This window comes from Amia ocellicauda, unplaced genomic scaffold (genome assembly GCF_036373705.1).
Source record: "Amia ocellicauda isolate fAmiCal2 unplaced genomic scaffold, fAmiCal2.hap1 HAP1_SCAFFOLD_32, whole genome shotgun sequence".
Taxonomy (NCBI): Eukaryota; Metazoa; Chordata; class Actinopteri; order Amiiformes; family Amiidae; genus Amia; species Amia ocellicauda.
The window spans coordinates 832612-901435 of NW_027102887.1; the positions used below are offsets into that span (position 1 = coordinate 832612).

Genomic DNA, 68824 nt, shown 5'->3' on the forward strand with positions numbered 1-68824 from the left:
AGAAAATCATTACTATGTTATCTTAAAGGCTAACTATGCAGAACATATTTCATTATAGAACAGAGTTCATAGATCTACACATGGTTTTAAGGAACAGGCACGTAGGTCATACCGTTTGACATTGTCTCCAAGGTTCTCATCGTAAATAACAAACAGAAATCAAACTACCTTATGGCCTCCTGACCTTCTAGCTTGACCTTATCTTTCTTAAGTATACAAGAGAGAAAAACAGGTTTGAGAAAATCATTTCTAACTTTCCTTCCATACAATAATACATACATACATACATACGGAAAATAAATAATAGAATTATGAATCTCAATATAATGTAATGAAGTACAGAAAAAGAAAATGTAATAAAATGTGATCTTTAATACATTCAAATAAAGAAAATAGGTTTACTATTTCCAGATTCCTTTTTGAAATACAATGACATGCATTACAAACGAGGCTTAGGTGGGCATTTGGGCATAGGAGTAGGAAGGCCGGTCAGGCAAATTAGCTTGCTAAGATACGCAGCAGCAGCAAGCAGCCCCCCCATCCAGCCAGCCAGCCAGTCTGGCTGGCAGTGACTGAGTGGTTGACAGACGGCAAGCAACGGAATGTACGTGCTCTGTGATGTCATAGCAGTCAGCTGAGAGAGGCTCGTGATGTCATGGCTGAGCTGGCTGGCTGTCTGGCTGGCTGGCTCTGTGTGTGTGTGTGTGTGTGTGTGTGTGTGTGTGTGTGTGTGTGTGCGTGTGTCTGTCTGTCTGTCAATTCATTTCAATTCAATTCAAAGGTGCTTTATTGGCATGATCTATCACAATATTGCCAAAGCAGATACAAATGTTCTATCAATCAAGACAAAACATTGCAATACAAGATTCAGTGGAACAAATATAGTACACATTGAAATAAAATTAAGTAGGATATAAACCATATTTGTTGTTTGTATCAAAATTTGTGTCATGACATCAGAAAAATCACTGTTTTTATTTTGTTTTGCAAATGGAGTGCCACAGGCTGGTGTCTACACACTGTCTCGCAGGCTGTGGCAGGTGGATACATATTGCGCTGCTAAGAAGGCAGTGCGCTCCTCCTCTCCCAGCAGGACGGGGAGTTTGCAGCAATCGGGGATCATGCTGAACTCAGGGATATGCATTTTTAATATTTTAAAGTATGTCTCCCTGATTTTTGTGTATTTAGGGCAGGACAGCAGGAAATGCGCCTGTGTTTCGACCTCCCCTAGGTCACACTGGCTGCACAGCCGCTCTTCTCTGGCAACCCAGAATTTTCTGTAGCGGCCTTTTTCAATGGCGAGGCTGTGGTCACTGAGCCTGTATTTAGTTAGATTCTGTCTCTCTTTTATATTTTGGATTTTTAAGTATTCAGCCAATGTAATGTTTCTATTCAGGGCCTGGTAGCATTCCAATTTGTTTTGTAATTCTAATTCGTGTCTCTAATCTTTTGTGTATTTGCTTTTCAGGTACATGTAAATTTTCCCAATTGTAGTTGTTTTGGTCATTGTGTGTTCGGGCTCTGTGAGCCTCAGAGCCGTGGGGGCGTTTCTGTGTACGTGTAAGATGTTTTTATTATATTCTAGGTGGAATATTTCCATGGGGCTTTTGTCCCAATTGCTGTTATTGAGGTTCATGAGGGGACCCCACACTTCGCTCCCATATAGCAGGATTGGTTGGATGATGGAGTTTAATATTTTAATCCAAATAGTTATTGGTATTGTTGTTTTCCCAAATTGTGTCTTTATGGCATAAAATGCCCGGCGTGCCTTGTCTTTTAATGCGTTTATAGCCAGGCTGAAGCTCCCTGACGCACTGATGGTCAGGCCAAGGTAGTTGTATCTGGTGCAGTGCTCTAATCCAGTGCTGCCCAGAGTGAAGCGGTACCTGTTTCCCTGAGATGGGGCTTTTTTCTGGAAAACCATAACTCTGGTCTTGTCCAGATTGACTGCCAGGGCCCATTTCTGACAGTACTGCTCTAGCAGCGCCAGGTTCTGCTGAAGCCCCTGCTCTGTGGGCGACAGCAGCACCAGGTCGTCTGCGTAGAGCAGGAACTTGATCTCTGTGTCATGGAGAGTTAGGCTGCGGGCGTCAGACTGCTCCAACACTGTGGCCAACTCGATGATGTAGATGTTGAACAGTGTTGGACTCAGACTGCAGCCCTGTCTCACTCCCCGCCCCTGAGTGAAGAACTCTGTTCTTGAGTTGCCAATTTGAACTCCGCATTTGTTTTCAGAATACATTGATTTAATGATGTCATAAACTTTACCCCCTACACCACTCTGTAGAAGTTTATAAAATAATCCCTTGTGCCAGATTGAGTCAAATGCCTTTCTAAAGTCTACAAAACAGGCAAATATTTTTCCTTTATTGTTTTGGGTATATTTATTTATGAGGGTGTGTAGAGTGTAAATATGATCGGTTGTGCGGTGTTTTGGTAGGAAGCCAATCTGACTCTTATTCAGGACACTGTGCTTGGTAAGGAAGGCCAGTATCTGGGCGTTGATGATACTGCAGAACACCTTCCCCAGGTTACTGCTCACACAGCTGCCCCAGTAGTTATTGGGGTCTAATTTGTCTCCACTTTTAAAAATCGGGGTGATCAATCCTTGATTCCCGACCTCAGGGAAACACCCGGCTCTCAGCACCAGGTTAAAGAGTTTGAGCAGAGCCTCCTGCAGCTGCGGGCTGCTGTGCTTCAGCATCTCAGGGCTGATGCTGTCGGGGCCGCTGGCTTTCCTGGGTTTGAGGATTTTGAGTTGATGTTTTAGTTCCTGTATTGTAAATGGGTTATCTAAGGGATTTTGGTTATTCTTAATGATTTCTTCCAATTTATTTAGGTTTTTTAATATTTTAACCTGTTCTGGCTTTGGATTGTTTTCAACATTTTGGTAAAGTTTTTCAAAGTGTGTTTTCCAGATTTCTCCATTTTGAATTGGTATTTCATTTTTTGTTTTTGGGGTATTTATTCTGCCCATATAGTGGTCTTTTTTCTTACTGAGGAGTTGCTTGTAGTGCCGCAGGGCCTGGCAGTAGCTGAGGCGAGCCTCCTGGTTGTCGGGCTCTCTGTGTTTAGTGTTGGAGAGATGTCTCAGGTGTTTCCTAGAAGTTTCACACTCCTGGTCACACCACTGTTCTTTTTTTCTTTTAGACGATTTCATATTTTGGTTTTTAATTGTTTTAATGTTTGATTTTAAAGCCAGTCTCTCAAATATTTCATTCAGTGTTTTGGTGGCTGAGTTTATTCCGTTTTGGTTTATTTGATAGTGTGAGGATTGATATCTGTCTAACATGTTTTCAATCTCATCACTATTCAGGGCTCTTGTGTAGTTCTCTGTGCTGGGCTCTGACCATCTCTAACTGGGTGGCAGGGAGACCAGTTTTGTGGGAAGTTTGGCTCTGACTTGTGGCTGCGCTGATCTTTTTAGGTAAAGTGTTATTTGGCTGTGGTCTGATAGTGGAGATTGTTGTCTGACTACAAACGCATTGTTGGCTTGTGGGTCCAGGTCAGTTATGGCGTAGTCCACCACACTGCTGCCCAGAGCCGAGCAGTATGTGAATCTCCCCAGAGAGTACCCCCTGGTCCTGCCATTGATGATATATAGACCCAGGCTTTTACATAGGCGCACTACCTGCTTCCTGCTCTTGTTTACCACGCTGTCGTGGCTGTGTCAGTGTGGAGGTGTGTGTGTGGCACAGCGGGGAGTCTCCGAACAGGTGTGTGATCCCCTCTGTATTGATGTAGTCCATCTCTCTGCCAGTCCTGGCATTGAGATCGCCACACAGCAGTACAGAGCCCAGGGTCTGGAAGTGGCAGATTTCGTTTTGAAGCTCATGAAAGCCTTCCTCATTATAGTAGGGGGAGTCTGCGGGTGGCATATAAATTGCACATAGGTATATATCTGTGTTATTTTGTAGGGTGTCTTTTCTGATTTTCATCCACAGGTGTGTGTCTCCTCTCTGTACTGGGCATAGGGCTGCTCGGAGCTCCTCCCTGTACCACACGATAATCCCCCACGAGGCCCTGCCACACCTGACTTTGGGTTTTTTATAGGAGGGCACAATCAGCTCCCTGTATCCATTGTATCCATCCAGTGTATAGACATATCTGCACAGCACCAAGTCTCTACAAGAATGAAAACATCTGAACTATTTACAGTGTTGATCAGTTCAGGGCCTGTGCTCTTCATTCCAAAAGTTGAGGAGCGTAAACCCTGCATATTCCAACTGCTTATTTTAAAGGACATGTTCATATATTTTATTATACTTGTCTCTTCTACATAAGAAAGTTTAATTTGTGGTCTACAACTGATATTATATTACTATTAATAATTATATATGGATATACATAATAATCACTCAAAGATTTTATCTTTGCATCAAAATATCAGAATAATTAAATCACATTTTTTCTTACTCTCCATCTCCACAACCATATATATGTGTGTTGAGGCTCAGTTAACTCAGCAGTGTGGTACAGATGACACTGAGGAGTTGCCTTATCTGGGCCAGCTGGGCAGCATCGGGCCTCCAGGCTCTGGAAGCCGCTGCTGCGTGGCTGTGTGGCTGTGCTGGTCCCCGGCTGTCCGCTCTGCTGTGCTGGACGGGCCCTCTGGGGATGGGGGGGTGGGGAATGGGGCCGCGGGGTCTCAGGGGCTGGGGCTGGGGTGGAGCCGGTGGCTGGGGATGTGGCCGGGGGCTGGGGGGTTTGCTACTGGTCTCGAGGTGGGGGTGTGTGGGGTTTCGGCCCAGGGTTGTGTCCTTGAGGACCTTTGAGATGATCCTCACACCCGTCTTGTTGAGGTGGACGTGGTCATACAGGTGATGTGGCTGGATGTCTCAGTGGTGTGCCAGGTGGACGTTGGGGAGGAGGGCACATCTTCGGGACACTTCTGCGTTGATGGCCTGGATGATGTGCAGGGGCACGTCTGTGCGGGGCAGCAGTGTGGAGATGGAAATTTTGGCAGTTGGGAATTCCTCTGTGGCTTTCGTTGCTACCTGTCTCAGGGCTGAGGCCACATCGCCCCTGCGGGCACTCAGGTCGTTAGTGCCGGTGTGGATGAGGATGTGTTTGACCTGGCAAAGCCTCCTCTTGGAGAGCAGCTCCAGGGCTCTCTGTGCTGTGGAGCACCAAAGCTTTTTCACTTTTCGCCCAGGGAAGAGGCGCCTCTCAACCAGGAACTTCCCATTGGATTCGCTCAGAATGACCACCTCTGCGTTGACCTGCCACTCCGGGTTTGCGTCGGGAGTGGTGGGGGCAGCGGGTGTGTTTTGGGGGAGTGGCGTTTCAGGGGGTTGTGTATTAGTGGCAGGTCTGGTGATAGTGGGTGTGTCAGGAGTGGTGGGGAGTGTGGGTGGATCAGTGGGTGCGTCAGGGGTTGGAGGTGTTGTGGGGTCAGTGCAGTGCAGTCTCTGTGCTCCAGTGATGTGTAGCTCCTCTCTTAGCTCCTCCAGCTGGCTCTGCAGGCTCCTTAGCTGGCTGTGCTGGGGTGTCCTGGTCAGCTCCTCCCTCGCTCTGCGCAGCTCCGTCCTCAGGGTTTGGCTCTGCTCCTCCAGGTCTCTCACTGCTGCTCTCAGCTCATGGATCTCAGCCTTGTGCTGCATCTTTAGTCTGTGCATCTCATCCCGGAGCTGATCGCACAAGGAGGTCTGGGCCAGGGTGCTCAAGGTCTGCTCCCTGAACTCCGCAAACTCCAGCTCCAGCACTGATAGGCATTCCTTTAGTGTTTTAATGTTGCTGGAGAGTTTTGGGGAGACAGGGGGGCAGTCTGTGGGAGATGGGGCACTGTCTGGCTCCGTGTGGCTGGGGGCAGACTGCAGGGTGGCCGGCTCTGGCTCTTGTTTCTCTACCTCAGTCTGCTGCTTTGAGGTGTGGAAGCCGAGAGCTAATTGGTCCAGGCTGCTCTCGCTGCCCTGCACCATGATGGTCCCGTTGTGGTATACATTAAAAGTGAGCATCACACTGTCTGTGTCTTTCTCTACCAGCACTGAGATCTGCCTGCCTCTGCTAATGCCCCTCTTGTTGTTATTGGGGTATGTCTGGCACAGGGTTTTGTGAAAGGCGGTGTAGAACAGTAGATTGTTCTTGACCCTGTTTTCTCCATTACCGGTGTAGTCTAGGATGAGGGTCTCAGGAGATGCTCTCATCACAGCTTGTTTGTAGTCCTTCTTAGCCTGTGCAGAGCGAATGTCTTCAGGGTATCGGATTTCAAAAGGCAGCTCTGCAGTCAGACTGCTGTTCGATAGATTTCTATCAGTCTCAGTGGCAGTTGGGCTCTCTCCTACTGTCACTCTATTCAAATCGGAGCTCTGCATTTTCATTGGCTGAGTCAACTACTGAGAATGCTTATTTATTTTATTAATACATATTTTTTTGTTTAATTATTTGTCTCTTACCTCCAATTCTTGTCTTCAGCTTTTCTTTTCTGACTTTTCTTCCTGAACTGTCTCTCTGCTTTCTTCTTTTTGTGTTTCTCTTAAAATTATTATTTTTTGAATACTTTTTCTTCTGAATTTCTATTCCATGTCTTCTGTGTATGTTTATAGTGCTATATATTCATTTGTAAATCACAAATTAAATCCGCTTATGTATAAAAACAAATGTTTTTTAGGAGCTCATATTCCTCTCTCTCTCTCTCTCTCTCTCTCTCTCTCTCTCTCTCTCTCTCTTTCTCTCTCTCCCTCTCAATTCAATTCATTTGTATTGTCAAAGCAATTGGACATACATACATATACATACATACATACATACATACATACATACATACATCTACACGGAAAATAAATAATAGAATTATGAATCACAATAAGATGTAATGAAGTACAGAAAATGAAAATGTAAAAAAATGTGATCTTTAATACATACAAATAAAGAAAATAGGTTTACTATTTCCAGATTCCTTTTTTGAAATACAATGACATGCATAACAAACAAGTATTTACATTATATTTACAGCCGGTGCTCGTGTGTCACTGTGTCCCTCAGGCTGTGGTAGGCGCTGACATATTGGGCAGCCAGGGTGGCTGTGTGTCCCTCCCCCAGGAGGACTGGTGTTTTTCTTTTTTCTCAGTTTTGTCACAGGTTGGGTGGGCATCCATTATGTTGTTACAGAATTTGTCCCTTATTTTGGGCTAAAGCTTTCCGTGGAGGGGAACGTGGATCAGTTTGTACCATTTTTGGGAGAATCTGCCTTGTTGGGGCGGAGCTGTGACCAGGTGAACAGCAGATCGGGCATAGGTGGGCATGTGGGCAGAGGAGTTGGAAGGCCGGTCAAGCAAATAAGCTTGCTAAGGTACGCAGCAGCAGCAAGCATCCCCCACATCCAGCCAGCCAGCCAGTCTGGCTGGCAGTGACTGAGTGGTTGTCAGACGGCAAGCAACGGAATGTACGTGCTCTGTGATGTCATAGCAGTCAGCTGAGAGAGGCTCGTGATGTCATCGCTGAGCTGGCTGGCTGGCTGGCTCTGTGTGTGTGTGTGTATGTCTGTGTGTGTGTGTGTGTGTCTGTTTGTCTGTTTTTCAGTCTGTCTGTCTCTCTCTCTCTCTCTCTCTCTCTCTCTCTCTCTCTCTCTCTCCCTCTCAATTCAATTCATTTGTATTGTCAAAGCAATTGGACATACATACATTCATACATACATATATATATATATATATATATATATATATATATATATATATATATATACATACATACATGCATACATGCTAGAAAGTCATTACTATGTTGTCTTAAAGGCTAACTAAGCAGAACATATATCATTATAGAACAGAGTCCATAGGTCTACACATGGTTTTAGGGAACAGGCACGTAGGTCATACCGTTTGACATTGTTTCCAAGGTTCTCATCGTAAATAACAAACAGAAATCAAACTAGCTTCTGGCCTGACCTTCTAGCTTGACTCTATCTTTCCGCCTTATATACTTGGTGAATAATTGAGGAAGTAGCACCAAGTGACCACATTAGGCTGCCTGAGGGTTTCTGGGGAGTGTAGTTGTCTAGGGTCGGTTTTCTTCCCTAGAGTGCAGACCTTGCAGCAGACCTGGCCTGACATGTCTGCCATGTATGACCCTGCCCCTTGGTTTGTCCCACATCCTCCCCCCCAGCTGCGACCCCATAGGTCGAGCGACAGCCGCAAAAAAGCATGCACCCGGGACAGCCCATCAACATTCCCCATGGCCTTCCCTGGCCTGTGCTGCAGGGTGAAATGAAAATGTTGGAGACTCAAAAACCACCTCATCACACGGGCATTCCTGTCTTTCGAACGATGCATCCAAGTGAGGGGGGCATGGTCAGTGATCAGGGTGAAGTGCCTGCCCAACAAATAGTATCGAAGACTGTCCAAAGCCCACTTCACTGCCAAACATTCTTCTTCAACTACCAAATAATTTATTTCATTGGATTCCAACTTTCTGCTAAGGAACAACACCGGGTGTTCGTGATCACCCATTCTTTGGGACAAAACCACTCCGATCCCCACCTCAGAGGCGTCCGTCTGGACTATAAATTCTTTCTGAAAGTCAGGTACCATTAAAACGGGGTTGCGGCAGAGCGCCTCCTGTAGGCTCCGGAAAGCCCGGTTTGCTGTATCACCCCATCTAACCATATTGGGTTCTGTAGCCTTAGTCATATCAGTCAGAGGGGCCGCTAAGGTAGCATAGTTGGGAATAAACCTCCGGTAATACCCAGTTAACCCTAAAAATGCCCTAACCTGCTTTTTATTGACAGGCCTAGGCCAAGAGTTTATGGCTTCAACCTTGGATATTTGGGGTTTCACCATACCCCTCCCTACTGTATAGCCCAAGTATTTGGCCTCTTCCAACCCCAAATTGCATTTGGTTGGATTAGCCATCAGGCCTGCTGCATGTATTGAATCCAATACCGCTTGGAGCTGAGACAAATGTGATTCCCAATCTGGACTGTGAATGACCACATCATCTAAATATGCTGCCGCATACGTCCTGTGTGGTCTAAGTATGTGGTCCATCAACCTTTGAAAGGTGGCAGGAGCACCATGCAGGCCAAAGGGCATCACTGTGTAGTGAAACAGACCATCTGGGGTTGCAAAGGCTGTTTTTTCTTTGGCACCCGGGGTCAAGGGAATCTGCCAGTAGCCCTTGGCTAAGTCAATAGTTGAAATATAGCGAGCATTCCCAATATTCTCTAACAATTCATCTACTCGGGGCATTGGGTATGCATCAAACTTTGAAATTTCATTAACCTTTCTAAAATCATTACAGAATCTCCAGGAGCCATCAGGTTTGGAAACCATGACTATAGGGCTGGACCACTCACTGTGGGATTCTTCAATAACCCCTGCCTCCAGCATTTCCTTAACCTCATTTCTAATAGTGTTCCTGCGAGCTTCTGGTACCCTGTAAGGCCTCATATTTACCTTCTTTCCTGGGAGAGACACAATGTTGTGAGAGACTAAATGGGTACGCCCCGGTATGCCTGAGAAAACTTCCCTATTACGTATTATCAAGTCGTTCACCTCCTTCAACTGGTCAGGTGACAAGGCAGCTGCAATATTCACCTTCGGTGTCCCTAGTGGCTGAGGGGGGTAAGTCAACATCAACACTTCCCTGTCCTTCCAGGCTTTTATTAAGTTGACATGATATATTTGTTCTGGGGGTCGGCGGCCGGGTTGCTGAACCTTATAGTTCACTTCCCGTATTCGCTCTATAATCTCATAAGGTCCCATCCACGTAGCCAGAAATTTACATTCTACAGTGGGAACCAACACCAACACCCTATCACCAGGCTGGAACACCCTCAGTGTAGCCTGACGATTATAGGCGAATTGTTGGTGTTCCTGTGCCTGCCTTAGGTGCTCTCTCACAATGGGAGTGACTGTGGCTATTCTCTCTTGCATAGCATTGATGTGCTCGACTACACTCCGGAAAGGAGTGGACTCGTGTTCCCACGTTTCACGGGCTATGTCTAATATCCCCCTGGGGTGCCTCCCATATAACAGTTCAAAAGGCGAAAAGCCCAGGGAAGCCTGTGGGACTTCCCTAATGGCAGACATCAAGTAGGGCAGCATGAATTCCCAATTTTTCCCATCCTTATCGATTACCTTTCTTAGCATGGACTTCAGGGTCCTATTAAATCTCTCAACCAACCCATCTGTTTGTGGGTGGTAGACTGATGTTCTCAACTGCTTAACCTGCAACAATTTACACAGATCGGTCATAACCTTAGACATAAAGGGTGTGCCCTGATCTGTTAATATCTCCCTCGGTATCCCCACCCTACTACACATCAACATTAGCTCTTTTGCAATACCTTTTGAAGCCATGGTCCGCAGTGGAATGGCTTCTGGGTACCTGGTGGCATAATCCAAAATAACCAGTATATACTGATGCCCTCTGGCTGATTTTGGGAGAGGTCCCACCACATCCATAGCTATCCTAGCAAAGGGGGTCTCTATGATGGGCAAAGGGACCAGTGGGCTTCTGAAGGCTGGTTTAGGAGCATGTAGTTGACATTCAGGACATGAGCTACAATGTTCTGTCACGTCTGCATGTACGCCTGGCCAGTAAAACCTCCTCAGGAGTCTATCCTTGGTTTTGTCCATCCCCAGATGTCCCCCCAGGATATGCCCATGTGCCAGACTGAGAACTGTTCGTCTGAATGGGGTGGGAACTAGCAATTGCTCCACAATGTCCACCCCTATCTTATTTACACGGTACAATAGGTCATTTTTTACCATAAAATAAGGATAAGCTGTTGGCGGGTCTGCAGTAGTCATAGGGGTCCCATTTACTACCTTCACATTTTCTTTAGCATAGTGTAGAGTGAGATCTCGCACCTGTGCGCTGCCAAAATCAGTGGGGAGTCCCTCTAACACTGACACTTCTACATTGTCAGCTTCAGGGGTCTCTATGAATGGATTCTCACCCACCCTGCTAGTGCTGGGTTCCTCACCCTCCATAGGGTCATCTACGTCACTACATTCCACCCCTATGTTTTCAGTTAATTTTCCCCAACCAAAACCTTCACTGTCGACTCAACTGGAACCAGGTCTACTTTTAGCTCTAGTTGTGGGATCGAGGCAACTTCTGGCTTACAGTTTTCAGTGTGCATTTCCAATTTACTATGTTTTCTATCTAGTTTTCCAAAATTAGGAAAATATCGTCCCAGTATCACATCATATGGCATGTTGGGTACCACACCGACTTCGTAATCTAGTTTCCCGGCCTCTGTCTGTATGTTTACAAGGGCTGTGGGATAGGGGCGTGTGTCACCATGTGTGCATGTGATACTGAGCTCCTGATGTCTATCCAGCTTGTTGGTCGCTACTAATTTTTCTGTGACCAGTGTAACCATACTGCCAGAGTCGAGTAGAGCAGCCACTTCTTTCTCATCGACTATCACTGTACACATGTGTTTTGGATTAGGTACTCCGCCTATGAAAACATCCGTCCCAACAGGGCAGGCATAAAATACCGGTTTCTCTTTCCCCATATCACACACATTACATTGCATTGGTTCCTCTCTACCTGGGCAGTGGGCCGCAATATGTCCTACTTTGTCACAATTGTAGCAGACAATTGGTTGTGATGGTGACCCCCTATAACCCTTAGTCTCGGCTTTAGGCCCCACCTTTGCCCCCCCCAGTCTTGCTCTTTTCTTCCAATCCAGCGCGTCATGTTTCCCAGAGTACTTTGGAACCATCTTACCCGGTCCGCTGGTTCGTCATGGCCTGGGGAACGAGTTTTTAACCTCCGGTACATGCTCTGCTGCTCCGGCTGTATAGAACCGCTCTACAATGGCCACCAAGGTGTCAGCGGACAGCACCTCATTCTGGCCAACCCAGCGTCGAACGTCCTTGGGCAAACAGCGTTGGTAGTTGTCAAGGACTATGGCCTCCACCACCTCGGCTGATGAATGGACCTCTGGCTGTAGCCATTTCCTGGCCAGATGGATCAGATCAAACATCTGCGTTCGGATTGGTTGTCCTGGTTGGTAGGCCCACTGCTGAAACCGATGTGCCCTCACTGCGGTGGTCACGCCCAATCGGGTCATTATCTCCGCTTTCAATTTATCATAGTCCTGGGCGTCCTTCAGCTCCAGATCAAAGTACGCTTTCTGTGCATCCCCTGCCAGATAAGGTGCCACAAGCCCTGCCCAGGAATCTTTTGGCCATCCCTCTCTCTGCTGTCCTCTCAAAGGTCATAAGGAAGGCCTCAACATCGTCCTGTTTTGTCATTTTCTGCAGAAAGTGATTGGTGCGGGGAGTGGAATGGGTTGCAGCCCCCTGTGGCCCAATCCTGGTTGCAAGTGCTTCAACACTCTCTTTCAGCTCTTTAGTCACCTTTTCCTGCTCTTCTCTAAACATTTTATTTGTATCATGCTGGACCTGCAGTGCTTCCTGATGCATCCGCATAGCATCCTGGTGAGCCACCTGCTGCACCCTGGTCGCTTCCTGTTGGGCTATTACAGCCTGTAGTTTTTTTTTTTTTGGATAAAAAAATTCACTCAGCCAGTCTGGGTTTCATGAGGTGCTGCCCGCATTCTACACCAAATGTGACAAAACGCCTTGGCTGTACACATGTGCGGGTCTTCTCTGTGATCTTCTTAGGAGTAAAAACCAGTAATGACCCAGGGAGGAGGTTGCAAATACAGGGCTGTGCCTGTATGTTTACTTCAAACAAAACAAATCTGAAAACAAAACCTAACTCACACTGGAGTTGTAACTAATCTTACATAATCATTCTATTTTAAACAAAGTCTGGAATAAATAAGTCTTGGCTTTCTCCTTATGAGCTACCTCTGTTTTCCAGATAACTCACCCTATTGTCTCTCACTTCTCTCTCTCTCAGGCCCGCCTTATATACCTGGTGAATAATTGAGGAAGTAACACCAAGTGACCACATTAGGTGCTAGAATGGCTGCCTGAGGGTTTCTGGGGAGTGTAGTTGCCTAGGGTTGGTATTCTACCCTAGAGTACACACCTTGCAGCAGACCTGGCCTGACATATCTGCCATGTATGACCCTGCCCCTTGGTTTGTCACAATACATACATACATACATATACACGGAAAATAAATAATAGAATTATGAATCACAATAAGATGTAATGAAGTACAGAAAAAGAAAATGTAATAAAATGTGATCTTTAATACATACAAATAAAGAAAATAGGTATACCATTTCCAGATTCCTTTTTTGAAATACAATGACATGCATTACAAACGAGTATTTACATTATATTTACAGCCGGTGCTCGTGTGCCACTGTGTCCCTCAGGCTGTGGTTGGCGCTGACATATTGGGCAGAATGTGTCCCTTATTTTGGGCTAAAGCTTTCTGTGGAGGGGAACGTGGATCATTTTGTACCATTTTTGGGAGGATCTGCCTTGTTGGGGCAGAGCTGTGATCCAGGTGAACAGCAGATCGGGCATAGGTGGGCATGTGGGCAGAGGAGTAGGAAGGCCGGTCAAGCAAATAAGCTTGCTAAGGTACACAGCAGCAGCAAGCAGCCCCCACATCCAGCCAGCCAGCCAGTCTGGCTAGCAGTGACTGAGTGGTTGACAGACGGCAAGCAACGGAATGTTCATGCTCTGTGATGTCATAGCAGTCAGCTGAGAGAGGCTTGTGATGTCATCGCTGAGCTGGCTGGCTGGCTGGCTGGCTGGCTGTGTGTGTGTCTGTGTGTGTGTGTGTGTGTGTGTGTGTGTGTGTGTGTGTGTCTGTTTGTGTTTGTCAGTCTGTCTGTCTGTCTGTCTCTCTCTCTGTCTCTCTCTCTCTCTCTCTCTCTCTCTCTCTCTCCCTCTCAATTCAATTCATTTGTATTGTCAAAGCAATTGGACATACATACATACATACATACATGCTAGAAAATCATTACTATGTTATCTTAAAGGCTAACTAAGCAGAACATATTTCATTATAGAACAGAGTTCATAGATCTACACATGGTTTTAAGGAACAGGCATGTAGGTCATACCGTTTGACATTGTCTCCAAGGTTCTCATCGTAAATAACAAACAGAAATCAAACTACCTTATGGCCTCCTGACCTTCTAGCTTGACCTTATCTTTCTTAAGTATACAAGAGAGAAAAACAGGTTTGAGAAAATCATTTCTAACTTTCCTTCCATACAATAATACATACATACATACATACGGAAAATAAATAATAGAATTATGAATCTCAATATAATGTAATGAAGTACAGAAAAAGAAAATGTAATAAAATGTGATCTTTAATACATTCAAATAAAGAAAATAGGTTTACTATTTCCAGATTCCTTTTTGAAATACAATGACATGCATTACAAACGAGGCTTAGGTGGGCATTTGGGCATAGGAGTAGGAAGGCCGGTCAGGCAAATTAGCTTGCTAAGATACGCAGCAGCAGCAAGCAGCCCCCCCATCCAGCCAGCCAGCCAGTCTGGCTGGCAGTGACTGAGTGGTTGACAGACGGCAAGCAACGGAATGTACGTGCTCTGTGATGTCATAGCAGTCAGCTGAGAGAGGCTCGTGATGTCATGGCTGAGCTGGCTGGCTGTCTGGCTGGCTGGCTCTGTGTGTGTGTGTGTGTGTGTGTGTGTGTGCGTGTGTCTGTCTGTCTGTCTGTCAATTCATTTCAATTCAATTCAAAGGTGCTTTATTGGCATGATCTATCACAATATTGCCAAAGCAGATACAAATGTTCTATCAATCAAGACAAAACATTGCAATACAAGATTCAGTGGAACAAATATAGTACACATTGAAATAAAATTAAGTAGGATATAAACCATATTTGTTGTTTGTATCAAAATTTGTGTCATGACATCAGAAAAATCACTGTTTTTATTTTGTTTTGCAAATGGAGTGCCACAGGCTGGTGTCTACACACTGTCTCGCAGGCTGTGGCAGGTGGATACATATTGCGCTGCTAAGAAGGCAGTGCGCTCCTCCTCTCCCAGCAGGACGGGGAGTTTGCAGCAATCGGGGATCATGCTGAACTCAGGGATATGCATTTTTAATATTTTAAAGTATGTCTCCCTGATTTTTGTGTATTTAGGGCAGGACAGCAGGAAATGCGCCTGTGTTTCGACCTCCCCTAGGTCACACTGGCTGCACAGCCGCTCTTCTCTGGCAACCCAGAATTTTCTGTAGCGGCCTTTTTCAATGGCGAGGCTGTGGTCACTGAGCCTGTATTTAGTTAGATTTTGTCTCTCTTTTATATTTTGGATTTTTAAGTATTCAGCCAATGTAATGTTTCTATTCAGGGCCCGGTAGCATTCCAATTTGTTTTGTAATTCTAATTCGTGTCTCTAATCTTTTGTGTATTTGCTTTTCAGGTACATGTCAATTTTCCCAATTGTAGTTGTTTTGGTCATTGTGTGTTCGGGCTCTGTGAGCCTCAGAGCCGTGGGGGCGTTTCTGTGTACGTGTAAGATGTTTTTATTAAATTCTAGGTGCAATATTTCCATGGGGCTTTTGTCCCAATTGCTGTTATTGAGGTTCATGAGGGGACCCCACACTTCGCTCCCATATAGCAGGATTGGTTGGATGATGGAGTTTAATATTTTAATCCAAATAGTTATTGGTATTGTTGTTTTCCCAAATTGTGTCTTTATGGCATAAAATGCCCGGCGTGCCTTGTCTTTTAATGCGTTTATAGCCAGGCTGAAGCTCCCTGACGCACTGATGGTCAGGCCAAGGTAGTTGTATCTGGTGCAGTGCTCTAATCCAGTGCTGCCCAGAGTGAAGCGGTACCTGTTTCCCTGAGATGGGGCTTTTTTCTGGAAAACCATAACTCTGGTCTTGTCCAGATTGACTGCCAGGGCCCATTTCTGACAGTACTGCTCTAGCAGCGCCAGGTTCTGCTGAAGCCCCTGCTCTGTGGGCGACAGCAGCACCAGGTCGTCTGCGTAGAGCAGGAACTTGATCTCTGTGTCATGGAGAGTTAGGCTGCGGGCGTCAGACTGCTCCAACACTGTGGCCAACTCGATGATGTAGATGTTGAACAGTGTTGGACTCAGACTGCAGCCCTGTCTCACTCCCCGCCCCTGAGTGAAGAACTCTGTTCTTGAGTTGCCAATTTGAACTCCGCATTTGTTTTCAGAATACATTGATTTAATGATGTCATAAACTTTACCCCCTACACCACTCTGTAGAAGTTTATAAAATAATCCCTTGTGCCAGATTGAGTCAAATGCCTTTCTAAAGTCTACAAAACAGGCAAATATTTTTCCTTTATTGTTTTGGGTATATTTATTTATGAGGGTGTGTAGAGTGTAAATATGATCGGTTGTGCGGTGTTTTGGTAGGAAGCCAATCTGACTCTTATTCAGGACACTGTGCTTGGTAAGGAAGGCCAGTATCTGGGCGTTGATGATACTGCAGAACACCTTCCCCAGGTTACTGCTCACACAGCTGCCCCAGTAGTTATTGGGGTCTAATTTGTCTCCACTTTTAAAAATCGGGGTGATCAATCCTTGATTCCCGACCTCAGGGAAACACCCGGCTCTCAGCACCAGGTTAAAGAGTTTGAGCAGAGCCTCCTGCAGCTGCGGGCTGCTGTGCTTCAGCATCTCAGGGCTGATGCTGTCGGGGCCGCTGACTTTCCTGGGTTTGAGGATTTTGAGTTGATGTTTTAGTTCCTGTATTGTAAATGGGTTATCTAAGGGATTTTGGTTATTCTTAATGATTTCTTCCAATTTATTTAGGTTTTTTAATATTTTAACCTGTTCTGGCTTTGGATTGTTTTCAACATTTTGGTAAAGTTTTTCAAAGTGTGTTTTCCAGATTTCTCCATTTTGAATTGGTATTTCATTTTTTGTTTTTGGGGTATTTATTCTGCCCATATAGTGGTCTTTTTTCTTACTGAGGAGTTGCTTGTAGTGCCGCAGGGCCTGGCAGTAGCTGAGGCGAGCCTCCTGGTTGTCGGGCTCTCTGTGTTTAGTGTTGGAGAGATGTCTCAGGTGTTTCCTAGAAGTTTCACACTCCTGGTCACACCACTGTTCTTTTTTTCTTTTAGACGATTTCATATTTTGGTTTTTAATTGTTTTAATGTTTGATTTTAAAGCCAGTCTCTCAAATATTTCATTCAGTGTTTTGGTGGCTGAGTTTATTCCGTTTTGGTTTATTTGATAGTGTGAGGATTGATATCTGTCTAACATGTTTTCAATCTCATCACTATTCAGGGCTCTTGTGTAGTTCTCTGTGCTGGGCTCTGACCATCTCTAACTGGGTGGCAGGGAGACCAGTTTTGTGGGAAGTTTGGCTCTGACTTGTGGCTGCGCTGATCTTTTTAGGTAAAGTGTTATTTGGCTGTGGTCTGATAGTGGAGATTGTTGTCTGACTACAAACGCATTGTTGGCTTGTGGGTCCAGGTCAGTTATGGCGTAGTCCACCACACTGCTGCCCAGAGCCGAGCAGTATGTGAATCTCCCCAGAGAGTACCCCCTGGTCCTGCCATTGATGATATATAGACCCAGGCTTTTACATAGGCGCACTACCTGCTTCCTGCTCTTGTTTACCACGCTGTCGTGGCTGTGTCAGTGTGGAGGTGTGTGTGTGGCACAGCGGGGAGTCTCCGAACAGGTGTGTGTTCCCCTCTGTATTGATGTAGTCCATCTCTCTGCCAGTCCTGGCATTGAGATCGCCACACAGCAGTACAGAGCCCAGGGTCTGGAAGTGGCAGATTTCGTTTTGAAGCTCATGAAAGCCTTCCTCATTATAGTAGGGGGAGTCTGCGGGTGGCATATAAATTGCACATAGGTATATATCTGTGTTATTTTGTAGGGTGTCTTTTCTGATTTTCATCCACAGGTGTGTGTCTCCTCTCTGTACTGGGCATAGGGCTGCTCGGAGCTCCTCCCTGTACCACACGATAATCCCCCACGAGGCCCTGCCACACCTGACTTTGGGTTTTTTATAGGAGGGCACAATCAGCTCCCTGTATCCATTGTATCCATCCAGTGTATAGACATATCTGCACAGCACCAAGTCTCTACAAGAATGAAAACATCTGAACTATTTACAGTGTTGATCAGTTCAGGGCCTGTGCTCTTCATTCCAAAAGTTGAGGAGCGTAAACCCTGCATATTCCAACTGCTTATTTTAAAGGACATGTTAATATATTTTATTATACTTGTCTCTTCTACATAAGAAAGTTTAATTTGTGGTCTACAACTGATATTATATTACTATTAATAATTATATATGGATATACATAATAATCACACAAAGATTTTATCTTTGCATCAAAATATCAGAATAATTAAATCACATTTTTTCTTACTCTCCATCTCCACAACCATATATATGTGTGTTGAGGCTCAGTTAACTCAGCAGTGTGGTACAGATGACACTGAGGAGTTGCCTTATCTGGGCCAGCTGGGCAGCATCGGGCCTCCAGGCTCTGGAAGCCGCTGCTGCGTGGCTGTGTGGCTGTGCTGGTCCCCGGCTGTCCGCTCTGCTGTGCTGGACGGGCCCTCTGGGGATGGGGGGGTGGGGAATGGGGCCGCGGGGTCTCAGGGGCTGGGGCTGGGGTGGAGCCGGTGGCTGGGGATGTGGCCGGGGGCTGGGGGGGTTGCTCCTGGTCTCGAGGTGGGGGTGTGTGGGGTTTCGGCCCAGGGTTGTGTCCTTGAGGACCTTTGAGATGATCCTCACACCCGTCTTGTTGAGGTGGACGTGGTCATACAGGTGATGTGGCTGGATGTCTCAGTGGTGTGCCAGGTGGACGTTGGGGAGGAGGGCACATCTTCGGGACACTTCTGCGTTGATGGCCTGGATGATGTGCAGGGGCACGTCTGTGCGGGGCAGCAGTGTGGAGATGGAAATTTTGGCAGTTGGGAATTCCTCTGTGGCTTTCGTTGCTACCTGTCTCAGGGCTGAGGCCACATCGCCCCTGCGGGCACTCAGGTCGTTAGTGCCGGTGTGGATGAGGATGTGTTTGACTTGGCAAAGCCTCCTCTTGGAGAGCAGCTCCAGGGCTCTCTGTGCTGTGGAGCACCAAAGCTTTTTCACTTTTCGCCCAGGGAAGAGGCGCCTCTCAACCAGGAACTTCCCATTGGATTCGCTCAGAATGACCACCTCTGCGTTGACCTGCCACTCCGGGTTTGCGTCGGGAGTGGTGGGGGCAGCGGGTGTGTTTTGGGGGAGTGGCGTTTCAGGGGGTTGTGTATTAGTGGCAGGTCTGGTGATAGTGGGTGTGTCAGGAGTGGTGGGGAGTGTGGGTGGATCAGTGGGTGCGTCAGGGGTTGGAGGTGTTGTGGGGTCAGTGCAGTGCAGTCTCTGTGCTCCAGTGATGTGTAGCTCCTCTCTTAGCTCCTCCAGCTGGCTCTGCAGGCTCCTTAGCTGGCTGTGCTGGGGTGTCCTGGTCAGCTCCTCCCTTGCTCTGCGCAGCTCCGTCCTCAGGGTTTGGCTCTGCTCCTCCAGGTCTCTCACTGCTGCTCTCAGCTCATGGATCTCAGCCTTGTGCTGCATCTTTAGTCTGTGCATCTCATCCCGGAGCTGATCGCACAAGGAGGTCTGGGCCAGGGTGCTCAAGGTCTGCTCCCTGAACTCCGCAAACTCCAGCTCCAGCACTGATAGGCATTCCTTTAGTGTTTTAATGTTGCTGGAGAGTTTTGGGGAGACAGGGGGGCAGTCTGTGGGAGATGGGGCACTGTCTGGCTCCGTGTGGCTGGGGGCAGACTGCAGGGTGGCCGGCTCTGGCTCTTGTTTCTCTACCTCAGTCTGCTGCTTTGAGGTGTGGAAGCCGAGAGCTAATTGGTCCAGGCTGCTCTCGCTGCCCTGCACCATGATGGTCCCGTTGTGGTATACATTAAAAGTGAGCATCACACTGTCTGTGTCTTTCTCTACCAGCACTGAGATCTGCCTGCCTCTGCTAATGCCCCTCTTGTTGTTATTGGGGTATGTCTGGCACAGGGTTTTGTGAAAGGCGGTGTAGAACAGTAGATTGTTCTTGACCCTGTTTTCTCCTTTACCGGTGTAGTCTAGGATGAGGGTCTCAGGAGATGCTCTCATCACAGCTTGTTTGTAGTCCTTCTTAGCCTGTGCAGAGCGAATGTCTTCAGGGTATCAGATTTAAAAAGGCAGCTCTGCAGTCAGACTGCTGTTCGATAGATTTCTATCAGTCTCAGTGGCAGTTGGGCTCTCTCCTACTGTCACTCTATTCAAATCGGAGCTCTGCATTTTCATTGGCTGAGTCAACTACTGAGAATGCTTATTTATTTTATTAATACATATTTTTTTGTTTAATTATTTGTCTCTTACCTCCAATTCTTGTCTTCAGCTTTTCTTTTCTGACTTTTCTTCCTGAACTGTCTCTCTGCTTTCTTCTTTTTGTGTTTCTCTTAAAATTATTATTTTTTGAATACTTTTTCTTCTGAATTTCTATTCCATGTCTTCTGTGTATGTTTATAGTGCTATATATTCATTTGTAAATCACAAATTAAATCCGCTTATGTATAAAAACAAATGTTTTTTAGGAGCTCATATTCCTCTCAATCTCTCTCTCTCTCTCTCTCAATTCATTTCATTTGTATTGTCAAAGCAATTGGACATACATAAACATACATACATATACACTCACCTAAAGGATTATTAGGAACACCTGTTCAATTTCTCATTAATGCAATTATCTAATCAACCAATCACATGGCAGTTGCTTCAATGCATTTAGGGGTGTGGTCCTGGTCAAGACAATCTCCTGAACTCCAAACTGAATGTCTGAATGGGAATGAAAGGTGATTTAAGCAATTTTGAGCGTGGCATGGTTGTTGGTGCCAGACGGGCCGGTCTGAGTATTTCACAATCTGCTCAGTTACTGGGATTTTCACGCACAACCATTTCTAGGGTTTACAAAGAATGGTGTGAAAAGGGAAAAACATCCAGTATGCGGCAGTCCTGTGGGCGAAAATGCCTTGTTGATGCTAGAGGTCAGAGGAGAATGGGCCGACTGATTCAAGCTGATAGAAGAGCAACTTTGACTGAAATAACCACTCGCTACAACCGAGGTATGCAGCAAAGCATTTGTGAAGCCACAACACGTACAACCTTGAGGCGGATGGGCTACAACAGCAGAAGACCCCACCGGGTACCACTCATCTCCACTACAAATAGGAAAAAGAGGTGAGACATTCAGATGGTAGAGTCAGAATTTGGCGTAAACAGAATGAGAACATGGATCCATCATGTCTTGTTACCACTGTGCAGGCTGGTGGTGGTGGTGTAATGGTGTGGGGGATGTCTTCTTGGCACACTTTAGGCCCCTTAGTGCCAATTGGGCATCGTTTAAATGCTACGGCCTACCTGAGCATTGTTTCTGACCATGTCCATCCCTTTTTGACCACCATGTACCCATCCTCTGATGGCTACTTCCAGCAGGATAATGCACCATGTCACAAAGGTCGAATCATTTCAAATTGGTTTCTTGAACATGACAATGAGTTCACTGTACTAAACTGGCCCCCACAGTCACCAGATCTCAACCCAATAGAGCATCTTTGGGATGTGGTGGAACGGGAGCTTCGTGCCCTGGATGTGCATCCCACAAATCTCCATCAACTGCAAGATGCTATCCTATCAATATGGGCCAACATTTCTAAAGAATGCTTTCAGCACCTTGTTGAATCAATGCCATGTAGAATTAAAGCAGTTCTGAAGGCGAAAGAGGGTCAAACACAGTATTAGTATGGTGTTCCTAATAATCCTTTAGGTGAGTTCATCGTAGCTCTTAATACTCTCTTTCTGTCTGGAGGAGATATAATTGAAGTATTGTACACGTACCCGGCTACTTTCAACACCCATTGCTGCACTGATATTTTTCCCTCCATTTTTCTTTATCCATTTTTTTTTTGCTGGAAGTTCCGTCAATACCCGTCAGCCTTTAAGAGACATCATGCAGCCAGGCCTCTTGGCTTGCGGCCACACCGTCCTGAACGCGCCCAATCTCATCAGATCTCGGAAGCTAAACGGGGCAAGGGTTCGTCAGTACTTGGATGGGTGACCTCCTGGAGATATCAGGTGCTGCAAGTTATTTCGTCTCCTGGGTAACTTTATCGTAGCTCTAAATACTCTCTTTCTGTCTGGAGGAGATATAATTGAAGAATTGTACACATACCCGGCTACTTTCAACACCCTTTGCTGCACTGATATTTTTCCCTCCATTTTTCTTTTTTCTTTTTTATTTTGCTGGAAGTTCCGTCAATAACCTCCAGCCTTTAAGAGACATCATGCAGCCAGGCCTCTCGGCTTGAGGCCACACCGGCCTGAACGCGCCCGATCTCGTCAGATCTCGGAAGCTAAACGGGGCAGGGCCTGGTCAGTACTTTGATGGGAGACCTCCTGGAAATACCAGGTGCTGCTAGCTTTTTCGTCTCCTGGGTAACTTCATCGTAGCTCTTAATACTCTCTTTCAGTCTGCAGGAGATATAATTGAAGAATTGTACATGTACCCGGCTACTTTCAACACCCTTTGCTGCACTGATATTTTTCCATCCATTTTTCTTTTTTTTTTTTTGCTGGAAGTTCCGTCAATACCCGCCAACCTTTAAGAGACATCATGCAGCCAGGCCTCTCGGCTTGCGGACACAAAGTCCTGAACGCGCCCGATCTCGTCAGATCTCGGAAACTAAACGGGGCAGGGCCTGGTCAGTACTTCGATGGGAGATCTCCTGGAAATACCAGGTGCTGCCAGCTTTTTACGTCTCCTGGGGAACTTCATCGTAGCTCTTAATACTCTCTTTCTGTCTGGAGAAGACATAATTGAAGAATTGTACACGTACCCGGCTACTTTCAACACCCTTTCCTGCACTGATATTTTTCCCTCCATTTTTCTATATATTTTTTTTTTTTTTTGCTGGAAATTCCGTCAATACCCGCCAGCCTTTAAGAGACATCATGCAGCCAGGCATCTCGGCTTGCGGCCACACCATCCTGAACGCGCCCGATCTCGTCAGATCTCGGAAGCTAAACGGGGCAGGACCTGGTCAGTACATGAATGTGAGACCTCCTGGAAATACCTGGTGCTGCAAGCTTTTACGTCTCCTGGGTAACTTTATCGTAGCTCTTAATTCTCTCTATCTGTCTGGAGGAGATATAATTGAAGTATTGTACACGTACCCAGCTACTGTCAACACCATTTGCTGCACTGATATTTTTCCATCCATTTTTCTTTTTTTTTTTTTTTTTTGCTGGAAGTTCCGTCAATACCCGCCAACCTTTAAGAGACATCATGCAGCCAGGCCTCTTGGCTTGCGGCCACACCGTCCTGAATGCGCCCGATCTCGTCAGATCTCGGAAGCTAAATGGGGCAGGGCCTGGTCAGTACTTGGATGGGAGACCTCCTAGAAATACCAGGTGCTGCAAGCTTTTTACGTCTCCTGGGTAACTTCATCGTAGCTCTTAATACTCTCTTTCTGTCTCCAGGAGATATAATTGAAGAATTGTACACGTACCCGGCTACTTTCAACACCCTTTGCTGCACTGGTATATTTCCCTCTATTTTTCTTTTTTTTTTTTGGTGGCAGTTCCGTCAATACCCGCCAGCCTTTAAGAGACATCATGCAGCCAGGCCTCTTGGCTTGCGACCACACCGTCCTGAACGCGCCCGATCTCGTCAGATCTCGGAAGCTAACGGGGCAGGGCCTGGTCAGTACTTGGATGGGTGACCTCCTGGAAATACCAGGTGCTGCAAGCTTTTTACGTCTCCTGGGTAACTTCATCATAGCTCTTAATACTCTCTTTCAGTCTGTAGGAGATATTATTGAAGAATTGTACACGTACCCGGCTACTTTCAAAACCCTTTGCTGCACTGATATTTTTCCCTCCATTTTTCTTTTTTCTTTTTTTTTTTGCTTGAAGTTCCGTCAATACCCGCCAGCCTTAAAGAGACATCATGCAGCCGGGCCTTTCGGCTTGTGGCCACACCGTCCTGAACGCGCATGATATTGTCAGATCTCGGAAGCTAAACGGGCAGGACCTGGTCAGTACTTGAATGTGAGACCTCCTGGAAATACCTAGTGCTGCAAGCTTTTACGTCTCCTGGGTAACTTTATCGTAGCTCTCAATACTCTCTCTCTGTCTGGAGGAGATATAATTGAAGTATTGTACATGTATCCAGCTACTGTCAACACCCTTTGCTGCACTGATATTTTTCCATCCATTTTTCTTTTTTCTTTTTTTCTTTTTTTTTTTTGCTGGAAGTTCCGTCAATACCCGCCAACCTTTAAGAGACATCATGCAGCCAGGCCTTTCGGCTTGTGGCCACACCGTCCTGATTGCGCCCGATCTCGTAAGATTTTGGCAGCTAAACGGGGCAGGACCTGGTCAGTACTTGGATGGGAGACCTCCTGGAAATACCTGGTGCTGCAAGATTTTACGTCTCCTGGGTAACTTTATCGTAGCTCTTAGTTCTTTCTTTCTGTCTGGAGGAGATATAATTGAAGAATTGTACACGTACCCAGCTACTGTCAACACCCTTTGCTGCACTGATATTTTTCCATCCATTTTTCTTTTTTTTTTTTTTTTTTTTTTTTTTTGCTGGAAGTTCTGTCAATACCCGCCAACCTTTAAGAGACATCATGCAGCCAGGCCTTTCGGCTTGTGGCCACACCGTCCTGAATGCGCCCGATCTCGTCAGATCTCGGAAGCTAAACGGGGCAGGGCCTGGTCAGTACTTGGATGGGAGACCTCCTAGAAATACCAGGTGCTGCAAGCTTTTACGTCTCCTGGGTAACTTTATCGTAGCTCTCAATACTCTCTCTCTGTCTGGAGGAGATATAATTGAAGTATTGTACACGTATCCAGCTACTGTCAACACCCTTTGCTGCACTGATATTTTTCCATCCATTTTTCTTTTTTCTTTTTTTCTTTTTTTTTTTTGCTGGAAGTTCCGTCAATACCCGCCAACCTTTAAGAGACATCATGCAGCCAGGCCTTTCGGCTTGTGGCCACACCGTCCTGAATGCGCCCGATCTCGTAAGATCTCGGAAGCTAAACGGGGCAGGACCTGGTCAGTACTTGAATGGGAGACCTCCTGGAAATACCTGGTGCTGCAAGATTTTACGTCTCCTGGGTAACTTTATCGTAGCTTTTAGTTCTTTCTTTCTGTCTGGAGGAGATATAATTGAAGAATTGTACACGTACCCAGCTACTGTCAACACCCTTTGCTGCACTGATATTTTTCCATCCATTTTTCTTTTTTTTTTTTTTTTTTTTTTTTTTGCTGGAAGTTCTGTCAATACCCGCCAACCTTTAAGAGACATCATGCAGCCAGGCCTTTCGGCTTGTGGCCACACCGTCCTGAATGCGCCCGATCTCGTCAGATCTCGGAAGCTAAACGGGGCAGGGCCTGGTCAGTACTTGGATGGGAGACCTCCTAGAAATACCAGGTGCTGCAAGCTTTTTACGTCTCCTGGGTAACTTCATCGTAGCTCTTAATACTCTCTTTCTGTCTCCAGGAGATATAATTGAAGAATTGTACACGTACCCGGCTACTTTCAACACCCTTTCCTGCACTGATATTTTTCCCTCCAGTTTTCTATTTTTTTTTTTTTTTTTTTTGCTGGAAATTCCGTCAATACCCGCCAGCCTTTAAGAGACATCATGCAGCCAGGCATCTCGGCTTGCGGCCACACCATCCTGAACTCGCCCGATCTCGTCAGATCTTGGAAGCTAAAAGGGGCAGGACCTGGTCAGTACATGAATGTGAGACCTCCTGGAAATACCTGGTGCTGCAAGCTTTTACGTCTCCTGGGTAACTTTATCGTAGCTCTTAATACTCTCTATCTGTCTGGAGGAGATATATTTGAAGAATTGTACACGTACCCGGCTACTTTCAACACCCTTTCCTGCACTGATATTTTTCCATCCATTTTTCTTTTTTTTTTTTTTTTTTGCTGGAAATTCCGTCAATACACGCCAGCCTTTAAGAGACATCATGCAGCCAGACATCTCGGCTTGCGGCCACACCGTCCTGAACGCGCCCGATCTCGTCAGATCTCGGAAGCTAAACGGGGCAGGACCTGGTCAGTACTTGAATGTGAGACCTCCTGGAAATACCTGGTGCTGCAAGCTTTTACGTCTCCTGGGTAACTTTATCGTAGCTCTTAATACTCTCTATCTGTCTGGAGGAGATATAATTGAAGAATTGTACACGTACCCGGCTACCTTCAACACGCTTTGCTGCACTGATATTTTTCCCTCCATTTTTCTTTTTTCTTTTGTTTCTTGCTGGAAGTTCCATCAATACCCTCCAGCCTTTAAGAGACATCATGCAGCCAGGCCTCTTGGCTTGAGGCCACACCGTCCTGAAGACGCAAGATCTCGTCAGATCTCGGAAGAAAAACTGGGCAGGGCCTGGTCAGTAATTGGATGGTTGACCTCCTGGAAATACCAGGTGCTGAAAGCTTTTTACATCTCCTGGGTAACTTCAGCGTAGCTCTTAATACTCTCATTCAGTCTGGAGGAGATATAATTGAAGAATTGTACATGTACCCGGCTACTTTCAACACCCTGTCCTGCACTGATATTTTTCCCTCCATTTTTCTATTTATTTATTTTTTATTTTTTGCTGGAAGTTCCGTCAATACCCGCCAGCCTTTAAGAGACATCATGCAGCCCGGCTTTTTGGCTTGTGGCCACACCGTCCTGAACACGCCCGATTTCGTCAGATCTCGGAAGCTAAACGGGGCAGGGACTCGTCAGTACTTGGATGGGAGACCTCCTGGAAATACCTGGTACTGCAAGCTTTTTACGTCTACTGGGAAACTTCATCGTAGCTCTTAATACTCCCTATCTGTCTGGAGGAGATATAATTGAAGTATTGTACACGTACCCGGCTACTTTCAACAGCCTTTGCTGCACTGATATTTTTCCCTCCATTTTCCATTTTTTTTTTTTTTTTTTTTTGCTGGAAGTTCGTCAATACCCGCCAGCCTTTAAGAGACATCATGCAGCCAGGCCTCTTGGCTTGCGGCCACACCGTCCTGAACGCGCCCGATCTCATCAGATCTCGGAAGCTAACGGGGCAGGGCCTGGTCAGTACTTGGATGGGTGACCTCCTGGAAATACCAGGTGCTGCAAGCTTTTTACGTCTCCTGGGTAACTTCATCGTAGCTCTTAATACTCTCTTTCTGTCTCCAGGAGATATAATTGAAGAATTGTACACGTACCCGGCTACTTTCAACACCCTTTGCTGCACTGGTATATTTTCCTCTATTTTTCTTTTTTTTTTTTGCTGGCAGTTCCGTCAATACCCGCCAGCCTTTAAGAGACATCATGCAGCCAGGCATCTCGGCTTGCGGCCACACCATCTTGAACGCGCCCGATCTCGTCAGATCTCGGAAGCTAAACGGGGCAGGACCTGGTCAGTACATGAAAGTGAGACCTCCTGGAAATACCTAGTTCTGCAAGCTTTTACGTCTCCTGGGTAACTTTATCGTAGCTCTTAATACTCTCTCTCTGTCTGTAGGAGATATAATTGAAGTATTGTACACGTACCCAGCTACTGTCAACACCATTTGCTGCACTGATATTTTTCCATCCATTTTTCTTTTTTTTTTTTTTTTTTTGCTGGAAGTTCCGTCAATACCCGCCAACCTTTAAGAGACATCATGCAGCCAGGCCTTTCGGCTTGTGGCCACACCGTCCTGAATGCGCCCGATCTCGTTACATCTCGGAAGCTAAACGGGGCAGGGCCTGGTCAGTACTTGGATGGGAGACCTCCTGGAAATACCAGGTGCTGCAAGCTTTTTACGTCTCCTGGGTAACTTCATCGTAGCTCTTAATACTCTCTTTCTGTCTCCAGGAGATATAATTGAAGAATTGTACACGTACCCGGCTACTTTCAACACCCTTTGCTGCACTGGTATATTTCCCTCTATTTTTCTTTTTTTTTTTGCTGGCAGTTCCGTCAATACCCGCCAGCCTTTAAGAGACATCGTGCAGCCAGGAATCTCGGCTTGCGGCCACACCGTCCTGAACGCGCCCGATCTCATCAGATCTCGGAAGCTAAGCGGGGCAGGGCCTGGTCAGTACTTGGATGGGAGACCTCCTGGAAATACCTGGTGCTGCAAGCTTTTTACGTCTCCTGGGAAACTTCATCGTAGCTCTTAATACTCTCTATCTGTCTGGAGGAGATATAATTGAAGTATTGTACACGTACCCGGCTACTTTCAACAGCCTTTGCTGCACTGATATTTTTCCCTCCATTTTCCATTTTTTTTTTTTTTTTTTTTTGCTGGAAGTTCCATCAATACCCGCCAGCCTTTAAGAGACATCATGCAGCCAGGCCTCTTGGCTTGCGGCCACACCGTCCTGAACGCGCCCGATCTCGTCAGATCTCGGAAGCTAACGGGGCAGGGCCTGGTCAGTACTTGGATGGGTGACCTCCTGGAAATACCAGGTGCTGCAAGCTTTTTACGTCTCCTGGGTAACTTCATCATAGCTCTTAATACTCTCTTTCAGTCTGTAGGAGATATTATTGAAGAATTGTACACGTACCCGGCTACTTTCAAAACCCTTTGCTGCACTGATATTTTTCCCTCCATTTTTCTTTTTTCTTTTTTTTTTTGCTTGAAGTTCCGTCAATACCCGCCAGCCTTAAAGAGACATCATGCAGCCGGGCCTCTTGGCTTTCGGCCACACCGTCCTGAACGCGCATGATATTGTCAGATCTCGGAAGCTAAACGGGCAGGACCTGGTCAGTACTTGAATGTGAGACCTCCTGGAAATACCAGGTGCTGCAAGCTTTTACGTCTCCTGGGTAACTTTATCGTAGCTCTTAATACTCTCTTTCAGTCTGCAGGAGATATAATTGAAGAATTGTACACGTACCCGGCTACTTTCAACACCCTTTCCTGCACTGATATTTTTCCCTCCATTTTTCTATTTTTTTTTTTTTTTTTTTTTGCTGGAAGTTCCGTCAATACCCGCCAACCTTTAAGAGACATCATGCAGCCAGGCCTTTCGGCTTGTGGCCACACCGTCCTGAATGCGCCCGATCTCGTCAGATCTCGGAAGCTAAACGGGGCAGGGCCTGGTCAGTACTTGGATGGGAGACCTCCTAGAAATACCAGGTGCTACAAGCTTTTTACGTCTCCTGGGTAACTTCATCGTAGCTCTTAATACTCTCTATCTGTCTGGAGGAGATATAATTGAAGTATTGTACACGTACCCAGCTACTGTCAACACTATTTGCTGCACTGATATTTTTCCATCCATTTTTCTTTTTTTTTTTTTTTTTTTGCTGGCAGTTCCGTCAATACCCGCCAGCCTTTAAGAGACATCATGCAGCCAGGCATCTCAGCTTGCGGCCACACCATCCTGAACGCGCCCGATCTCGTCAGATCTCGGAAGCTAAACGGGGCAGGACCTGGTCAGTACATGAAAGTGAGACCTCCTGGAAATACCTAGTGCTGCAAGCTTTTACGTCTCCTGGGTAACTTTATCGTAGCTCTTAATACTCTCTCTCTGTCTGGAGGAGATATAATTGAAGTATTGTACACGTATCCAGCTACTGTCAACACCCTTTGCTGCACTGATATTTTTCCATTTATTTTTCTTTTTTCTTTTTTTAATTTTTTTTTTTGCTGGAAGTTCCGTCAATACCCGCCAACCTTTAAGAGACATCATGCAGCCAGGCCTTTCGGCTTGTGGCCACTCCGTCCTGAACGCGCCCGATCTCATCAGATCTCGGAAGCTAAACGGGGCAGGGCCTGGTCAGTACTTGGATGGGAGACCTCCTAGAAATACCAGGTGCTACAAGCTTTTTACGTCTCCTGGGTAACTTCATCGTAGCTCTTAATACTCTCTATCTGTCTGGAGGAGATATAATTGAAGTATTGTACACGTACCCAGCTACTGTCAACACTATTTGCTGCACTGATATTTTTCCATCCATTTTTCTTTTTTTTTTTTTTTTTTTGCTGGCAGTTCCGTCAATACCCGCCAGCCTTTAAGAGACATCATGCAGCCAGGCATCTCAGCTTGCGGCCACACCATCCTGAACGCGCCCGATCTCGTCAGATCTCGGAAGCTAAACGGGGCAGGACCTGGTCAGTACATGAAAGTGAGACCTCCTGGAAATACCTAGTGCTGCAAGCTTTTACGTCTCCTGGGTAACTTTATCGTAGCTCTTAATACTCTCTCTCTGTCTGGAGGAGATATAATTGAAGTATTGTACACGTATCCAGCTACTGTCAACACCCTTTGCTGCACTGATATTTTTCCATTTATTTTTCTTTTTTCTTTTTTTAATTTTTTTTTTTGCTGGAAGTTCCGTCAATACCCGCCAACCTTTAAGAGACATCATGCAGCCAGGCCTTTCGGCTTGTGGCCACTCCGTCCTGAACGCGCCCGATCTCATCAGATCTCGGAAGCTAAACGGGGCAGGGCCTGGTCAGTACTTTGATGGGAGACCTCCTGGAAATACCAGGTCCTGCAAGCTTTTTACGTCTCCTGGGTAACTTCATCGTAGCTCTTAATACTCTCTTTCTGTCTCCAGGAGATATAATTGAAGAATTGTACACGTACTCGGCTACTTTCAACACCCTTTCCTGCACTGATATTTTTCCCTCCATTTTTCTTTTTTTTTTTTTTTGCTGGAAATTCCGTCAATACCCGCCAGCCTTTAAGAGACATCATGCAGCCAGACATCTCGGCTTGCGGCCACACCGTCCTGAACGCGCCCGATCTCGTCAGATCTCGGAAGCTAAACGGGGCAGGACCTGGTCAGTACATGAATGTGAGACCTCCTGGAAATACCTCGTGCTGCAAGCTTTTACGTCTCCTGGGTAACTTTATCGTAGCTCTTAATGCTCTCTATCTGTCTGGAGGAGATATAATTGAAGTATTGTACACGTACCCAGCTACTGTCAACACCCTTTGCTGCACTGATATTTTTCCATCCATTTTTCTTTTTTCTTTTTTTATTTTTTTTTTTTGCTGGAAGTTCCGTCAATACCCGCCAGCCTTAAAGAGACATCATGCAGCCAGGCCTTTCGGCTTGTGGCCACACCGTCCTGAATGCGCCCGATCTCGTCAGATCTCGCAAGCTAAACGAGACAGGGCCTGGTCTGTACTTGGATGGGAGACCTCCTAGAAATACCAGGTGCTGCAAGCTTTTTACGTCTCCTGGGTAACTTCATCGTAGCTCTTAATACTCTCATTCTGTCTCCAGGAGATATAATTGAAGAATTGTACACGTACCCGGCTACTTTCAACACCCTTTGCTGCACTGGTATATTTCCCTCTATTTTTCTTTTTTTATATTTTTTTTTTGCTGGAAGTTCCGTCAATACCCGCCAGCCTTAAAGAGACATCATGCAGCCAGGCATCTCGGCTTGCGGCCACACCATCCTGAACGCGCCCGATCTCGTGAGATCTCGGAAGCTAAACGGGGCAGGACCTGGTCAGTACATGAATGTGAGACCTCCTGGAAATACCTAGTGCTGCAAGCTTTTACGTCTCCTGGGTAACTTTATCGTAGCTCTTAATACTCTCTCTCTATCTGGAGGAGATATAATTGAAGTATTGTATACGTATCCAGTTACTGTCAACACCCTTTGCTGCACTGATATTTTTCCATCCATTTTTCTTTTTTTATATATTTTTTTTGCTGGAAGTTCCGTCAATACCCGCCAACCTTTAAGAGACATCATGCAGCCAGGCATCTCGGCTTGCGGCCACACCATCCTGAACTCGCCCGATCTTGTCAGATCTTGGAAGCTAAACGGGGCAGGACCTGGTCAGTACATGAATGTGAGACCTCCTGGAAATACCTGGTGCTGCAAGCTTTTACGTCTCCTGGGTAACTTCATCGTAGCTCTTAATACTCTCTATCTGTCTGGAGGAGATATAATTGAAGTATTGTACACGTACCCAGCTACTGTAAACACCCTTTGCTGCACTGATATTTTTCCATCCATTTTTCTTTTTTTTTTTTTTTTTGCTGGAAGTTCCGTCAATACCCGCCAACCTTTAAGAGACATCATGCAGCCAGGCCTCTTGGCTTGCGGCCACACCGTCCTGAATGCGCCCAATCTCGTCAGATTTCGGAAGCTAAACGGGGCAGGGCCTGGTCAGTACTTGGATGGGAGACCTCCTAGAAATACCAGGTGCTGCAAGCCTTTTACGTCTCCTGGGTAACTTCATTGTAGCTCTTAATACTCTCTTTCTGTCTCCAGGAGATATAATTGAAGAATTGTACACGTACCCGGCTACTTTCAACACCCTTTCCTGCACTGATATTTTTCCCTCCATTTTTCTATTTTTTTTTTTTTTTTTTTTGCTGGAAATTCCGTCAATACCCGCCAGCCTTTAAGAGACATCATGCAGCCAGACATCTCGGCTTGTGGCCACACCGTCCTGAACGCGCCCGATCTCGTCAGATCTCGGAAGCTAAACGGGGCAGGACCTGGTCAGTACTTGAATGTGAGACCTCCTGGAAATACCTGGTGCTGCAAGCTTTTACGTCTCCTGGGTAACTTTATCGTAGCTCTTAATACTCTCTATCTGTCTGGAGGAGATATAATTGAAGAATTGTACACGTACCCGGCTACTTTCAACACCCTTTCCTGCACTGATATTTTTCCCTCCATTTTTCTATTTTTTTTTTTTTTTTCTTTTGCTGGAAGTTCCGTCAATACCCGCCAACCTTTAAGAGACATCATGCAGCCAGGCCTTTCGGCTTGTGGCCACACCGTCCTGAATGCGCCCGATCTCGTCAGATCTCGGAAGCTGAACGGGGCAGGGTCTGGTCAGTACTTGGATGGGAGACCTCCTAGAAATACCAGTGCTGCAAGCTTTTTACGTCTCCTGGGTAACTTCATCGTAGCTCTTAATACTCTCTTTCTGTCTCCAGGAGATATAATTGAAGAATTGTACACGTACCCGGCTACTTTCAACACCCTTTGCTGCACTGGTATATTTCCCTGTATTTTTCTTTTTTTTTTTGCTGGCAGTTCCGTCAATACCCGCCAGCCTTTAAGAGACATCATGTAGCCAGGCATCTCGGCTTGCGGCCACACCATCCTGAACGCGGCCGATCTCGTCAGATCTCGGAAGCTAAACGGGGCAGGACCTGGTCAGTACATGAATGTGAGACCTCCTGGAAATACCTAGTGCTGCAAGCTTTTACGTCTCCTGGGTAACTTTATTGTAGCTCTTAATACTCTCTCTCTGTCTGGAGGAGATATAATTGAAGTATTGTACACGTATCCAGCTACTGTCAACACCCTTTGCTGCACTGATATTTTTCCATCCATTTTTCTTTTTTCTTTTTTTCTTTTTATTTTTTGCTGGAAGTTCCGTCAATACCCGCCAACCTTTAAGAGACATCATGCAGCCAGGCCTTTCGGCTTGTGGCCACACCGTCCTGAATGCGCCCGATCTCGTCAGATCTCGGAAGCTAAACGGGGCAGGGCCTGGTCAGTACTTGGATGGTAGACCTCCTAGAAATACCAGGTGCTGTAAGCTTTTACGTGTCCTGGGTAACTTTATCGTAGCTCTTAATTCTCTCTTTCTGTCTGCAGGAGATTTAATTGAAGAATTGTACACGTACCCAGCTACTGTCAACACCCTTTGCTGCACTGATATTTTTCCATCCATTTTTCTTTTTTTTTTTTTTGCTGGAAGTTCCGTCAATACCCGCCAACCTTTAAGAGACATCATGCAGCCAGGTCTTTCGGCTTGTGGCCACACCGTCCTGAATGCGCCCAATCTCGTCAGATCTCGGAAGCTAAACGGGGCAGGGCCTGGTCAGTACTTGGATGGGAGACCTCCTAGAAATACCAGGTGCTGCAAGCCTTTTACGTCTCCTGGGTAACTTCATCGTAGCTCTTAATACTCTCTTTCTGTCTCCAGGAGATATAATTGAAGAATTGTACACGTACTAGGCTACTTTCAACACCCTTTGCTGCACTGATATTTTTCCCTCCATTTTTCATTTTATTTTATTTTTTTGCTGGAAGTTCCGTCAATATCCGCCAGCCTTTAAGAGACATCATGCAGCCAGGCCTCTTGGCTTGTAGTCACACCGTCCTGAATGCGCCCGATCATATCAGATTTCGGAAGCTAAACGGGGCAGGGCCTGGTCAGTACATGGATGTGTGACCTCCTGGAAATACCAGGTGCTGCAAGCTTTTTACGTCTCCTGGGTAACTGCATCGTAGCTCTTAATTCTCTTTTTCTGTCTGGAGGAGATATAATTGAAGAATTGTACACGTACCCGGCTACTTTCAACACCCTTTGCTGCACTGATATTTTTCCCTCTATTTTTCTTTTTTTTTTTTGCTGGAAATTCCGTCAATACCCGCCATCCTTTAAGAGACATCATGCAGCCAGGCATCTCGGCTTGCGGCCACACCATACTGAACGCGCCCGATCTCGTCAGATCTCGGAAGCTAAACGGGGCAGGACCTGGTTAGTACATGAATGTGAGACCGCCTGGAAATACCTAGTGCTGCAAGCTTTTACGTCTCCTGGGTAACTTTATCGTAGCTCTTAATACTCTCTATCTGTCTGGAGGAGATATAATTGAAGAATTGTACATGTACCCGGCTACTTTCAACACCCTTTGCTGCACTGATATTTTTCCCTCCCTTTTTCTATTTTTTTTTTTTTTATTTGCTGGAAGTTCCGTCAATACCCGCCAGCCTTTAAGAGACATCATGCAGCCAGGCCTCTCGGCTTGCGGCCACACCGTCCTGAATGCGCCCGATCTCGTCAGATCTCGGAAGCTAAACGGGGCAGGGCCTGGTCAGTACTTGGATGGGTGACCTCCTGGAAATACCAGGTGCTGCAAGCTTTTTACTTCTCCTGGGTAACTTTATCGTAGCTCTTAATACTCTCTTTCTGTCTGGAGGAGATATAATTGAAGAATTGTACACGTACCCGGCTACTTTCAACACCCTTTCCTGCACTGATATTTTTCCCTCCATTTTTCTATTTTTTTTTTTTTTTTTATGCTGGAAATTCCGTCAATACCCGCCAGCCTTTAAGAGACATCATGCAGCCAGGCGTCTCGGCTTGTGGCCACACCGTCCTGAACGCGCCCGATCTCGTCAGATCTCAGAAACTAAACGGGGCAGGACCTGGTCAGTACTTGGATGGGAGACCTCCTGGAAGTACCAGGTGCTGCAAGCTTTTTACGTCACCTGGGGAACTTCGTCGTAGCTTTTAATACTCTCTTTCTGTCTGGAGGAGATTTAATTGAAGAATTGTACACGTACCCGGCTACTTTCAACACCCTTTACTGCACAGATATTTTTCCCTCCATTTTTTTTTTTTCTTTTTTTTTTTTGCTGGAAGTTCCGTCAATACCCTCCAGCCTTTAAGAGACATCATGCAGCCAGGCTGCTTGGCTTGCGGCCACACCGTCCTGAACGCGGTCGATCTCTTCAGATCTCGGAAGCTAAACGGTGCAGGGCCTCGTCAGTACTTGGATGGGTGACCTCCTGGAAATACCAGGTGCTGCAAGCTTTTTCGTCTCCTGGGTAACTTCATCGTAGCTTTTAATACTCTATTTCTGTCTGGAGGAGATATAATTGAAGAATTGTACACGTACCCGGCTACTTTCAACACCCTTTGCTGCACTGATATTTTTCCCGCCATTTTTCTTTTTATTTTTTATTTTTTCTGGAAGTTCCATCAATATCCGCCAGCCTTTAAGAGACATCATGCAACCAGGCATCTCGGCTTGTGGACACACAGACCTGAACGCGCCCGATCTCATCAGATCTCGGAAACGAAACGGGGCAGGACCTGGTCAGTACTTGAATGTGAGACCTCCTAGAAAAACCTGGTGCTACAAGCTTTTACATCTCCTGGGTAACTTCATCGTAGCTCTTTATACTCTCTTTCTGTCTGGAGGAGATATAATTGAAGTATTGTACACGTACCCGGCTACTTTTAACACCCTTTGCTGCACTGATATTTTTCCCTCCATTTTTCTTTTTTCATTTTTTTTTGCTGGAAGTTCTGTCAATATCCTCCAACCATTTAGAGACATCATGCAGCCAGGCCTCTTGGCTTGCGGCCACACCGTCCTGAACGCGCCCGATCTCGTCAGACCTTGGAAACTAAACGGGCCAAGGCCTGGTTAGTACTTGGATGGGTGACCTCCTGGAAATACCAGGTGATGCAAGCTTTTTACGTATCCTGTGTAACTTCATCGTAGCTCTTAATACTCTCTTTCAGTCTGGAGGAGATATAATTGAAGAATTGTACACGTACCCAGCTACTTTCAATACCCTTTGCTGCACTGATATTTTTCCCTCCGTTTTTCTTTTTTTTTTTTTTTTTGCTGGAAGTTCCATCAATACCCTCCAGCCTTTAAGAGACATCATACAGCCAGGCCTCTTGGCTTGCAACCACACCGTCCTGAACGCGCCCCATCTCGTCAGATCTCGGAAGCTAAACGGGGCAGGGCCTGGTCATTACTTGAATGTGGGACCTCCTGGAAATACCTGGTTCTGCAAGCTTTTTACGTCTCCTGGGTAACTATATCGTAGCTCTTAATACTCTCTTTCTGTCTGGAGGAGATATAATTGAAGTATTGTACACGTACCTGGCTACTTTCAACATCCTTTGCTGCACTGATATTTTTCCCTTCGTTTTTCTTTTTTTTTTTTTTTGCTGGAAGTTCCGTCAATACCCGCCAACCATTAAGAGACATCATGCAACCAGGCCTCTCGGCTTGTGTCCACACCGTCCTGAACGCGCTCGATCTCGTCAGATCGCGTAAGCTGAACGGGGCAGGTCCTGGTCAGTACTTGGATGGGTGACCTCCTGGAAATACCAGGTGCTACAAGCTTTATACGTCTCTTGGGTAACTTCATCGTAGCTCGTAATACTCTCTTTCTGTCTGGAGGAGATATAATTGAAGTATTGTACACGTACCCGGCTACTTTTAACACCCTTTGCTGCACTGATATTTTTCCCTCCATTTTTCTTTTTTCATTTTTTTTTGCTGGAAGTTCTGTCAATATCCTCCAGCCATTTAGAGACATCATGCAGCCAGGCCTCTTGGCTTGCGGCCACACCGTCCTGAACGCGCCCGATCTCGTCAGACCTTGGAAACTAAACGGGCCAGGGCCTGGTTAGTACTTGGATGGGTGACCTCCTGGAAATACCAGGTGATGCAAGCTTTTTACGTATCCTGTGTAACTTCATCGTAGCTCTTAATACTCTCTTTCAGTCTGGAGGAGATATAATTGAAGAATTGTACACGTACCCGGCTACTTTCAACACCCTTTGCTGCACTGATATTTTTCCCTCCGTTTTTCTTTTTTTTTTTTTTTTTGCTGGAAGTTCCATCAATACCCTCCAGCCTTTAAGAGACATCATACAGCCAGGCCTCTTGGCTTGCAACCACACCGTCCTGAACGCGCCCCATCTCGTCAGATCTCGGAAGCTAAACGGGGCAGGGCCTGGTCATTACTTGAATGTGGGACCTCCTGGAAATACCTGGTTCTGCAAGCTTTTTACGTCTCCTGGGTAACTATATCGTAGCTCTTAATACTCTCTTTCTGTCTGGAGGAGATATTATTGAAGTATTGTACACGTACCTGGCTACTTTCAACATCCTTTGCTGCACTGATATTTTTCCCTCCGTTTTTCTTTTTTTTTTTTTTTGCTGGAAGTTCCGTCAATACCCGCCAACCATTAAGAGACATCATGCAACCAGGCCTCTCGGCTTGTGTCCACACCGTCCTGAACGCGCTCGATCTCGTCAGATCGCGTAAGCTGAACGGGGCAGGTCCTGGTCAGTACTTGGATGGGTGACCTCCTGGAAATACCAGGTGCTGCAAGCTTTATACGTCTCTTGGGTAACTTCATCGTAGCTCGTAATACTCTCTTTCAGTCTGGAGGAGATATAATTGAAGAATTGTACACATACCCGGCTACTTTCAACACCCTTTGCTGCACTGATATTTTTTCCTCCATTTTTCTTTTTTCTTTTTTTTTTTGCCGGAAGTTCCGTCAATACCCTCCAGCCTTTAAGAGACATCATGCAGCCAGGCTGCTTGGCTTGCGGCCACACCGTCCTGAACGCGGTCGATCTCATCAGATCTCGGAAGCTAAACGGTGCAGGGCCTCGTCAGTACTTGGATGGGTGACCTCCTGGAAATACCAGGTGCTGCAAGCTTTTTCGTCTCCTGGGTAACTTCATCGTAGCTTTTAATACTCTATTTCTGTCTGGAGGAGATATAATTGAAGAATTGTACACGTACCCGGCTACTTTCAACACCCTTTGCTGCACTGATATTTTTCCCGCCATTTTTCTTTTTCTTTTTTATTTTTTCTGGAAGTTCCATCAATATCCGCCAGCCTTTAAGAGACATCATGCAACCAGGCATCTCGGCTTGCGGACACACAGACCTGAACGCGCCCGATCTCGTCAGATCTCGGAAACGAAACGGGGCAGGACCTGGTCAGTACTTGGATGGGAGATCTCCTGGAAATACCAGGTGCTGCCAGCTTTTTACGTCTGCTGGGTAACTTTATCGTAGCTCTTAATACTCTCTTTCAGTCTGGAGGAGATATAATTGAAATATTGTACACGTACCCGGTTACTTTCAACACCCTTTGCTGCACTGATATTTTTCCCTCCATTTTTCTTTTTTCTTCATTATTTTGCTGGAAGTTCCGTCAATATCCTCCAGCCTTTAAGAGACATCATGTAGCCAGGCCTCTTGGCATGCGGACACATTGTCCTGAATGCGCCCGATCTCATCAGATCTCGGAAGCTAAACGGGGCAGGACCTGGTCAGTACTTGAATGTGAGACCTCCTAGAAAAACCTGGTGCTGCAAGCTTTTTACGTCTCCTGGGTAACTATATCGTAGCTCTTAATACTCTCTTTCTGTCTGGAGGAGATATAATTGAAGTATTGTACACGTACCTGGCTACTTTCAACATCCTTTGCTGCACTGATATTTTTCCCTCCGTTTTTCTTTTTTTTTTTTTTTGCTGGAAGTTCCGTCAATACCCGCCAACCATTAAGAGACATCATGCAGCCAGGCCTCTCGGCTTGTGTCCACACCGTCCTGAACGCGCTCGATCTCGTCAGATCGCGTAAGCTGAACGGGGCAGGTCCTGGTCAGTACTTGGATGGGTGACCTCCTGGAAATACCAGGTGCTGCAAGCTTTATACGTCTCTTGGGTAACTTCATCGTAGCTCGTAATACTCTCTTTCAGTCTGGAGGAGATATAATTGAAGTATTGTACACTTTGTCTTAGGGACAGTCTGGCTAGCAGTGACTGAGTGGTTGACAGACGACAAGCATCGGAATGTACGTGCTCTGTGATGTCATAGCAGTCAGCTGAGAGAGGCTCGTGATGTCATCGCTGAGCTGTCTGTCTGTCTGTCTGTCTGTCTCTCTCTCTCTCTTTCTCTCTCTCTCTCTCTCTCTCTCTCTTCCTCTCAATTCAATTCATTTGTATTGTCAAAGCAATTGGACATACATACATACATATATATATATATATATATATATACATACATATATACATCTATACATGCTAGAAAGTCATTACAATGTTATCTTAAAGGCTAACTAAGCAGAACATATATCATTATAGAACAGAGTTCATAGGTCAACACATGGTTTTAGGGAACAGGCACGTAGGTCATACCGTTTGACAATGTCTCCAAGGTTCTCATCGTAAATAACAAACAGAAATCAAACTATCTTCTGGGCTGACCTTCTAGCTTGACCGTATCTTTCTTAAGTATACAAGAGAGAAAAACAGGTGTAAGAAAATAATTTCTAATTTTCCTTCTACACATATATACATACATACATACATATGTAGCGTTATGTTGGGTGTATTTTGATAAGAGCATTTGGGCTCTGAGCTGAAGCACTGATCTAAAGAAGACCTCTCCCCCCCCAAAGTTATCAGATTTCCTTAGCTCATCAGCTTGGAACTGGTTTGCATCAAAGTGACAGTTTTGGGGAGGATGGCACCGAGAAGAGGCCAAATAGTTTGGAATTCTGCTATGAGATGTCTGGAGAAAGGGGCCTGTAGGTGATAAAAACTCTTTGAAGTGGATGAGAGCCGAAATCCCGACATAGAGCTACGAACCCAGGCCAACCGGCATTTCCAAAAGATGGCATGGATTGACATCAGTCATAAATAAAGCCTCCCTCCAATAGGACACTTGGGGCTGAAACCGAAATCGAATCTCAAGAACTCAGGGACCAATCACCTACTGATCTGACAGACTATAAGGAACAGCGGACAGTCTTTCTCTCTCTCTCTCTCTCACCTGAACCAGAATCTCGCTGCCACAGCTCAACCTGTAGCTCTGTTGCCAGAACCGGAATCAGAAACCAACCAAGTCTTTGCCGGCAACAGAAGAGTTAAACTGGGAGAAGGAGATTGAGCGAAGAATTATTTTAAAGGACTTTATTAAATAAATAACTTCACAGACCCACCTGATCAGTGGAGTTTTACAGCTGGACAATTGACTAAGTCGACTGAATACGAAAGTGTCAGTCACTTAAATAGCTATTTGAGTCTTAAGAAACTTGACCCTTGGAATAAACAGGGCCCTGCTTTCCTCAAAGACTTTGTCTTCAAGTAACTACGGTGGAACCCTGCTTACAAAGAAGATTTTGTGCACTACCTTGGAGCCTTCAAACCAGTGGAAAATCTGTTTGGAAAAGACTCTACATTCGCGAAACCCCAACTTCCAGGTGCATCGACTGAGTGGAAGTTCTTGGACAAAGCCGAACCGGACTGCCTTTGTTCCAAACCACACGGACCTCGTGCCGTGTGCTGTTATCTGAGCCCGAAGCCAGAGAGGCCTCTCTGCGACGAAGTTCACATAAGTTTAACAGTTTGGAGTTCATGATTCATGACATTTGAGAAATCAATTAGAAATGTTAATCTGTGATTCATAACTCTAGAATGTGTAATATCATTTAGTTTTCTTAAATATAAATGTGTGTTGCATTCAACTGTTTTGTTGATAATTTTAGAAATAAAATCTGACAACGCCGAGAAATATCTTCTCATTCCTGTTTAACTGTTTAGTCTGAAATTGACACAAGTTAATAGACACCAGATTATAGGTGGCCCTGCCTATCCTTAATCATTGAATAATAATCAGTTAAGGGAAATTGTGGTAACAAGTAATGATAGGATCTTTCTCTCCACCTAAACGTTAATGAGACTGATATATATATAACGAGAAGTTACCTGACATAAATACTAACCTGCGTAGTTATTGAATGTCTGACTAACAATACTAATGAGAGACTCACCTTCGTCTTACTAACCGGTATTGTAGTCAATGTGTTTATAACCTTTTTTGTTTAATGATTTGTGTGTTATCATATGCGATCCCATGGTCTTTGATTTGGTCACGGAAGTGATTTGTCTTTGATTTGTTGATCTAGAGTTGAATTTTAATTAGTTTTTCCCTTTTGTATAATTAGTGTAGTGCTACATTTAGTCTTTGTTTTTGAATAAATTTGACAATTTATATCTTTGGAATTGGTGTCTGCATCCAATTATTACAGAAAATGAGTTCTACAAGATTCCAGGATTCGTGATAAGGTGATACTATAAATTCACTTCTTTAATTGAATTTTATAAGTGTACCTTACGCTACACCTTTGACCACCACGTCTTCCTCCTCCCACTGCTTGACCTCTATTGTGACCTGGATCACCTGCCGGCTCCATGTTATCGCTGTGTTGTTGAGGTGGATAGCACGCATTTCACTCGATACTCGTACCACAATGTGAAATCAATCATCAATAACCAGTTGGCAGTATTGGAAAAGCAATTACAAGGGCCTGCATACATACAGTAATGTCAAATCTGATGTGGAAGAACAATTCCTTTATCCCTCTGTTCTCCACCAGGGTTGTGCTGATCGCCTCGATTGGCAAGTTTGCAGTGTGAGGAGTGGATCCATGTCGTCGTTCCTAGGCACTTCACAGCTGTGTGGGTGGTCAGGAGCACCTGGTAGGGCCCTGTCCACCTGGGCTGTTGGGAGGACTTTCTCTTGTGTGCTTTGATATACACAGTCATCTTGCTGGAAGGGGTGGTAAACCTGCTGGGATGGTTCAGTCTGGGCGGCTTTCATCTGTGAATGGACAGCTTCGAAAGCACGTGTTAGTCCCATACAAAAAGACAACATAGCATCATCCATCAAGTGGATGTCCATTTCCCTTACAGACAATGGAGGAGTGATGGAGAGTCTCATAAGTCATCCCATAATAATCTCACACGGAGAAAGACCTGTTTTTCTCAATTTGCTGACGATTTCATTGTCATTAGGACTATAGGAAGGGGATCTGGACGTTTGAGTCCTGTTTGTTTGCATATATTAGACAGCTTATTCTTTAATATCCCATTTTGTTTCTCCACTGCTCCAGCTGACTGAGCCTGATGGGGCAGTGAAAATGTTGTTTACCTCGCAGGGCTTTGCATAGTTCCTGCACTATTGTCCCAGTGAAGTGAGTGTTCCTATCACTGGAAATTTCCCTGGAATGCGAAATCTACATATAACATCCCTTAACTGTATTTTTGCTACTTTTACTACTTCAGCCTTCCTACGGGATAGGCTTCAACCCATTTAGAACACCTATATATTATTACAAGTATATATTCATATCCACAACATTTAAGCTTTTGAACACAATCTATTTGCATATTGCAGGATTATGAGCTTGACAAATGTGGCAAGTTCTACAATATTGCTAAGCTGTTACTATAAAACCTGGGGCAAACCAATTTAAAAGACTGATGCACACATCCCCCCTTTGCCCGTGTGGCCAACACCATGCGCCACATGGGCAAACCAGGGAAAGAGTGCCTGTGAGGCAACCAATGCATTAGCAAATGTTTGAGCTCTCTTATGGAAGGTGCAGTGGCCAGTTGCAATTTCCTGGAGCTTTTACAGTGCATCTCAAATTAAATTTCATCCAGCCCCAGGTCATAAAAGTCAAACCCTAGTTACGACATACATAACACATACATTTTGTTGCTTCAAAGAGAATACAAAAGTCAGCAAAACATTCTTTTTTACAAATTCAGTTTGTAAACTGTATTGTACATATATTTGTTGCGTTTTGATTTATAAACATTATACATTGTACAAATCTTAAGTGAAGGGCAATGGACTGATTCTGACTTCATGGCTGTCATTCTATTCATTTGAATAATGTGACATCTCCACTAATAGTACATTATAAATTAAACTATCAATAGAAGAATATGTGCTACTGCGGACGTCATCTGAGCAGTTTCACAATATATTGTAGATTCCTATAATCTGGAAAACCTTTAATTATAGTATTTTAACTTATTTCTCCACTGAGTCAAGCATCACTTCAGCGTAGTGGACCTCAGCATTGGTCTGTTCAAGTTGCTGTGAGGCTGTCTTTAAAGCCGCGCCCTCGGCCTACTGTGTCTCAACAAGAACACCAGCATCTTCTCCATATGGGTCAGACATCGGTTCCTTCAGGACACGATTCATAATATGCATATCTGCCATGTGGAATAAATCAGTCTGAAGACACAATGTGTGGTTCACACAACATCAGAGATCGTCCTTATAAAAGGCATCTCTATCACATTAGTTGACATTCGCACAATCTATAAGGTTTCTAGTAAAGGGACAATTCAAAATAATAATAATCTTGATTCCAATTTATCTCATTTATCAAATTATTTCAGTACAGCACTCAGCTGTCGTCAGCAGCATCATATCTCCTGTGTTTATTGAATCAGCTTTACTTCCTAGTGTAGATACTCTTTTTGTGTGGAGTTGTCAAAGTTTCAAAACAATGTGCTTATCTTTGTCCTTTTATCTAACTTAAATACCTGAGACCATTACAATAACTATTACAGCAGCTCCTTCAACACCATAGTTAATAGTAGTTGGGTAAATGATGGCAGTTATTAATCTTTGTTTCTCAATTCATTTTTTACCAATAAACCATAATTTGAAATTATTTCCATACTCCTATTATTCCTATTTTCATTATTATTAGTTTTATGCGGTTGTCATCTAGTATGTGATGTATTCGTCTGTATCAACATCAATATTATTATCATTATTAATACAAGCAGTGTAAATTACCATTCATTACACTCTTGCTCTGTTTGTAATAAGTTATGAACCCTTACACGTACTTACAGTCTCTGCCTTGTCTCTGACTTCTCTCTCTCTCTCTCTCTCTCTCTCTCTCTCATCTCAGGCTGCTTGTCTGCTCAGGCGAACAGGGGGAGCAGAGGAGCACATACGGCCCTTGCCCCCTGCCCCCCTCTTCCTAATTGATAGGGTATTTCTGTTTGTGAAAGGACTATTTCCAAACAGTTTTATAACTTGCCATGACTATGTTTCATTAAATTAGTTATGTTACACCTTTAGTTATACCTGTAGTAACTTCATTATTTTCCCTCATATTCCAGTCAATCACCATCAGAGTCTCTCGTGGCAGTACATTTGTCTCACACAGAACAAACTCTCCTTTCTCAACCGCTTTCAATTTTGGATAACATCGCACTGCATCCCAACAGCTGTTCTTTCTCCTATTCCTAATTTCTTACAAGAAAATGCAAGTTATATTTGATCGATTTGTATTATTACTATTTATATACATTTCACTACATTATTGTAGTTAATGAATGTATTTAATCTTTGGAAAATAAGCCTTTTCATTGATCTCAATAATGATGTCCAGGTACTTCAGGAAAGCACATTTTCAAAAAATGTGTCCAGTCAATGATTTCCCCAACTAAGAACCTGCGTGGGCACTAAGACTGTCCTCCTGCGCGGCTCATGTCTTTATTGTGTCACTTCCTCCTATTGAAGTCCAATCTACACCAGTACAGGTTCAGAAGAACTGTTCCCGAATCCAGATTGAACTGATCAATAGTTAATTTCTTACCTACACATTGTATTTAGGGATCTATTACTAGGGATTTAAAAACTCTTCATTGTGGAACTCATAGCTTCCAAATGAGCACATCGTTAATTTCCTGGAGTATCTGGTTATCTATTTATCAATATGTAAGAAACCTTCACCGAATGTTTGTGGTTGCCTCGGATTCCTATTTCTAAATTTGGCTCTAATTCCATTTCTAACATGTTACTTTTAACTTCTGTATTCGTAAGACCTATTTAAATAACTTAATTTTGTATTATTATTTCTGTTTGCAATAGCATTCTGTGTACAGTTAAATGCTGACTTTCTTGTAGGTCTGTTATTACAACATATTTAACTGGCGTTTTTTAGCTATCATTCTGTAACTATTTGTGACTTATGACTCTCTTAGTCATATTCTGGACTATACAGTACATGAAAAAGTCAAAATATGGACATTTACCTTGCGCAAACTGAAAACGTACAAACATACAAAGAGACACATATTAATTTATATCCATAGTAAATTCAGATACCATGGTTTTGGTTGGCATGTTATATTGACCTGCAGTGTCTCAAACTACCCTTATTTATTACTTATCTAGTAATTTTCCTTCAGTATCTTGAGGACTGTCATTTATACTGAAAAACATATATATATATATATTTTTAATTTGTCTTCGGGGCATTCAGATTGAATTATGCCTGTTGTCTTTTCTTTCTTTTCTCTAACAAATGTTTTAAGATAGCTAGCTTTGGTTTCTCATTTCTTAATGCTTTGTATTCCTATTTTGCAAAACCGTTTTTAGGTGCTCAAGTCTATCTGAATCAAAAGTCCCATCTTTTGGAAACCTTAATTTTCTGTCACCTATTGTCCAGTCAAACGCACCGCTTCACTCCATAGTTATCATACATGTACCTTACATGTGTACCTTTAAGTGGCGGGTCGCCCGTCTTACTAGAGCTGTTCCCACACAGTAACACGTTTTCCCATTTTCTATGTATCGTTTTGTACACAACAACCAAGGCGTGCAAGCCCGCAAAATAACAATAAACGACAGGGGAGAAAACATAGCAAAAAACAAGAAAACACAAATAATACTAAATCCTATATAGGAATAACAACAAACATGCTTTTCAATGTTTGCATTTATAGAACTTGTATATAACTTAATGACTTTTCTTCATTTACCATAAACACTATAAACTTCTATAAACTATAAACACGTTATTTTATATTATTACCGGCGTATCAGATATTGAACAATTAATTAGCGCTCCTTTTTTTTTTTTTTTTTTCTAATAGTAGGTCAAACCCACTTAAGCCTGCGGGAACCCAGACAGGAAAACACAGTCCTGTTCCTTCACAAACAAGAAGACACAGTCAAGTCTATGGTAACCCTAAGAAACCATGCTCCTCGGTTATTGGTGTCAATGGATCTCATTATCCTGAAACTTTCATGATCGAAACATGGAATACTGTTTGTCAGTTTCCATAAAACTATGCATTAAGAGTAATGCAACAGTCACTTATCATTTTGAGCAGCTGTATCAATTGATAGTTAGATCTCTGTAATGAAATGAATAGACAGTGATCTCAGATGTAATGTGTGAATTGCATTTTGAAATGGTAATACTTTGATGTAAGTTGTGTCATTTTAGTTCAATGAACAAATGATCTGAGGTTGATGTGTATTGTATCCAAGCAATTGTAAAAAAGTGTTAGAGTTTTGAAAAATGTGCATTTTGATCATCGGGTGTGAGTTTAGTGTCTAGAGTTTTGAAAAATGACATCAAGGTTCTGAAATGAGTGCCAAAGTGATTGTGAAAAAGTGTAATATCAGGGGACAGTGGCTATTAGTGATCTGGCCTTCCGTGGCCTCTGTATTAATGTAACAGGTCACATTGTATGTGTACACTGATACTTGATAGTATAATATAGTACAAGTAAAAAACATACATAGGTATCATAGAAGTATTTTGCAGAAATGATTATGGATAGTTATCAAAATGGAGAGGAAATGCTAAATCCAGTCTCCCCAGGCTGAGCTTCTATTGCTGCACCTGCTAAGTGGCTGCTGGCCCCACTATATGGATAGAGCCACACCAAGTACAAGAGTCTCCCCATTGCTATTTATATCTCCCTATCCAGTCTTCTGTAGGTGTCAGGGTGGGGTGCCTATTCCCCTGCATGCTTTGAAACCTATAGCACCAGGGACGCACACTTGGGATCCGGTTCCTCTGCCCCTCACATACACATGAGGAATCCTAGGTGCTCAATACGTCATACTGTCTCTTTCATCTCATGTGTAAACTATGGACAAATACATGACTAAACGTGTTTAGTTGCTTTTCCCAGAATGCTTTGCGCCACGATATGCAAATAACGGGGACTATGATTGGCTCCCTGACATTACCCACACTGCGACTGATGCTACCCATTTCACTACCCAACAAAGACCCATAATATGCGTGTGTCTGTCTGTCTGTCTGTCTGTCTGTGTGTGAAAGTGTGTGTGTGTCTGTCTGTCTGTCTGTCATGTAACTTGCACATCTGTGAGGGCACCACTAATGCCGAAAGAGATGTACACATATTGTTTATTTTCCATATATATGTATGTATGTATGTATGCATGTCCAATTGCTTTGACAATACAAATGAATTGAATTGAGAGGGAGAGAGAGAGAGAGAGAGACAGACAGACAGACAGACAGAGAGACACACATACACACACACACACACACACACACACACAGAGAGCCAGCCAGCCAGCCAGCTCAGCGATGACATGACGAGCCTCTCTCAGCTTACTGCTATGACAGCACAGAGCACGTACATTCCGTTTAACAAATCGTTAAACAAAAAAGGTTATAAACACATTGACTACAATACCGGTTAGTAAGACGAAGGTGAGTCTCTCGTTAGTATTATTAGTCAGACATTAAATAACTACGCAGGTTCGTTTTTATGTCGGGTAACTTCTCGTTATATATATATCAGTCTCATTTACGTTTAGGTGCCGAGAAAGATCCTATTTGTTACCACAATTTCCCTTAACTGATTATTATTCAATGATTAAGGATAGGCAGGGCCACCAATAATCTAATGTCTATTAACTTGTGTCAATTTCAGACTAAACAGTTAAACAGGAATGAGAAGATATTTCTCGGGGTTGACAGATTTTATTTCTAAAATTATCAACAAAACAGTTTAATGCAACACACATTTATATTTAAGAAAACTAAATGATATTACACATTCTAGAGTTATGAATCACAGATTAACATTTCTAATTGATTTCTCAAATGTCATGAATCACAAACTCCAAACTGTTAAACTTATGTGAACTTCGTCGCAGAGAGGCCTCTCTGCCTTCGGGCTCAGATAACAGCACTCGGCACGAGGTCCGTGTGGTTTGGAACAAAGGCAGTCCGGTTCGGCTTTGTCCAAGAACTTCCACTCAGTCGATGCACCTGTAAGTTGGGGTTTCGGGAATGTAGAGTCTTTTCCAAACAGATTTTCCACTGGTTTGAATGCTCCAAGGTTGTGCACAAAATCTTCTTTGTAAGCAGGGTTCCACCGTAGTTACTTGAAGACAAAGTCTTTGAGGAAAGCAGGGCCCTGTTTATTCCAAGGGTCAAGTTTCTTAAGACTCAAATAGCTATTTAAGTGACTGACACTTTCGTATTCAGTCGACTTAGTCAATTGTCCAGCTGTAAAACTCCACTGATCAGGTGGGTCTGTAAAGTTATTTATTTAATAAAGTCCTTTAAAAGAATTCTTCGTACGGCTCAATCTCCTTCTCCCAGTTTAACTCTTCTGTTGCCGGCAAAGACTTGGTTGGTTTCTGATTCCGGTTCTGGCAACAGAGCTACAGGTTGAGCTGTGGCAGCGAGTTTCTGGTTCAGGTGAGAGAAAGAGAGAGAGAAAGACTGTCCGCTGTTCCTTAAAGTCTGTCAGATCAGTAGGTGATTGGTCCCTGAGTTCTTGAGATTGGATTTCGGTTTCAGCCCCCAGTGTCCTATTGGAGGGGGGCTTGATTTATGACTGATGTCAATCCATGCCATCTTTTGGAAATGCCGGTTGGCCCGGGTTCGTAGCTCTATGTCGGGATTTCGGCTCTCGTCCACTTCAAAGAGTTTTTATCACCTACAGGCCCCTTTCTCCAGACATCTCATAGCAGAATTCCAAACTATTTGGCCTCTTCTCGGTGCCATCCTCCCCAAAACTGTCACTTTGATGCAAACCAGTTCCAAGCTGATGAGCTAAGGAAATCTGATAACTTTGGGGGGGGGAGAGGTCTTCTTTAGATCCGTGCTTCAGCTCAGAGCCCAAATGCTCTTATCCAAATACACCCAACATAACGCTACATATGTATGTATGTATGTATATATGTGTAGAAGGAAAATTAGAAATTATTTTCTTACACCTGTTTTTCTCTCTTGTATACTTAAGAAAGATACGGTCAAACTAGAAGATCAGCCCAGAAGATAGTTTGATTTCTGTTTGTTATTTACGATGAGAACCTTGGAGACAATGTCAAACGGTATGACCTACGAGCCTGTTCCCTAAAACCATGTGTTGACCTATGAACTCTGTTCTATAATGATATATGTTCTGCTTAGTTAGCCTTTAAGATAACATAGTAATGACTTTCTAGCATGTATGGATGTTTGTATGTATGTATATATATATATATATATATATATGTATGTATGTATGTATGTATGTATGTCCAATTGCTTTGACAATACAAATGAATTGAATTGAGAGGAAGAGAGAGAGAGAGAGAGAGAGAGAGAGAGAGAGACAGACAGACAGACAGACAGCTCAGCGATGACATCACGAGCCTCTCTCAGCTGACTGCTATGACATCACAGAGCACGTACATTCCGTTGCTTGCCGTCTGTCAACCACTCAGTCACTGCTAGCCAGACTGGCTGGCTGGCTGGATGGGGGGGCTGCTTGCTGCTGCTGCGTACCTTAGCAAGCTTATTTGCTTGACCGGCCTTCCTACTCCTCTGCCCACATGCCCACCTATGCCCGATCTGCTGTTCACCTGGATCACAGCTCCGCCCCAACAAGGCAGATCTTCCCAAAAATGGTACAAACTGATCCACGTTCCCCTCCACGGAAAGCTTTAGCCCAAAATAAGGGACACATTCTGTAACAACATAATGGATGCCCACCCAACCTGTGACAAAACTTAGAAAAAAGAAAAACGGTCAGTCCTCCTGGGGGAGGGACACACAGCCACCCTGGCTGCCCAATATGTCAGCGCCTACCACAGCCTGAGGGACACAGTGACACACGAGCACCGGCTGTAAATATAATGTAAATACTCATTTGTAATGCATGTCATTGTATTTCAAAAAAGGAATCTGGAAATAGTAAACCAATTTTCTTTATTTGTATGTATTTAAGATCACATTTTATTACATTTTCTTTTTCTGTACTTGATAACATCTTATTGTGATTCAAAATTCTATTATTTATTTTCCGTATGTATGTATGTATGTATGTATGTATGTATGTATGTATGGAAGGAAAGTTAGAAATTCTTTTCTCACACCTGTTTTTCTCTCTTGTATACTTAAGAAAGATTAGGTCAAGCTAGAAGGTCAGGCCAGAAGGTAGTTTGAATTTTGTTTGTTATTCACGATGAGAACCTTGGAGACAATGTCAAACGGTATGATGGCAGCATCACTTACAATTTTGACAGCCGGAAGTCCCGCCCTCCCTACGTACCATAGACCGGAAGGCCCACCTCACCTTCCGGTTACCCCCACCTTTGAACCGGAACTTCTCTCTCCTTCCCATCACCCCCAGGGTTACCCTTTTACCCTCCCTTGTCAGCCATCTTGGATGATATCGGCCATATTGGATGTCAGCCATTTGTAAGGTCATAGGTCATCTGGTAAGATGGGAGCCATTTTGTTACCATTTGTAAGGTCATAGGTCATTTGGTAAGATGGTAGCCATTTTGCTAGGGTGACATCCATCATGGTGAGGGTCCGAGTGTACCTCACCCTGCTTGTGTGGAGGTGTAATGTTTTATAGCATAAACTGTGTTTTTAAGGTTATATTGTCTTATGATACTGTTTTAGTAAATTAAAAAATACAAGTTTTAAATACACACATATATATTGGACTTGGTCATGATAGGGATGGTGTTTCCAAAAGAACTCTGGAGAACTTTTTGAACAGCTGTAAAAGCAGGTACACCAGGACGTGGATCTTTATACAGCATTCTCTTGAGCATGTTGGGGAGGGCATCCACTGTTTTCACAATATCCTCAACCAGCAATGTCACATTAGGATTACTAGTGTCATACAAATCACCAAACTTGTGAGCTATTAGAGTGAGGATGGCATCTTCAAGCAGAGATTCCTCAAACATACGTATACATAAACCCACGGCAGCAGGAGTTTTCTTTCTCTGGAAAAAATATATATAATGTCTTATTGCAAAACAAATTTGTAAAACATCTTATAAGGCTTGTTATTTATAACCTTCTCAATTAATTGTATCACTTACTCATCTACACTTTCCAACAAGTCACTTAACCATCTCGAAGGTAGAGTGCATGTTTCTAAGCTATGCAAAAGAGATTTCACTTCTTTCTCAGTCTGTCTGGTGATGCATAGCCCACATAGGGCACGTGCAACACATAACACAACATTTAGAAAGTGGGTGACACTTATTTTGTTACATATAAGAGCGACACTACTCCAGACACTCCCTTGCTCGTGATCTAAAGTTAGACAGAGATGCTGTGCTTGGCTGGGGTCACCTATCAGACAGGCCTCACACTTATCAACTAATTCACGGCCAATACAATGTTGTAACACTAGCGCAATAATGCCCTTTATGGTGTGTGTCATCACTAGTGTTACATGATCATCATAGTTTTTACAATTATATCTCGGAACTTCCCTGTCTGAATCAAAACTCTTGTGGGTTCTAGCAAGGCAAGAACAGAAGCATGCAATGTTCAATCTTGTTCGGGGTCTTAAAGAGTTGACAGAGGAATCCATATCACTGGTGTCTGGTACTCCACTATTCTAATGAAGAGAAAAGAAAATAACACTTAAAACTGTAATGTGTGTCGGTCAGTAAAGAAGTACACAACTATACACAGTTGTAGGACCTCTATATTTACCTCTCTTTCCATTGATGGTCCAACTCCATCATCAGTGTCTGAGGTTTTATCCTCCCTGCCATGTTCATGGTCCTTGTCATCATCTTCAGACTCATCACCAGTGTTGACACCTTCGTCTTCATCAGACATTGGGAGAGCATCCCTGGGGCTCGGAGGAGGAGCGCTGACACTATTCTTTTGATAAACATACAAAGAAGAAAACATGCATTTAAATTCACTTTGCATTGAAATTTATATATACACACATACGGCCTAACAGCATGTAAACACCGGCATACGTTTAAAATTAATAATAATATTCTAAACACGTTTTTAAAGTAAAATAAAGTGTTACCTCTTTTGGGTCCCTGTCTTCCGACCATCTTAATTTTGTGTTAGGTGCCCCCGCATCTTCATCAGCAGCGTGGTCGCTAGGGGGTGTCTTCTTAGCTGGTGTAGCCATAGTGCGCTATGGGGGTTTCCACCAGTTACCGCAGACCTGTTCTGTCCCGAACGGGTGACATGTTTTCTGTGTTTACCAGCATGCTCTTTATACTGTAAATGGTGGCCGGCGGCTCTACAGAGGAGGCGTGGTGTGGGTGGGGTTGGGGGCGTGTGTGGGGACACGTGGGTAAATGGGGGGCAGTGGCTCTACAGAGGAGGAGGAGTGTGGGCGGAGTTGGGTGCGTGTATGGGTGCCACGTGGGTACAGTCATTTGTACCCATTAGGCTCGTGTCCATAACAAATATGTGATAACAATTTATCTCTCCAAATGGTCACCTCACCCAGTGTGTACACGTTGTTTTGAACGTGAGACCATGACCATAGCACGCATAGATACAGATGTCTGTTGGAGATCAACTTTATCGGAGTGAAATAGACACCCCAACATACCGCCCCAACTGAATTCTGTAATAAGAACAACATTTTTGGCGGTTTCCTGGTATGTTATGTGGAATACAATTTTGTGTGATTCTTAGAAAAATTATGAAATACCATTTTGCCCCCCCATAAATAAGCCGCTCCAAGCAGTTAATTTTACACATCCAATATAATATATGAAGGGACACACTCTTCATAATGGCATCTGACTGGGGTCCATTTGATGAGGAAGAGCTAGTAAATGCGTTATCATGTATTGATGGTAAGAATGTTTTTTATAGTAATAGAGTTGGGTTTAAAAGTGTTAGTATATCATGCATAGTTCATGGTTTGTATAATTTAAGGTGAGAGAGAACCGAGATATTACAGCACAGAATAACAGAGCCGAGACTGTCGGGCCGAGCACCCCGCAGGGGACCACGGAGAGTGGAACTCGCAACCCCCAATGCCTACGTCCCGAACAGCGCCTTCCAAACCGCAGGAGACACGTGTTCTGAAGGTGGGCCAAAGCAATGTGTTTAATGGCCAGTTTTATTCAGATTTCATGGTATGCCATAGAACAAGTTGATACATATTATAAATTAATTACATCTTCTAAAACATTATATTGTGTACATTTATGGGACCAATGTTTGTTTTTTGATTTGACAGTTGTTTAACCCACATAACTAAGCACTCCCCCACCCACCCCAAGTCACAGAGCAAACTTTGAATGGAGGTGTGTAACATTCACCGTTTTTACCAATGTTATTAATAATAATAATAATAATAATAATAATAATATTATATTTTGTATTTGTTCGAAATGTAGTGAAAAGTCACTGTATAAAGTGTAATTGACATGTTTGTTTTATTATAGCTAAAAATGCGGCACAGCCTGCATTGCCCTGCTTGAGAGGCTTGTCAAGTGGAAAACAGGTGAAGAGATCCGATCGTGCTGATAAAGGGAGGTCCGTTCTACAGCGGGGGAGACAGCCACCAGTCACACAAAGGGGAAACACAGCGCCCAGAAAAGCCCTGAGTAAGACAAACCGGGTGGCACACGACACCACCGATGTGGGGGTGCAATGTGTGAAAGTGAACCGACCGAGCTCCGCTACTGTAAAAAGAGGTAAACGGGGTAAAAGCACGGTTAAAGCCACCACTAGTGGGGATACTGAGATGAAATGTGATCAATCACCCTGTGTTGACATACAGACCCCTGGTGATTGTAGGGCCCTGGTGTTTAGCAAGATATGCAGTCAGCTTGTGGAGGCGTTAAACACCGCTCAGTGCATAATACATGTTTTGACAAATTTGTTAAAACAAATAGGGAATTGCCCCGTTTCTGATGAGAGTTTGATGAATCTGTAATTCACACTGTGAATCAATCAGTCTCTGCAAGATCGAGAAGGGTTGTTACAAAAAACAACCAATTCTGAAAACAACAATTGACAAACAATGAAAAAGGAGAAGCACAAAATCTGTCAGTCTGCTTGTGTAATTAGGGGGGTAATGCGAAATAAAATTAATGCTGCGAAAAGAATGCTGCGTAGGCTTAAATTTAGAACAAATGTGTCACAATTAGCACGGTCACAGACACTGTTGCACACTCTCCAGACGGGAGGCCATCCGGTAAACTTGGAAATTCAGGAATATATAGATCAGGATGTATCTAAGGAACTAGCATCGGTAGCTAATAACAATGATAATCAGATCGGGGGTGGTGATGCTGCAATGTTAGAGATGAATAATGAAAATGATGAACAAATGGCTGAGGGTGGCGTTGGCGGGGACCCTCCTCGGGGGTTTTTGGAGATTATTCGTCGCTATGACCGAGAAATTAATAGGTTTCGGGGTATGGAGTTTTATGAAGAATTCAGGTTTGTGAACCTGGATCTGGTACAATCTTATATGAATGCTGTCCGTATTGTGCATGGAGCTGTGCAAGGATTGCTAAATGAAATATCACACAATGTGGGTCCTAATGATTTTGTACAGCTGAGACCGAGCTCGGGGTCATTACATAATCCTTTCTAATCGAGGAGTCGAAATGTGGGGGAGCTGGACGCTGCGGATTTCTTAGAGAGCATAGCTAATTTACTACAAAGTCACAACAAAATTCTATCACATTTGAGTTTGCGAATAACGGTCACTGTGATTAGAAATATGCAAGGTGGTGGTGGTGCGCGGAGGCGCTTAAAAGGTATTTTATTTTGTAAAATAATAGACATAAACCAAGGTAACAATTTATGTTTTGCTGCCAGTGTGTACCGCCTGTGGAAGGGTAAAGAATGCACAGATTCCGAAATGTTAGATGGTGCCAAACGAATGCATAGCCAGCTAGGGTTTTCAATTCAGAAAAAAAAAATGTTTTTCAGATATTCAGGCATTTGAAAGACTATTGGGGGTCATTATCAAAGTATTGTACCATGAAAACGGATGGGAATATTTTACTACGGGGCCTACACCTATAAATTCTAAGTATCCGTTGCTCTTATCCTGTATCAAGTGTTGCTCATTGCTTCGCTGTCCTCGTCCTGTACCCTCAGTGTTTTCAGAGCCCGTTCTTGATCTTGTAGAAATATATTGCAGAAGAGCAGAACTACAATCACACTTTTTCAATGCTATTGCTTTTTTCTACCTCCCTGGTGAGGTACCAATGCGGGAAGTTTGAGAGAGTATTTCTAAAATGTGTATGATCCAATACACACAGTTATTTAAAAAGCTGACGTCTTGTACATGCTCACCAGAACCAAGCCTAATTAAATAACACATTTAATATTAAATAAGTACATGTGCAGTAGCCACTTGGACAATTACAGATCCCCAGGTCAAAACACAACAGAAAGACATGGAAGATCGTATTTTCAAATCACACCTGTGGCCCCCCTAACTGTAATTTGGTATTAGTGGGTCAAAGGATTTATTTAGTTCAAGTCATAATAAGATTATATTTTGAAAGGAAACACTACAGGATGTAATATTTAAAATGACTGTGAGTACCTTTCATTAACATTGTTTTAAAGGCTGGGACCAATATGGTGGAATATCTCCAACACACGGACATTGAGAGACTCGACCCCTTTGTGCTGCTGCTCAGAGACCAACTCTCAGTTGTCTCTGAGTAGGCTATGGATCAACTTCCTTTCCTAATATGAAGGAGACAATGGATACAAAACCTATAGGCAACTATGAAAAACAGGTGATTATTGTTATTCTTCTCATTATAAACTACTTAATACATCTCTCGCATAAAGTACAACAGGATAGTGGTGATGTCATTCAGGATTGGATTGCCATTGGTCAAAAGCCCTCTGAGAGAAATTGTGTGGCGACACTCCACACTCTTAGAAGATATTGTTCTGCACAGAACCATAAAGGGTTCCTCGAGTAATCGCTCTGGTGGATCCCTTTATGGTTCTATGTAGAACCCCTTCAAAGGGGTTACATGAAGAACCCCCAAACATAGCGTTCTATACAGAACCATTCGTTTTAAAATGTTATATATAGAACCCATTCAAAAGGGGGACACGTGCTATACCTGAATTTGTTTTCCAAATACAATCTTTAAAAAATGTATGAGTTCATATATACAAACACACATACACAACGTAGAAATCGCACTACTAGTGAAGTAACTTCATTTACATTATATGCCACAACTCCTCAATTTGGAACGCAAAAACAAGACATCTGATGTAAAAGTGTAAACTAATTACGAACAGCACTTTTGATTTTTATCTTCAATTCAGGGGCTACTTATTCGAACAGTAAACTGTATTCTCTCTTCAGAGTGACTGGAATGTTTTTGCCTACATTCAACTTAAATATGAAAGTTTCCAAAAACGGCATAGTTTTCTTTAAGGCTATTCAATGCCAAACACAAAATTCTCTCTGCTTTCAGTGCTTGTCCTTCAGCACAATTACACAGGTTCATGATGTTCTCATTTCAATACATTGTTTTCTTATTTAAACTATTTGACTTTGAGCTTACATTGAGAATAAAATCACGTTTGCAAGTAAAACCTGGCCAAGAAAGGAAGCAGCACTACAATAAAACAATACACAGAATACAAAGCAGTTCCTTCAAAAGTGAAAGTGATAAAGAGTGATGTCTGTCAGTAAATTACGTTGAGATCTATTGCATAATCTACAACACCTTATACATCAAACCCAATTTACTAATATTATTGTTATGCATTAATTTGTCACATCTGCCTTTGTTGGTTAGGATAACAGTACAGGATCATCAATATGTACTGAAACTAAACCTGTCCTAGTAAGGTCGTGTCCTAACTGGATTTGACAGAGGAGCGTGTAGCTGCCACCACCTTTGGTTTACCGGACGGTCCGGTCGAATAACCCTGGAAGCTAAAATTAGTGATGTAAAGGGAGAGTGAAAAGCCAAGAGGAAGTATATAACCAAGTCTTTTTAATAACCAATTTAATACGCTGGGTACACAATGTGCAATTTAGGCAAATAGAATAACAATCACAGTATCACTAAACAATCCATAAAAAGTCAATATCCATTAAACAGTTAAGTTAATTTCTCCCTCAAATACATACGACCAATTATTATAATAAAACCGCAATTGACCTTCATTAAAGAAATACTAAAATAAACCATACAATAAACACCAATGTAAGTGAAAAGAAACCACAATATAAACATCAGATAAACCATACAATAAACACACCAATATAAGTTACCACAATTACAACAGCAATTTCAACTAAAAAAGGACACAATACAAACTCTTCAATGTAAAGCCAAAATTCACAACAAGCCAAAAAAAAAAAAAAGACAGAATAAAAGTATGAATGTTGTGTTGATGTGCTGCGTATGATGACATTGTCCCGGTGCTCCCGTTTGGTGCAGCACACACACCTCAACACAACATTCAGTCAGTGTGAGTGGTGCGGCCGAGCAGTGTGGCGAAAAAAAAATACGATCTTCCAACAGCAATTTCAACTAAAAAAAGAACACAATACAAACTCTTCAATGTAAAGCCAAAATTCACAACAAGCCAAAAAAAAAAAAAAAAAAACGGGTTAATTGCTGTTTTAGATCAATTGATTGGAATATAGCTAATAGGATCAGCAAAATCCAATCAATCAATCACTCACTTGGCCCTGTTACACAGACTGATTAATAGCAGTATGTTTAAGTCTAACCATAAATTCATAAATTAAAGCAAAGACATTGTTACTATTGGCAAGGACTTGTATAAAACCAAGTTTAAACAATGAAAACATGTAATCAAATACACATAATCCCACAAACAAACACATATAGATTTAAAATAGAGTCAGAGAGCTCCCGTCAACTGAACAGCTCCCCAGTGGCTCCAGAGGTTCAGCTCCAGGCTGGATCTAAACATTTAACTGTATATAGAGTGCATATAGAGTGCATAAGGCATCACAAATTATAAATAAATTATATATTCTATTATGAGAATAATGTTAAAGTAATACACAATATACACTAAATAATAAAAATAAAGTAATAATAAAGTAAATAAATAGTAATGGTGTCGTCTAAGACCCAGAAGGACAAGGATTTGTTTGTTAAAAATCATATTATGGACAAATTCTATAAAGTCAAATTAAAGGGAAATGAAAGGCTGACATCCACAGGAGCAGCACTCTGGTGCAGCCCTGACAGCCTGATGTAAAATCCAGGCAGGAGAATGTAAACAGAATAGTGATATATTATAGTCTTATTTTCAGAAAATGTTTGGGGCCAGCATAAAATACCTGAAATAAATTAGACCTTGGATTTAAGATGAGTGAAGTAGTCAAAGGGTACGAATTTGAAGGATACTATAGAAATATAAAATGACAAGCATTGAAGAAGTGAGCTAAATTAACATTGAACCATTTAAAGGAGAAAATAAAAATAAAATACTATTTTACAACCCAGAAATACAAAATAAAATGTTGAAAATTGAATTTGAGCTAATTTCTGAAATGGGAATCTGAGGAAACAGTAAAATATGGTGAAGATATGAATACATAGATGTAGAACCGTCTCGGAAATCAGTGGAGAAATCGTGGAGATAAAGCAAATAGAACTTTAATCAAGCCGCTCGGAAGCCCCACGTCAGGAATAATTCCTTCAGTGAGACTTAATGTTTACCAACATGAGTGCAGCTTTATAGGAAAATGACGTAACATCTTATGGCCGTTCATCCAATCAGAAGATACAGGTCCGGGTCCGTTTTATGATCTGTCCTCCCGTGAAGAGGTGATGGATCCAAAGCAGATGTCCGTCTTTGATGTGCACTAGGAAGATGCGATCCCACGGTCGTCATTTACCTAGTGTCAATCGCTCGTTAACAGAAACAATTCCTGCCTATCTGGAGAAACGATTAAGTCATAAACAAATTCTCAGCAGACATCTGTAGGCTATTTCGGCACTGGGTGATCTTTCATTTCTGACAGGAGTTTCTAACAAATCAACCTTGTTGACCCTTTACTTGTGCTGCTAAATCTAATCTGCTCAGTCTGTATACAAACTACTTCTAATGCTAGTATTAATATAAAACATTATATAATTATCACAAAACACTTTCTTCAACTTCCTATACAGAGTCTTCAATAGATAACCAGATACTCCAGGAAATTAAAGGGTCGTTTTGTAGCTGTGAGTTCCACAATGAAGAGTTTTTGAAATTCCCAGATATAAGATCCCTAAATACAATGTGTAGGTAAGAAATTAACTATTGATCAGTTCAACCTAGTTTCGGGAACAGTTCTTCTGAACATGTACCGGTGTAGATTGGACTTCAATAGGAGGAAGTTGACACAATAAGGACATATGAGCCGCGCAGGTGGACAGTCTTAGTGCCCACGCAAACTCTTCATTGGGGAAATCATTGACTGGACACATTTTTTGAAACTTTTTTTTCCTGAGGTACCTGGGAATCATTATTGAAATCAATTAAAAGGCTTATTTTCTAAAAGATATTTTGTTAAGTAAATATTTTAGTTAAAATAATGGAGTGAAATGTGTGTATAAATAGTAATAATACATGTCAATAAATATAACTTGAATTTTCTTGTAAGAAATTAGGAAAAGGAGAAAGAACAGCTTTTAGGATACAGAGCAATTTAGTGGGTCTGAGCGATGTTGAGGAAGGTTTGAGGAAGTTGACGAGGGGTTTAAGAGTTGATAAGGCTTGGGAAGCTGGAAAAAGGGAGTTTGATATGTGTGAAAGACATGTGCTGCCACTTTCAGCATGAGAGTTGTGAAGGTGGTTGAATGGAATATGAGGGAAAATAAGGAAGTTACTGAAGGTATAACTTAATGTAAAATAAATAAATCATTGAATGAGATATAGTTTAAAGTCTAAAGGCATGATATTGTATGGAAATAGTCCTTTCACTAACAGAAATACCCTATCAATTAGGAAGGGATTCACCCCCCAGGAAGGAGGGGGGGTCAGTGAAAGTGTCTGTGAGCTCAGCTGGGAAATTGAGAATAGTTACATTACTAATGCTAATAATATTGATGTTGATAGTCTTTGGCAAGATGGGCAAGATGGGCACTGCCTGTGGTATCTGTTCCAACAGAGCTCTCGATTGCTTAATTGAACCTTAATCAGAGCATTTTCATTATTTTTAACTGTAGAGGGTTTAAGTTAAGCATAGAATTGTATGAATAACATATTAAAGAACCAACTATTTTTTACACAATTTGAAAAGTACAATCTAAGCCGGTTGTTCATTCAATGGAGTCATTGAGTGTCCGGTTGAACAGAAAGCAGCAGGTCGGGGCCTAACCGATGAGCCGCTGCCCTCTGCTCAAACCTGCAGCTCGCCAGGCAGGCGAGCAGATCCAACACGATTCATATTAAAGATGCGACTCGGGTCCGAGACCGGCAGCAGCCAATGAGAGTCGAGCACATCCACGAAAACAAGTTACATTATTTTGAGTTTTTGATTTTGACTTTCATAAGTATTGATTCAAATACCTCAAATAACAATAGTTGTTTTGGGGCATCATGATGCAAAAGACCTAAATTCCGTGAAATCCTGCCTGTCGTTAAATGTGAGCAGCCCACCATTTTAAATATCGTCTGGGATTTAAAGAATCGCGTTAGCGTGGGTCTAGCTTTAATTTCAACACTTGTCAAGACACTTTTGGACTTTTGCACTTTTTTTACACAACATGAAATGAAAGCTTTTACTTTGCAGAACAATCTGAAGCAGAGTGACCATGATTTCACTTTGCTGTAAAATCATGGTTGCTCTGCGTCAGATTGTTGTGCAGAGTAAAAGTGTGGAAGTGGAAACAGTGTAGCTCATTGCCAGAGCCAAGGATCGGACCTGGGGCTTCATACCTTCAGTCTGACGCGCTCCCGACTGAGCTACTCGGGCAACTCCGGAAAGACCCGGAAGAGCGCTATTAACTGTGCGCTGTTTCTGCTGTCACTCATCTCCTGCAACAGGCCCGTAGCCAGCCTAGTGGAAGGGGGGTTCTTTTTTTCAAAAAGTGGACCTTTTTGCAGTTTTTCCCCTCATTTTGTATTCAATTATGAGGTTTAAATACTTCATTTTGGTTACTTTTTATGCACTAATTTGTGCTGGATTAGCTTGTCTGCTGGTATCTTAACGAGGACGCTTTTTGATGCACCGAAAATATTTACTACAATGTTGTCAAATTGCTTACCAAGATCATGTACCACCTTTTTCAGTCCAAACACACGCATGCACGCACGCAGACACACAGACACATGCGCACACACACACACACACACACACACACACACGTGAATGGAGCGCCGACACATCACACATATTCAGGGTAAAAATCTTCTGAATCGGTCACTGTAGCTAGCTAGTCCCACTGGATGGATAATGGTCAGAATTTACTGTGTTCTTCCTTGACCCATGCTACACCCCTCCACTGAGTTTCGTGAAAATCGGTCTTGTAGTTTTTGTGTAATCTGACAGACACAGACACACACGAGTAAAAACATTAGCTACCTTCTGCGTGGAGTTGACGACTGTTTGCTAGCACGTAGTTAGCGTTATCTATCTCAACTGTTAGATTAGGTAGTAAATATAACAACCTTACCCTGTTTGGCAGTGTTTTTGAACATATGTTCAATATTCTGCGACAATGACGCTGCTGCCTGCTTTCTCTCCCGTCTCTCCTGCTCTTTTCACCCCATACTCACTATCCAGCTTGATGTCGTTTGCATAACGTCAGTTGCTGCGCACAGGGCCAATTTGGTGCCCTAGGCAAGATTTTAAGTGGTGCCCCCTGCATCGCAGGGTCATTGTGTTCATACACTCACAGACTGCATAGCTTTATGTCTTTGAGATCTTCTTTATTTTAGAAACAAAACCCCCACACAAACAGTATAAAAACAGTATTAAAGAAACAAGTGACATAAAATGAATTATAAATACAGTATTAAAAAAGTATTGCATGAAAAAACGATATTACAGACACCTTAGTGCAACATGCATAATGTAGCAATGTTCTACAGCAGGGGTAGTCAATTATGTTGTGTCAGGGTCCACATTTCTTGGTCAAGGTATAGTCAAGGTCCAGACATGGACTAAATCTGTGAATTAGTCATTTACCCCGTTGCTTATATTTAGTACATTCATTTCACAAAGTACAAAAATCAACTGGTTAAATAAATGTATATATTTGTATTAAAACGGTTTCAGACCACTTACATTTTAATTTGTTAAAGATTATTGTAGTCATATAGATAAACATAATAGAAACTTTCAAGCATTTTGTGTCTTATTAGATTCAAGTCTGTACCATTTCCCTTTGTCCCACTGTGCACTGCACAAAATTAGTGTTGAAAAATGAGGGCGAAGACGATTGAGTAATTCAGGGTGCGGGTTCTGGGGAAGATGTTAACAACTGGAGACAAGTCAAAAAACAGCTCAAAATCTCCATGAAATCAGGCAGATTTGGACTCAAACATATCTTTGCTTCACAACCACACATCAGCAGCGGAAAATCCCATATCAAGCAACATTATATATGCAAACTGGACGCGGTGCCGGTGGGTGTGATGGAAACGTGTCGCTGCTGAAACGCGTCTGCACTGAAATCCGCTGCGTCCGCCGCTGCCGGACGAGTTTCTAGGTGAATACAAGCTATGGCACCGTGACCCCCGGTCGTGTGCGCACTTTTATATTTTAGAGGCGAGGTTGACAATGTCCAATTTTAGCTGCTTATGTATAGAAATCAGCAAAACCCAATAGCTGTGTTTGTGTTGTTTTTGACAGTACAAAGTGCCGCTGTTGCCCAGTGCAGAGAGAGCAGGGAATCTGCGCGCAGTCAACTCACTGACTGACTCCCTAACAGCAGCTCTATACAGGACATCCCATATTAACACTCACATCCTATTGGCTAATAACCAGGAATTGCTGTGACTTGGTTCCACACAATAACAAGCACTGAGTGCAACAAACCTCCGTACAAATGTTCACTCTTTCGGGCGCCCCTAGCATTTGCCTATTCCGATAGGGCCGGCCTTGGCTTCGCATGTAATACTCCTGTAAAGGATCATTTTAATGAAGACAAAAAAACGGACTTTGGCTACAGGCATGTGCAATGCCGTGTTTATGTGAGAGCTGTGACGCGCTGTAGCAGCAACTACATGTTTTCTACATCTCATCTCTAATGTGAGACAATAAATACATGCATGTGCAAATAGTGCTACATGTTCAATGAATCGCCAACATTGGAATCGGCAGGGACATGTATCTATGTATTTAATATTGGTTTAGTTATTTATTCCTGTAGTGTAAAATAAAAACCGCAAGAGTAGAAAAAGCATTTTTGCACGACCACGGTGTATTTCTGCGCTCGATCATTGTAGCAGTGAATGACGTCATACAAGCCCGCTGTGTCAATCACAGCCAGTGGGCGGTGTCCAGTGCGCTTATTGGCCGACATTATACTTCAGCGTTTAGTGTCACCGTCTCACAAACACTGAAACCCCAGAGGAGATGAGATGTAGTAAACATGTAGTTGCTGCTACAGCGCGTCACAGCTCTCACATAAACACGGCATTGCAGGAGATGAGTGACGGCAGAAACAGCGCACAGTTAATAGCGCCCTTCCGCGCCGATGCTCCGTTGCCGGAGTAGCTCAGCTGGAGAGCAGCAGGGTGACGATCCGGAGGATCCGGGTTCGAGGTCTGGCCCGGCAATGTGTGACTTGACATCCAGCCAATGTTTTTTTATTTGCAGGACGATGTCAAGCAGCGACCATGATTGCACTGCGCTGTATAAGTCATGCTCGCACTGTCCCGGGCCTTTGCTTTTGTATGCAGGATAATCCATGCCAGAATTAAAAATGAATACACAGAGAAAATCATCAATGAATCAATACATGTTGAAATAAATAAATGAATACATCAATAAATAAATAGACATTTAGACAATAGACATAGGTCAATATGCAGCGGCTCGTTTGGAAAACCGAGCTCAACATCCTTCCCCAACAAATAGGCCACGACTTGCCGCAGCCCTGTAGACGGGGCGTCCATTTTCCACATGAATTTACTAGCTAAGAGTTGTATTGTTGTGCAGAAGCTATTTTTGACTTTGTTCTGAATCGCACTGTCTGTTACACGTGGCTCGAAGCCCAATGTTTGCGCTACAATGTTAACGTTCATATTTCACACTTTCTATGTTTGTCTTTTTTTTAGCCCAAGTGTCCAGGCTTTTCGCGCATGTAGACGATGTGCAAAAAGAAGCGCACTTTCCCGCTCCAGCGCCGCGCTGTTATGTCATGCTGTAAATATAGTAGTACTGTGATGAGCCAGTCGGCTCTGTCACTGATTGAATTGGCTCTTATTAACCCTAATTGGACTGAGCATTGCGACCAATCACGGGATGTCATACCGGGAGCAGATGGGGATATAAGCAGTGCTCAGAAGACACAAGAGAGACTCTTTCTACGGCTAGCATTGCTTGTGTTGGTTTGTGTGCAGATAATAGGGGGCTGCTTGTTTTTACATGTGCAGTGTGCAGTGTGCAGTGTGCAGTGTGCAGTGTGCAGTGTGCAGTGTGCAGTGTGCAGTGTGCAGTGTGCAGTGTGCAGTGTGCGCCAAATGCTGGGGAGCTGTTCAGTTGACGGGAGCTCTCTGACTCTATTTTAAATCTATATGTGTTTGTTTGTGGGATTATGTGTATTTGATTACATGTTTTCATTGGGCAAGGACTTGTATAAAACCAAGTTTAAACATAGTAACAGTTTCTTTGCTCTAATTTATGAATTTATGGTTAGACTTAAACATACTGCTATTAATCAGTCTGTGTAACAGGGCCAAGTGAGTGATTGATTGATTGGATTGTGCTGATCCTATTAGCTATATTCCAATCAATTGATCTAAAACAACAATTAACCCGTTTTTTGTTTTTTTTTGGCTTTACATTGAAGAGTTTGTATTTTGCTTTTATAGTTGAAATTGCTGTTGTAATTGTGGTAACTTATATTGGTGTGTTTATTGTATGGTTTATCTGATGTTTATATTGTGGTTTCTTTTCACTTACATTGGTGTTTATTGTATGGTTTATTTTAGTATTTCTTTAATGAAGGTCAATTGCGTTTTTATTATATTAATTGGTCGTATGTATTTGAGGGAGAAATTAACTTAACTGTTTAATGGATATTTACTTTTTATGGATTGTTTAGTGATACTGTGATTGTTATTCTATTTGCCTAAATTGCACATTGTGTACCCAGCGTATTAAATTGGTTATTAAAAAGACTTGGTTATATACTTCCTCTTGGCTTTTCACTCTCCCTTTAACATCACTAATTTTAGCTTCCAGGGTTATTCGACCGGACCGTCCGGTAAACCAAAGGTGGTGGCAGCTACACGCTCCTCTGTCAAATCCAGTTAGGACACGACCTTACTAGGACAGGTTTCGTTTCAGTACATATTGATGATCCTGTACTGTTATCCTTACCAGCAAAGGCAGATGTGACAAATGAATGCATAACAATAATATTAGTAAATTGGGTTTGATGTATAAGGTGTTGTAGATTATGCAATAGAGGGCGGTGACGTGCACTAGGAGACTATACTATTTTGTGCATATGGCTCTCCTAATATTTTCGGTCAGCTTATTACCCAAAATATCAAATACTCTTCAGGATTGCATTCCACAAATAAAGCCAATCCGTTTTTAGTGTTTCTCTGAACACATCCAAGCTTACCTAGGCGCTACATATTCTTTTCAATTACCCGTAATTCTGATCTGTATTTTGGCTTGTTAATAGAAGTTATTGAAGTTGGACTCCTAATTCAAAATAACCAATATGTATCTCAACGTAATTTACTGACAGACATCACTCTTTATCACTTTCACTTTTGAAGGAACTGCTTTGTATTCTGTGTATTGTTTTATTGTAGTGCTGCTTCCTTTCTTGGCCAGGTTTTACTTGCAAAAGTGATTTTATTCTCAATGTAAGCTCAAAGTCAAATAGTTTAAATAAGAAAACAATGTATTGAAATGAGAACATCATGAACCTGTGTAATTGTGCTGAAGGACAAGCACTGAAAGCAGAGAGAATTTTGTGTTTGGCATTGAATAGCCTTAAAGAAAACTATGTCGTTTTTGGAAACTTTCATATTTAAGTTGAATGTAGGCAAAAACATTCCAGTCACTCTGAAGAGAGAATACAGTTTACTGTGCGAATAAGTAGCCCCTGAATTGAAGATAAAAATCAAAAGTGCTGTTCGTAATTAGTTTACACTTTTACATCAGATGTCTTGTTTTTGCTTTCCAAATTGAGGAGTTGTGGCATATAATGTAAATGAAGTTACTTCACTAGTAGTGTGATTTCTACGTTGTGTATGTGTGTTTGTATATATGAACTCATACATTTTTTAAAGATTGTATTTGGAAAACAAATTCAGGTATAGCACGTGTCCCCCTTTTGAATGGGTTCTATATATAACATTTTAAAACGAATGGTTCTGTGTAGAACGCTATGTTTGGGGGTTCTTCATGTAACCCCTTTGAAGGGGTTCTACATAGAACCATAAAGGGATCCACCAGAGCGATTACTCGAGGAACCCTTTATGGTTCTGTGCAGAACAATTTCTTCTAAGAGTGTGGAGTGTCGCCACACAATTTCTCTCAGAGGGCTTTTGACCAATGGCAATCCAATCCTGAATGACGTCACCACTATCCTGTTGTACTTTATGCGAGAGATGTATTAAGTAGTTTATAATGAGAAGAATAACAATAATCGCCTGTTTTTCATAGGTTTTGTATCCATTGTCTCCTTCATATTAGGAAAGGAAGTTGATCCATAGCCTACTCAGAGACAACTGAGAGTTGGTCTCTGAGCAGCAGCACAAAGGGGTCGAGTCTCTCAATGTCCGTGTGTTGGAGATATTCCACCATATTGGTCCCAGCCTTTAAAACAATGTTAAAGAAGATGTTAAAGATCTTGTAGAAATATATTGCAGAAGAGCAGAACTACAATCACACTTTTTCAATGCTATTGCTGTTTTCTACCTTTCTACCTAGTATTTCTAAAATGTGTATGATCCAATACACACAGTTATTTAAAAAGCTGACGTCTTGTACATGCTCACCAGAACCAAGCCTAATTAAATAACACATTTAATATTAAATAAGTACATGTGCAGTAGCCACTTGGACAATTACAGATCCCCAGGTCAAAACACAACAGAAAGACATGGAAGATCGTATTTTCAAATCACACCTGTGGCCCCCCTAACTGTAATTTGGTATTAGTGGGTCAAAGGATTTATTTGGTTCAAGTGATAATAAGATCATATTTTGAAATGAAACACTACAGGATGTCATATTTAAAATGAGTGTGAGTACCTTTCTTTAGTGACGGTTCTGAGGGGGGCAGGGATTAGTTGAGTGTGCTAATTGGAGCTGTGAAGTGTGCAGAGAAAATACAAATGTTTTCTTTTAATATGAAAACAAAGAACTTTTTTTTAACACCGACCTGGGATTGTGTTTCTTTCCAAGTTTCCTTATTGTTTCTGAGAAGAGACTGTTCACTTGCAAAGTGAACTGGACCCGTGTGACTCGCAGGTAAGGAGAGCCCGTGTTGAACTAAGATGGCTACAGTGAGTTTTCCTGGACAAAGCTCGGGCAAAGGATAGCGCAGAGTGCACCTGCACCTGAGATTGTGTTGAGAAGCTTTGTGATAAGAGCAGGTTAAGAGGGAAAAGAAACACAAGTCAGCAGCAATAGTATTTTCTTTCTTTGAAGCACACATTTTGTTTTAACTGAAACGGGACTACAACTTTTGAAAGGGAAATAGTTGCTAGTGCACTGTATTTGTATTGAGTTTATTAGAAGAAAAAAAGCTTATATTTTGGACAGAACGAACTCGTTTGGCATGCAACTAGCAGCAAACGATGAGAAGCAAACAAAACAGCAAGTTAGCAAGTTACAGGCTGTCCTAGGTCCGGGGGTGCTTATGGTTGTTTATGGGTTCCCTTACCTTAGCCAGTGTCATGTACGGGTGTCCGTACCTTACTAGAGTGTTTGTTTTTATTATAATATATATATATATATAATATATAATAATGTAATATTTCAGATAAATCGTCACAATGAGTGACACCAGCATTATTGGTTTTTTGAGAAATAAAAAAACAGAATGTAGAGAAGAAAATGTTGGAAGGAAGTTGGGAGAAAGACTGGTCTTCGAAGGAGCACCGGGACTGGTGGAAGCAACAACAACCAGATAAGACAGAGAAAGGAATTGTGATATTGTGTCAGGTTGGTGAGAATCAAGAAAAGAAAATAACAGAAATGGAAGATCATCATAAACAGTAATGTGAATTGAGAGCAGAAGTTGTGAAAAATACGATAGAATTAATAGAACTACAAGGCAAATTAGAAGGGCAAGAAAAGTGGTCAGAAAAGGTGAAGGTGTAGGTGCGCGATGTGCTGCCGTGTTAGGAGCGCGTCGCGACA

General features: G+C 43.2%; 10 non-coding genes and 39 pseudogenes across 10 annotated transcripts; all 49 read left to right on the forward strand.

The window, feature by feature from the left end:
* The first annotated feature begins 21867 nt into the window (after nt 1-21867).
* Nucleotides 21868-21986, forward strand: LOC136730510 (uncharacterized; annotated as a pseudogene).
* A 215-nt stretch (nt 21987-22201) lies between these two features.
* On the forward strand, nt 22202-22320 carry LOC136730786 (uncharacterized; annotated as a pseudogene).
* A 210-nt stretch (nt 22321-22530) lies between these two features.
* On the forward strand, nt 22531-22649 carry LOC136730506 (uncharacterized; annotated as a pseudogene).
* A 219-nt stretch (nt 22650-22868) lies between these two features.
* Nucleotides 22869-22987, forward strand: LOC136730839 (uncharacterized; annotated as a pseudogene).
* A 215-nt stretch (nt 22988-23202) lies between these two features.
* Nucleotides 23203-23321, forward strand: LOC136730572 (5S ribosomal RNA). The gene has a single exon (XR_010809366.1). It is a non-coding gene; the product is annotated as a 5S ribosomal RNA (ribosomal RNA).
* A 210-nt stretch (nt 23322-23531) lies between these two features.
* Nucleotides 23532-23649, forward strand: LOC136730672 (uncharacterized; annotated as a pseudogene).
* A 558-nt stretch (nt 23650-24207) lies between these two features.
* Nucleotides 24208-24326, forward strand: LOC136730983 (uncharacterized; annotated as a pseudogene).
* Nucleotides 24327-24550: 224 nt separating this feature from the next.
* Nucleotides 24551-24669, forward strand: LOC136730944 (5S ribosomal RNA). Its single transcript, XR_010809469.1, has one exon. It is a non-coding gene; the product is annotated as a 5S ribosomal RNA (ribosomal RNA).
* Nucleotides 24670-24893: 224 nt separating this feature from the next.
* On the forward strand, nt 24894-25012 carry LOC136730745 (uncharacterized; annotated as a pseudogene).
* A 223-nt stretch (nt 25013-25235) lies between these two features.
* LOC136730956 (5S ribosomal RNA) lies at nt 25236-25354 on the forward strand. The gene has a single exon (XR_010809470.1). It is a non-coding gene; the product is annotated as a 5S ribosomal RNA (ribosomal RNA).
* Nucleotides 25355-25574: 220 nt separating this feature from the next.
* LOC136730463 (uncharacterized) lies at nt 25575-25693 on the forward strand (annotated as a pseudogene).
* Nucleotides 25694-25908: 215 nt separating this feature from the next.
* On the forward strand, nt 25909-26027 carry LOC136730723 (uncharacterized; annotated as a pseudogene).
* Nucleotides 26028-26242: 215 nt separating this feature from the next.
* Nucleotides 26243-26361, forward strand: LOC136730525 (uncharacterized; annotated as a pseudogene).
* A 221-nt stretch (nt 26362-26582) lies between these two features.
* LOC136731005 (uncharacterized) lies at nt 26583-26701 on the forward strand (annotated as a pseudogene).
* A 219-nt stretch (nt 26702-26920) lies between these two features.
* LOC136730535 (5S ribosomal RNA) lies at nt 26921-27038 on the forward strand. Its single transcript, XR_010809329.1, has one exon. It is a non-coding gene; the product is annotated as a 5S ribosomal RNA (ribosomal RNA).
* Nucleotides 27039-27248: 210 nt separating this feature from the next.
* LOC136730503 (uncharacterized) lies at nt 27249-27367 on the forward strand (annotated as a pseudogene).
* Nucleotides 27368-27583: 216 nt separating this feature from the next.
* LOC136730736 (uncharacterized) lies at nt 27584-27702 on the forward strand (annotated as a pseudogene).
* A 209-nt stretch (nt 27703-27911) lies between these two features.
* LOC136730657 (5S ribosomal RNA) lies at nt 27912-28030 on the forward strand. The gene has a single exon (XR_010809441.1). It is a non-coding gene; the product is annotated as a 5S ribosomal RNA (ribosomal RNA).
* Nucleotides 28031-28250: 220 nt separating this feature from the next.
* LOC136730585 (5S ribosomal RNA) lies at nt 28251-28368 on the forward strand. Its single transcript, XR_010809379.1, has one exon. It is a non-coding gene; the product is annotated as a 5S ribosomal RNA (ribosomal RNA).
* A 554-nt stretch (nt 28369-28922) lies between these two features.
* On the forward strand, nt 28923-29041 carry LOC136730462 (5S ribosomal RNA). The gene has a single exon (XR_010809319.1). It is a non-coding gene; the product is annotated as a 5S ribosomal RNA (ribosomal RNA).
* Nucleotides 29042-29258: 217 nt separating this feature from the next.
* Nucleotides 29259-29377, forward strand: LOC136731033 (uncharacterized; annotated as a pseudogene).
* A 224-nt stretch (nt 29378-29601) lies between these two features.
* LOC136730578 (5S ribosomal RNA) lies at nt 29602-29720 on the forward strand. Its single transcript, XR_010809372.1, has one exon. It is a non-coding gene; the product is annotated as a 5S ribosomal RNA (ribosomal RNA).
* A 217-nt stretch (nt 29721-29937) lies between these two features.
* On the forward strand, nt 29938-30056 carry LOC136731034 (uncharacterized; annotated as a pseudogene).
* Nucleotides 30057-30280: 224 nt separating this feature from the next.
* On the forward strand, nt 30281-30399 carry LOC136730667 (uncharacterized; annotated as a pseudogene).
* A 213-nt stretch (nt 30400-30612) lies between these two features.
* LOC136730987 (uncharacterized) lies at nt 30613-30731 on the forward strand (annotated as a pseudogene).
* Nucleotides 30732-30955: 224 nt separating this feature from the next.
* On the forward strand, nt 30956-31074 carry LOC136730822 (uncharacterized; annotated as a pseudogene).
* Nucleotides 31075-31292: 218 nt separating this feature from the next.
* Nucleotides 31293-31411, forward strand: LOC136731022 (uncharacterized; annotated as a pseudogene).
* A 217-nt stretch (nt 31412-31628) lies between these two features.
* Nucleotides 31629-31747, forward strand: LOC136730458 (uncharacterized; annotated as a pseudogene).
* A 214-nt stretch (nt 31748-31961) lies between these two features.
* LOC136730735 (uncharacterized) lies at nt 31962-32080 on the forward strand (annotated as a pseudogene).
* A 220-nt stretch (nt 32081-32300) lies between these two features.
* On the forward strand, nt 32301-32419 carry LOC136730777 (uncharacterized; annotated as a pseudogene).
* A 220-nt stretch (nt 32420-32639) lies between these two features.
* On the forward strand, nt 32640-32757 carry LOC136730980 (uncharacterized; annotated as a pseudogene).
* Nucleotides 32758-32966: 209 nt separating this feature from the next.
* Nucleotides 32967-33085, forward strand: LOC136731063 (uncharacterized; annotated as a pseudogene).
* Nucleotides 33086-33309: 224 nt separating this feature from the next.
* On the forward strand, nt 33310-33428 carry LOC136730714 (uncharacterized; annotated as a pseudogene).
* Nucleotides 33429-33639: 211 nt separating this feature from the next.
* On the forward strand, nt 33640-33758 carry LOC136730645 (5S ribosomal RNA). Its single transcript, XR_010809438.1, has one exon. It is a non-coding gene; the product is annotated as a 5S ribosomal RNA (ribosomal RNA).
* Nucleotides 33759-33974: 216 nt separating this feature from the next.
* Nucleotides 33975-34093, forward strand: LOC136730976 (uncharacterized; annotated as a pseudogene).
* A 210-nt stretch (nt 34094-34303) lies between these two features.
* On the forward strand, nt 34304-34422 carry LOC136731018 (uncharacterized; annotated as a pseudogene).
* A 217-nt stretch (nt 34423-34639) lies between these two features.
* On the forward strand, nt 34640-34758 carry LOC136730773 (5S ribosomal RNA). Its single transcript, XR_010809453.1, has one exon. It is a non-coding gene; the product is annotated as a 5S ribosomal RNA (ribosomal RNA).
* Nucleotides 34759-34977: 219 nt separating this feature from the next.
* LOC136730855 (uncharacterized) lies at nt 34978-35096 on the forward strand (annotated as a pseudogene).
* Nucleotides 35097-35313: 217 nt separating this feature from the next.
* LOC136730963 (uncharacterized) lies at nt 35314-35432 on the forward strand (annotated as a pseudogene).
* Nucleotides 35433-35980: 548 nt separating this feature from the next.
* On the forward strand, nt 35981-36099 carry LOC136730932 (uncharacterized; annotated as a pseudogene).
* Nucleotides 36100-36314: 215 nt separating this feature from the next.
* On the forward strand, nt 36315-36433 carry LOC136730515 (uncharacterized; annotated as a pseudogene).
* Nucleotides 36434-36646: 213 nt separating this feature from the next.
* LOC136730453 (uncharacterized) lies at nt 36647-36765 on the forward strand (annotated as a pseudogene).
* Nucleotides 36766-36980: 215 nt separating this feature from the next.
* On the forward strand, nt 36981-37099 carry LOC136730810 (uncharacterized; annotated as a pseudogene).
* Nucleotides 37100-37314: 215 nt separating this feature from the next.
* Nucleotides 37315-37433, forward strand: LOC136730516 (uncharacterized; annotated as a pseudogene).
* Nucleotides 37434-37646: 213 nt separating this feature from the next.
* On the forward strand, nt 37647-37765 carry LOC136730448 (uncharacterized; annotated as a pseudogene).
* A 216-nt stretch (nt 37766-37981) lies between these two features.
* Nucleotides 37982-38100, forward strand: LOC136730900 (uncharacterized; annotated as a pseudogene).
* A 215-nt stretch (nt 38101-38315) lies between these two features.
* On the forward strand, nt 38316-38434 carry LOC136730499 (uncharacterized; annotated as a pseudogene).
* A 216-nt stretch (nt 38435-38650) lies between these two features.
* Nucleotides 38651-38769, forward strand: LOC136730471 (uncharacterized; annotated as a pseudogene).
* A 213-nt stretch (nt 38770-38982) lies between these two features.
* LOC136730449 (uncharacterized) lies at nt 38983-39101 on the forward strand (annotated as a pseudogene).
* The last annotated feature ends 29723 nt before the right edge of the window (nt 39102-68824 follow it).